The sequence below is a fragment of the Manihot esculenta genome, chromosome 12 (genome assembly GCF_001659605.2).
Source record: "Manihot esculenta cultivar AM560-2 chromosome 12, M.esculenta_v8, whole genome shotgun sequence".
Classification (NCBI taxonomy): domain Eukaryota; kingdom Viridiplantae; phylum Streptophyta; class Magnoliopsida; order Malpighiales; family Euphorbiaceae; genus Manihot; species Manihot esculenta.
Window position 1 is genome coordinate 19,015,681 of NC_035172.2, and position 72,089 is coordinate 19,087,769.

Genomic DNA, 72,089 nt, shown 5'->3' on the forward strand with positions numbered 1-72,089 from the left:
GCCGCCAAACATGGGATAGTTTAGGGGGGCAAGTTAGGCTTCCGACAGTGGCTCAAGTTCGGCCGCCGAACCCCATGTTCGGTCGCCGAACTTGCATGAGTTTTGGAGGCACTTTAGGCTTCCGAAGGTGGTCTGGCCAACCCCTATAAAAGGGCTCCATGGCCGAAACGGGTGAGCTTTCTCCCCTATTTTTGGCCAACGGTGAGTCCATGCTCTCCCATGGTTGGTTTTGTTGATTTTCCTCAAATCTTTCAAGTTTTAACGAGTTCTAATTTGGTTTTGAAGAGTTTTGGAGCTAAGATCAAGTTTTGGAGCTTGGAGACCCAAGGAGCTAGATTTCTCCCATCTCCAAGTTTAGATCGCCTTCCCTCTCGATCTTCAAGAGGTAAGAGTAGATCCTTAGTTCATTTCATATTTTAAACAAGTTTTATGAAAGTTTATGGGGTAGAAATGCATGTTTAGGTTAGTTGATTGTTGTTAGGGTTAATGTTGAGTATATGGACAATGTGTGTTGTATATGTATGTTTGATGTGTTTTAGTTGGGGTTTAGGATAGTTTGAAGCCCCTATGAGCTTATGTATGTGTGTATGCATATTATGGAAGTATTGGTTTTTGAGTTGGAAGGTGTAGGGAGGTAAATGTGCATTGTGGAGGCTGAGTTCTGCCCTTTGGAAGAACTCAGATTCGGCAGCCGAAGGGACTTTCGGCCGCCGAACCTGCCTGTGGAGGCAAGCCTTTGGCTGCCGAACCCTGCCCCTGAAAGTGGACTTTCGGCTCTGGAAGGGAGTTTTGACTGCCGAAGGTGCCGCCGAACATGCATGAGTTTCGTCTCTGGAAGGAACCTTCGGCCGCCGAAAGTGCCGCCGAAGGTGCATGACTTTCGACTCTGGAGGGACTTTCGGCCGCCGAACCTGCCGCCGAAAGTGCCCTATTCAGCCTTCCTTTGCATGATTTCTATGATTATTTTAAGGTGTTTTAGGGGGTTTTTGGGGAGTATTTTAGAGTCATAAGTCCCTCATTTGAGTCCACCTGTGTAGGTTCGGACCCAAGGAATCGAGGACCCTAGCAGTTAGACAGCTGCTTCAGTGTCTTGTCAAAGCTAGCCTGAGGTGAGTAGAATGACTCTTTACGTTTCAAAGCAAATAATGAAAGTTTTAGCATGATTCACGCATCATGAATGCCATGAGATATATTAGATTGTTTGCATTAGAATTCATGAATATGTTACATTGCATATTATGTTGTTGTTATGGATGAAGATTGAATGATCCATTAGCCCTCGTATGAAAGGATATGGTATGATATGATGATGAAATGGTACGGAAGTCCAGGAAGACCCATTCTACGTCCCTGGCATTATGTAAGAGAAAGTCGAGGAAGACCCATTCTACGTCCCTAGCATATTGGAATGTTATGATATGTTATGTAAGAGAAAGTCTAGGAAGACCCATTCTACGTCCCTGGCACTACTGGATATGTTGAGGGCTATTGGTGACAAGTTCATCCTTAATGTGATTTGTTTGTGATGTGATGCATTCCATGAAAGCATGAATTTTAATGTAATGTTTTATTATTCTGCTCACTGGGCTCTAGTAGCTCACCCCCTTTCCCTTAATCCCCCAGGTTTGCAGGTACGGTATAGATCAGGAAGTCAAGAGTAAAGATATGTTTTATGTAATAGTTAGCTGTAGACATGAGAAAGACATTGTAATGTAAAGTACAGTAACGTAATGTAATGATGAGTATTGAGATTTAGAGTTGTGCTTGACCCTAGTATGTTGGTTAATCCCTTTGTACATGGTCTATAAAATGTTTTATCACTGTTTATGTAAACCAAACTTATTATATGTTATGTTACCCTGTTGGAGCATTAATGAGGACTCCAGTGTGGGGTAGTTGTGCATGCACAGGTTTAGTTTGGTAAATGAATGAGAAAGTTCAAAATTTTTATGTATATGTTTGATCATGTATGGGATTTAACAGGTATACAGGATGTATGTTAGGCTTGCTACGGGTCCCGGCGGCCTTAAGCTGATCTGGATCCTGGCGCCGGTAGCAGTCCGATTTTCGAGTCATTACAGATTGGTATCAGAGCCCTAGGTTCATATGGTCGGACCTAGAGTGTCGGGCTCATAGATGTTCTAGAAGGTCAAGCACAATAGGAAAATCATGTCCACTAGGATAGGATGAAGAGTCCTATCTTGAATGATGATGTGATATGCCATGATTTTATGCATGTGCATTGATGATATGCTATGTATGTGATGTATGTGATGCGGGTTCATGTGTTTGCACATGAACCATTTGATGCTAATGTTTTATGTGATGTGTGTTGTTTTTCAGTAAGCAAGATGAGAGGAACTCGTCGATCTGCACGATTGGCTGGAGTACCACCTCAGGACGAGAGCACGGATGCTCGTCCTCCTGCATTGCCTAGAGCAATGTCCTGCAGGTCTAGCAGGGAGAGAACATCAAGGGACCCTAGAAGGTCTTTTGATGTGAGCAGAAGGGGAACAGTGCAATTTGGAATGTCGGAAGATGTGGGGAATGATATGGATGTGGATCAGAGGAGGGATGGCAGTCTTGGAGTGAGTATGTCGGAAGAGGGCATGGGAGAATCTTAAGGAGGCACTCAGGCCTCGAAATTTGTTCAGCCACCCCAATACCCACCCTTTTCACAGAATCCCGGGTATTTGATGGGAGGTACATCGGATTACCCCAGCTTTAACCCTTACCCTTCTCACATGCCATACCCACCTTTCTACCCACCATACCCACAGTACCCTATGTACCCACCCCCATCTTTCTACCCAGGTACATCAAACCCTAACCCAGGGGATGCTGCACCTCCTCCAGCACCAGCAAAACCAGAAACCCAAGTACCTAAACCTAGCTCATTTGGAGGGAGCAAGGTCAAGATGACTGATTACATGAAACTGGGTGCTCCCCAGTATGAAACAGGTGATGACCTGTTTGAGTACCTTGGGAGGGTCAAGATGATTACAGATGAGATAGGAGCTGATGATAGTAGGGCCATTCAGATGGCTGGGTTCACACTGAAGTGCAAGAAGGCCCGAGAGTGGTTTAAAAACTATGTGAACCCGAGGGTGGATAGTCTTTCATGGGAGGAGTTTGCTAATGAGTTTACTGGATGGGCTTTCCCTGACAGTTCAAGGGAGTTGAAGATGATTGAATTTGAGCAGTTGAGGCAGACAGAGGAGATGAGTGTGGATAAGCACATAGATAGGTTTTTGGAGCTATTGCCGTTTGCCGGGCAAAATCTGGACACAGATAAGAAGAAGGCTAGGAGGTATATCATGAGGCTTCATTCCAGGTATTCCTCCTTGATCCAGTCAGCAGAGAGGGAGAGTTTCCATGCCATAGTGGATATGGCCCGGAGAATGGAGGCTAGTGCAATAATCGAAGGAAAAGTTAAGCAGTCAGTGGCACAGCCTTCTGGTTCCAAGACCCCAGGTGGGGGAAGGTTAGACCCTTCTTCTTTGGGTTCAGGCAGTAAGAGGTGGAGCAATACCACCAAAAAGTCAAAGAAGAACAAGTTTTGGAACAAGATAAAGTCAGGTTTGGGATTAGGAAGTGGCTCGAGCTCAGGTGCAGATAATGCAGTATGTATGAAGTGTGGGAAGCCGCACAAGGGAGTATGTCGGTTTGGGACGACAGCCTGCTTCAGATGTGGACAGGAGGGACACATGGCACGGGAGTGTCCTAGGGCAGCTTTTGTGGCACAGTCCCAGCAGACAGCTTCGAGTAGTGTGGCTCAGCCAGCAGCTCCAGCCGCGACTCAGGCCAGTGGCAGAGGCAGAGGGAGAGGGGCAGCCTCTTCTTCAGCGGGTTTCAGGGGTGAAGGTCCATCAGCTCCAGCACGGATCTTCACGATGACTCAGCAAGAGGCAAATGCATCAAACACCGTGGTGTTAGGTAATGTCATCATTGATTGTTCAGATGTTTATGCCTTAATGGACCTGGTGCATCTCATTCTTTCATTGCTCCGAGGGCCGTCGAGAGGTTGGGTTTCATGGTCTCTGGGTTAGAGTGTCCGCTATGGGTCAGTGGACCCAAGTGTGACCCGTCAGTGGCAGAGTCAGTCTGCCGGTGTAGTCCAGTTTTTGTTGAGGGGAGATGCCTTTCAGCCGACCTTGTGGTTCTAGATTTGACAGATTTTGACGTCATTCTAGGGATGGATTGGCTATCTACCCATGGTGCTACCTTGGACTGCAGAGACAAGGTAGTCAGGTTTAGAGGTCAGGATGGGTCAGAGGTTGTCTTCAGAGGAGACAGGAGGGGTACACCTAGAGGTTTGATATCAGCCCTACAGGCCCGTAGGTTACTCAGGAGGGTTGTCAGGGTTTTCTAGCTCATGTGAGAGAGCTGAATAGTCATGTCAGAGAGCCCGCCTCAGTGCCCGTGGTCAGAGAGTTTTTAGATGTCTTCCCAGACGAGCTGCCAGGTTTACCACCTGCTAGGGAGATAGAGTTTGAAATTGAATTAATGCCTGGAACCAGACCGATCTCTATCCCTCCCTACAGGATGGCACCAGCAGAATTGAAGGAGCTTAAGGAGCAGTTGCAAGAGCTGGTAGATAAGGGCTTCATCCGACCGAGTACCTCACCTTGGGGTGCTCCAGTGCTGTTTGTGAAAACGAAAGATGGATCCCTCAGACTTTGTATCGACTACAGGCAGTTGAACAAGGTCACTACCAAGAATAAGTACCCGTTGCCAAGGATCGACGATCTATTCGACCAGCTGGCAGGAGCAGGTTGTTTCTCCAAGATAGATCTGAGATCCGGGCACCATCAGCTGAGGATAAGAGAAGAGGATGTGCCGAAGACAGCATTCAGGACCAGATATGGGCACTATGAGTTCCTTGTGATGCCGTTCGGGTTAACCAATGCCCCTGCAGCTTTCATGGATCTCATGAACAGAGTGTTTAGCCAGTACCTGGATCACTTTGTTATTGTCTTCATAGATGATATCTTAGTGTATTCCAGGAATGTAGAGGAGCATGCCCATCATCTGAGGATAATTCTGCAGACCTTGAGAGAGCATGGCTTGTATGCCAAGTTCTCCAAGTGTGAGTTCTGGTTGAGGAGCATTTCATTCTTGGGGCATGTGGTATCAGAAAATGGAATAGAGGTGGACCCCAAGAAGGTGGAAGTTGTAGCTAACTGGCCTAGACCCACTACAGTGACAGAGATCAAGAGCTTCTTGGGTTTGGCAGGTTACTACAGGAGATTTGTTCAGGACTTCTCTAAGATTGCAGCTCCTATGACCAGACTGACTAAGAAGAACCAGAGGTTTGTGTGGACTGACCAGTGTGAAGAGAGCTTTGAAGAGCTGAAGAAGAGGTTGACGTCGGCACCGGTGTTAGCTCTGCCAACTAGTAATGAAGACTTCACAGTGTATTGTGATGCGTCCCGTGTGGGACTGGGCTGTGTGCTGATACAGAATGAAAGGGTGATTGCTTATGCTTCTAGGCAGCTGAAGAAGCACGAGTTGAATTACCCTACACATGACCTAGAAATGGCAGCGGTGATCTTTGCACTCAAGATGTGGAGGCATTACCTTTATGGGGTAAAATATGAGATCTTCACAGATCATAAAAGCTTGCAGTACATCTTGAGTCAGAGAGAGTTGAATCTGAGGCAAAAAAGATGGGTAGAACTGCTTAGTGACTATGATTGCAAGATTCAGTACCATCCGGGTAAGGCGAATGTTGTGGCAGATGCCTTAAGCCGGAAATCACTTGGCAGTTTGTCCCATATTTCAGCAGACATGAGACCAATGGTGAGGTTGTTCTTCGAGCTCATTAATGAAGGTTTGCAGTTGGAGTTGTCTGGTACAGGTGCTTTGATAGCCCAGATGAGAGTGACACCCGTGTTCCTGGAGCAGGTGGTTCAGAAACAGCACGAGGACCCAGAGTTAGTGAAGATTGCTAGGACTGTTCAGTCAGGTAATGTAACGACCCCAAAATGGACCATCACCGGCGCTAGGATTCAGGTCGGCTTAAGGCCGCCAAAACCCGTAGCAAGCCTGCTATACTCTCTGTGTACCTGTAAAACTCATACATGATCATACATTTCCTGTGAAAATAAAAACTCTTTTCTGAACCAAGGCTTAACCTGTGCATGCATCATCCCTGTACTCTGTACCCCTGACTAGAGCTTGCTCTAGATGGGTTAATTCATACCTGTTAAGCCTAGTTTTTCACATACTCTGTAACCCAGTTACATATCTAGATCATGTATATAAACAAAAGATTTACAACACAAAACAACTAAGTCAAGCACAATTCTAACTTTATACACAACTATTACATCTCTTTAACATTACATGTCCACTTATTCTATTATAAACCTCTTCTCTCTTTCTGTACTCTGCTGGACTTCCCTTGTACACTGTACACTGAACCTGCAAAACTGGGGTTAAGGGAGTGGGATGAGCTCTATAGCCCAGTGAGTAGAACAGTAAAACAAGTCATTAAAACATGATCTTATGGAATGCACCATATCACAGACAAATCACATCAAGGGTAAACCTGTCACCAAATAGCCTCAGTATCTCTGCCGTGCCAGGGCGTAGAATCGAGCACCTGGTCTTCCTGTCTCATATATGTATATGTGTATATAACACCTGTACTTACCATTTGCCAGGGCGTAGTCAAAGGCTCCTGGACTTTACTATACCTGCCAGGGCGTAGTCAAAGGCTCCTGGTCTTTCTATGCCAGGGCGTAGTCAAAGGCTCCTGGTCTTACTCAGAAACTCATTTGGATCATTCAGCATTTACCCACACCAACAGATAATTATGCAATACAACATATTCGTGGGTTCTAATGCAAGCAACCTAGTGCATAACCATGATGCATGTAATATGCTAAAAGCATTCAATTTCTCAATTAAAAGTATTAAGTTTAGTTCCACTCACCTCTGGCTATCTCTGGACTGACTCTGCAGGCTCTGTAACCTCTGGAGCAGTACTCACTGCTGCTTTCTCTGGTTCCTCTGGTCTGTGCCTACACAGATGGACTCAAATGAGGGACCAAACTAACTTATGAATAACTCTATTAAACTCCCCAAGAATCCCCTTAAACTCACTTAACCATCCATGCAAAGCATGCAAAGGAAAGCTGGACAGAACACTTTCGGCGGCAGGTTCGGCGGCCGAAAGTCCTCTCCAGAGACGAAACTCATGCACCTTCGGCGGCTGAATCTCAACTTTCGGCAGCCGAACCCTTTCGGGGGCAAGTTTCGGGGGCTGAAAGGCATTCCAGAGACGAAAGTCTCTAACCTTCGACGGCACCTTCGGTGGCCGAAACTGCCCTCCAGAGCCGAAAGTCCAAAGGCTCGGGGGCAAGCTTGGGCAGCCGAAGCCACCTCCTCATGGGTTCGGCGGCCGAATGTACCTTCGGCGGTCGAACCTGAGTTATTGTGATGTTTTGGTGATTTTGTGAGAAAAGCTCTGCCTCTCGCCAAAAGCTCCAAATCTTCCCAAACTCAATCCTCTCCATTCCTCAACTTGCATATACCCAGGTATATGCTCAAAGGGGTCAAAAACTACCTAAAAACCCCAACCACACAAAACATATAACACATATACAAGCTTTTCTCACAAAATCACCAAAACCTCACAATAACTCTATTCATGCTACTCTCCCCTAAAACCTCATAAAACCTTCAGAAAACATGAAAACAAGCTCAAGATCTTCACTTACCTCTTGAAACCAAGAAGATGAACGATCCTAACGTGGAGTTTTGAAGCAACTCTCCTTCAAACTCTCCAAACTTCAAAATCTCAAGTTTTAGCTCAAAAACCTTCAAAATAACATAAAATCAATCACACCTTTGCATGATTTAATGAAAACATGAAGAAAAGCTTCAGAAGGACAGGGTCTCACCTTAGAAAGTGAAAGAAAATGGCAAGAGTTATCCTTTCAACCGACTGAGAGCCTTTTATAGGTGGCTGGCCAGACCACCTTCAGTGGCCACACGTGAAACCGAAAGCCATGCATGTTCGGCGGCCGAATGTCACCTTCGGCGGCCGAACCTGGCTTTTCTGCCTTGGTTCTTTTCTTTCAAAAACTTAGTTCCATTTAACTTTAAAACATTAAAACATACTATACTACTTTAGAAAAACATAAATCCTACCCTTCTAGAGGATTCCGACACCTTGGGTTCCACCGGACGACAGGAATTCCGATGCCGGACTCTAGCCGGGTATTACATTCTCCCCCTTTTAAGAACATTCGTCCTCGAGTGTTCTTAAAACAAACAAACAAACACATAAAAAGGAGGAAACTAACCTCAAAACAGATATGGATACTGCTGGAGCATAGACTCTCGCGTCTCCCAAGTACACTCTTCTAGATTATGGTGGTTCCACAAAACTTTCACCATCGGAATCTCCTTGTTCCTTAGCTATCTGATCTGCGTGTCCAGAATCCGTACCGGCTGCTCTATATAGGTGAGATCCCCAAGAATCTCCACATCAGACTCACTAACAACCTGACCTGGATCTGACATAAATTTTCGTAGCATAGAAACATGAAATACCGGGTGAATTCTCTCCATAGAAGTAGGTAAATCCAGCTTATACGACACATTTCCGATTCTCTGTAAAATCTCAAAGGGTCCAATGTACCGTGGAGCTAATTTACCCTTCTTCCCAAAACGAACCACTCCTTTCATTGGAGACACCTTCAGCAGTACCCAATCTCCCTCCTGAAACTCTAACTGTTTCCTGCGAATGTCTGCATAACTTTTCTATCTACTTTGAGCTGTTCTAATCCTCTCTCTAATCACAGGCACGGTTCTACTGGTAATCTCTACTAACTCTGGCCCTGCAAGAGCCTTCTCTCCTACCTCTTCCCAACAAACAGGTGATCTGCACTTCCTCCCATACAACGCTTCATAAGGAGCCATCCCAATGCTAGCATGATGACTGTTATTGTAGGCAAACTCCACCAAAGGTAGATGCTGCCTCCAAGAACTGCCAAAGTCTAACACACACATTCTGAGCATATCCTCTATGGTCTGGATGGTCCTCTCTGATTGTCCATCAGTCTGTGGGTGGAAAGCAGTACTAAAATCTAATCTCGTGCCCATTGCACTCTACAGACTTCGCCAAAATCTAGAGGTGAACTGAGGTCCTCTGTCTGACACTATAGACACTGGAACTCCATGTAGTCTCACTACCTCATCCAGATATACCTGTGCCAACTTATCCACAGAATAGTTACTCCTAACTGGAATGAAATGAGAAGATTTCGTGAGTCTGTCCACAAGCACCCATATAGAGTCTATTCTGTTGGACGCTACCGGTAAGCCCACTACAAAATCCATAGCTATGTTTTCCCATTTCCATTCTGGAATCGGCAGTGGGTTAAGCATTCCAGCCGGCTTCTGATGTTCTAGTTTCACCCTCTGACAAACCTCACAGGCTATCACAAACTGCGCCACTTCTTTCTTCATGGCTGGCCACCAATACACCCTTTTTAGATCCCGATACATCTTGGTAGCTCTCGGGTGAATACTATACCTCGCATTATGAGCTTCCCTCATAATGTCTTCCTTCAGACTGCTACTATCTGGTACACAAAGTCGACTCCCATAGCGAAGGATCCCTTTGCTATCAAATCTAAACTCTGCACCATTGCCTGACTGAACAGTCCTGGCAATTTTCATCAACTCTGGATCCTCATGCTGTTTCTGAGCTATCTGCTCCTGAAACACAGGTGTCACTCTCATCTGTGCTATCAATGCACCCGTACCTGACAACTCTAACTGTAACCCCTCCTCGATGAGCTTGTAAAGGTCCATCACTACTGGTCTCCGCTCTGCTGCTATATGGGATAAATAGTGACTTCCGGCTTAGGGCGTCTGCCATAACATTCGCCTTACCCGGATGATACTGGATCTTACAATCATAATCACTGAGCAATTCTACCCATCTTCTCTGCCTTAAATTCAGCTCTCTCTGGCTCAAGATGTACTGTAAACTCTTATGATCAGTGAAGATTTCGCATTTAACCCCATAGAGGTAATGCCTCCACATCTTGAGTGCAAAGATAACTGCTGCCATCTCTAGGTCATGGGTGGGGTAATTCAACTCGTGCTTCTTCAACTGTCTAGAAGCATAAGCAATTACCCTATCATTCTGCATCAAAACACAACCCAATCCCACTCGAGATGCGTCACAGAACACTGTGAAATCCTCCTCACTAACAGGCAGAGCTAACACTGGTGCTGTTGTCAATCTCCTCTTGAGCTCCTCAAAGCTAGCTTCACACTGGTCTGACCAGATAAACTTCTGGTTCTTCTGAGTCAGTTTGGTCATAGGAGCAGCTATCTTTGAGAAGTCCTATACGAACCTCCTGTAGTAACCTGCCAGTCCTAGAAAGCTTTTAATCTTAGTCACTGTAGTGGGTCTAGGCCAGTTAGCTACAGCCTCTATCTTCTTGGGGTCTACCTCAATCCCTTCTGCTGATACTACATGTCCCAAGAAGGAAATGCTCCTCAACCAAAACTCACACTTAGAGAACTTGGCATATAAACCATGCTCTCTCAGTGTCTGCAGAACTATCCTCAGATGCTGGGCATGCTCCTCCGCATCTCTGGAATACACCAAAATATCATCAATGAAAACAATGACAAAGTGATCCAGATACTCGCTGAAAACTCTATTCATGAGATCCATGAATGCTGCAGGGGCGTTAGTCAACCCGAACGGCATCACTAAGAACTCATAATGCCCATATCTGGTCCTGAAGGCTGTCTTTGGCACATCTGCCTCTCTGACTCTCAACTGATGATACCCGAATCTCAGATCTATTTTAGAGAAACAACCTGCTCCAGCTAGCTGGTCAAATAGATCATCAATCCTAGGTAGAGGATATCTATTCTTGGTAGTGACCTTGTTCAACTGTCTGTAGTCGATACAAAGTCTGAGGGATCCATCCTTCTTTCTGACAAAGAGCACTGGAGCACCCCAAGGTGAGGTACTAGGGCGGATGAAACCCTTATCTACAAAATCTTGCAACTGTTCCTTCAACTCTTTTAATTCTGCTGGCGCCATCCTGTAGGGAGGAATAGAGATAGGTCTGGTATCAGGCAGCAATTCAATTTCAAACTCTATCTCCCTACCAGGCGGTAGTCCTGGAAGTTCGTCTGGGAAAACATCTGGAAACTCTCGGACTACTGGTATCGAGACTGGTTCCCTAACCTGACTGTCTAGCTCTCTCACATGAGCTAGAAACCCCTGACAACCCCTCCTAAGCAAACGACGAGCCTGAAGGGCTGAAATCAAACCTCTGGGTGTACCTCTCCTGTCTCCCCTGAAGACACACTCTGACCCATCCTGGTCTCTGAGACTAACTATCTTGTCTCTACAGTCCAAGGTAGCACTATATGCAGATAGCCAATCCATCCCTAGAATGACATCAAAATCTGTCAAATCTAGAACCACAAGGTCAGCTGGAAGGCATCTACCCTCTATGAATACTGGACTGAAACGACAGACTGACACTGCCACTAATGGGTCGCATTTGGGTCCACTGACCCAGAGAGGATACTCTAACTCAGAAATGATCAAACCCAATCTCTCTATGGCTCTCGAAGCAATAAAGGAATGAGAAGCACCGGGGTCCATCAAAGCATACATATCTGAACACCCAATGATGAGATTACCTGACACCACTGTGTTCGACGTGTTAGCCTCCTCCTGAGTCACAGTGAAAATCCGTGTTGGGGCTACCGGATTTCCACCTCGGGAACCTACTGCTGAAGTAGAGGCTGCCCCTCTCCCTCTACCTCTGCCACTACTCTGAGGCATGATCGAAGCTGCTGGCTGTACTACTGGCTGTACTACTGGCTGTACCACACTGCCTGAACTCATCTGCTGGGATGGTGCCACAAAAGTCACCTGAGGACAATCCCGAGCAAAGTGCCCTTCCTGTCCACATCTAAAACAAGCTGAAGATCCCAACTGACAAGCTCCTCTATGTGGTCTCCCTCATCTCCTACACACTGGAATAGCTGTGCCAGAGCTTGAACCACTACCCATTCCCAGACTAGACTTGGCTTTACTCCAGAACTTGTTCTTTAGTCCTTTTGCTCTATCCCATCTCTTGTTGCCTGAAGTGCCTGAACTGGGGGCCTTCGAACCCGAAGCCTGTGCCTTTGACTGTTTCTGAATATTGGCACTTGCCTCCATTTTCCTGGCTGCATCCACTATAGAGTGGAAACTCTCCTTTTCAGCTGGAAGAATCAAGGAAGAATACCTGGGATGCAATCTCATAGTATATCTCCTTGCCTTCTTTTGATCAGTATCATAGGCTTGACCCACATACTGAAGCAAATCCAGGAACTTGTCTGTAAATTCATCAACACTCATTTCATCTGTCTGTCTCAACTGTTCAAACTCTATTACCTTCATCTCCCTCGAACTATCAGGAAAAGCCCACCCTGCAAACTCATTGGCGAACTCTCCCCATGACATACTGTCCATCCTAGGTTCCACATAATTCTTGAACCATTCCCGAGCTTTCTTACATTTAAGTGTAAACCCTGCCATCTCAATGGCTCTACTATCATCAGCTCCCAATTCACTGGTTATCATCCTAACTGATCTGAGGTATTCAAATGGATCATCTCCTGTGTTATATTTAGGAGCATCCAATTTCAAGTACTCTGTCATTTTCACCTTACTTCCCCCAGATGAGCTAGGTTGCTGTGCTTCAACAACAGGAAATGGTGGTGGTGGTGGAGGTACTGGTTCATTTGGTTATGGGTGTGCTGTACTTGGATGAATAGGGGAGGGTGGATACATAGGATATGGTGGGTAATAATGAGGATAAGGCATATATGGCATGTAAGTAGGATATGGAACAAAACTAGAGTACTCCGACGTACCTCCCATCGGATACCCTGGGTCCTGAGAAAAAACTGGATAGCCAAAATCTGAGGCCTGTGCACCTCCCTGAGACTCTCCCATGCCTTCTTCAGACCTACCCATACCCATGCTTTCATCCATAGACTGATCAATTTCCATAGCCTCCCTCACTTCCTCTGATCTTCCTCCTCTAACTGTACCTCTTCTGCTCTCGTCCACAGACCTTCTAGGGTCTATTGACGTACCTTCCCTGCTAGATCTTTGAGACCTTGCCCTCGACAATGCAGGAGGACGAGCAGCTAATCTCTCACTATCTGGTGGGACTCCAGTCAATCGAGCTGATCGACGAGTTTCTCGCATTTTAACTCTGAAAAACAACACATATTATAGCATATCAGCATATAATTAACTCATATATCTCTTTAATGCACATGCATATCATGGCATTTCATAGCATCAAATAGACAGGACTCAACATCCTATCCTAGTGGACATGATTCCCTATTGTGCTTGACCAACTGTACCCTCTATAAGCCCAACACTCTCTCTATAGGTCCGATCATATGAACCTAGGGCTCTGATACCAATCTATAACGACCCCAAAATGGACCGTCACCGGCGCTAGGATTCAGGTCGGCTTAAGGCCACCAAAACCCGTAGCAAGCCTGCTATACTCTCTGTGTACCTGTAAAACTCATACATGATCATACATTTCCTGTGAAAATAAAAACTCTTTTCTGAACCAAGGCTTAACCTGTGCATGCATCATCCCTGTACTCTATACCCCTGACTAGAGCTTGCTCTAGATGGGTTAATTCATACCTGTTAAGCCTGGCTTTTCACATACTCTGTAACCCAGTTACATATCTAGATCATGTATATAAACAAAAGATTTACAACACAAAACAACTAAGTCAAGCACAATTCTAACTTTATACACAACTATTACATCTCTTTAACATTACATGTCCACTTATTCTATTATAAAGCTCTTCTCTCTTTCTGTACTTTGCTGGACTTTCCCTGTACACTGTACACTGAACCAGCAAAACTAGGGTTAAGGGAGTGGGATGAGCTCTATAGCCCAGTGAGTAGAACAGTAAAACAAGTCATTAAAACATGATCTTATGGAATGCACCATATCACAGACAAATCACATCAAGGGTAAACCTGTCACCAAATAGCCTCAGTATCTCTGCCATGCCAGGGCGTAGAATCGAGCACCTGGTCTTCCTGTCTCATATATGTATATGTGTATATAACACCTGTACTTACCGTTTGCCAGGGCGTAGTCAAAGGCTCCTGGACTTTACTATACCTGCCAGGGCGTAGTCAAAGGCTCCTGGTCTTACTCAGAAACTCATTTGGATCATTCAGCATTTACCCACACCAACAGACAATTATGCAATGCAACATATTTGTGGGTTCTAATGCAAGCAACCTAGTGCATAACCATGATGCATGTAATATGCTAAAAACATTCAATTTCTCAATTAAAAGTATTAAGTTTAGTTCCACTCACCTCTGGCTATCTCTGGACTGACTCTGCAGGCTATGTAACCTCTGGAGCAGTACTCACTGCTGCTTTCTCTGGTTCCTCTGGTCTGTGCCTACACAGATGGACTCAAATGAGGGACCAAACTAACTTATGAATAACTCTATTAAACTCCCCAAGAATCCCCTTAAACTCACTCAAACATCCATGCAAAGCATGCAAAGGAAAGCTAGACAGAACACTTTCGGCGGCAGGTTCGGCGGCCGAAAGTCCTCTCCAGAGACGAAACTCATGCACCTTCGGCGGCCGAATCTCAACTTTTGGTAGCCGAACCCTTTCGGGGGCAAGTTTCGGGGGCTGAAAGGCACTCCGGAGACGAAAGTCTCTAACCTTCGGCGGCACCTTCGGCGGCCGAAACTCCCCTCCAGAGCCGAAAGTCCAAAGGCTCAAGGGCAAGCTTGGGCAGCCGAAGCCACCTCCTCATGGGTTCGGCGGCCGAATGTACCTAGGGCGGTCGAACCTGAGTTCATCAGCAAGGCAGAAACTTGCTCTGCCTCTCGCCAAAAGCTCCAAATCTTCCCAAACTCAATCCTCTCCATTCCTCAACTTGCATATACCCAGGTATATGCTCAAAGGGGTCAAAAACTACCTAAAAACCCCAGCCACACAAAACATATAACACATATACAAGCTTTTCTCACAAAATCACCAAAACGTCACAATAACCCTATTCATGCAACTCTCCCCTAAAACCTCATAAAACCTTCAGAAAACATGAAAACAAGCTCAAGATCTTTACTTACCTCTTGAAACCAAGAAGATGAACGATCCTAACGTGGAGTTTTGAAGCAACTCTCCTTCAAACTCTCCAAACTTCAAAATCTCAAGTTTTAGCTCAAAAACCTTCAAAATAACATAAAATCAATCACACCTTTGCATGATTTAATGAAAACATGAAGAAAAGCTTCAGAAGGACAGGGTCTCACCTCAGAAAGTGAAAGAAAACGGCAAGAGTTATCCTTTCAACCGACTGAGAGCCTTTTATAGGTGGCTGGCCAGACGACCTTCGGCGGCCACACGTGAAACCGAAAGCCATGTATGTTCGGCGGCCGAATGTCACCTTCGGCGGCCGAACCTGGCTTTTCTGCCTTGGTTCTTTTCTTTCAAAAACTTAGTTCCATTTAACTTTAAAACATTAAAACATACTATACTACTTTAGAAAAACATAAATCCTACCCTTCTTGAGGATTCCAACACCCTGGATTCCACCGGACGACAGGAATTTCGATGCCGGACTCTAGCCGGGTATTACAGGTAAGAACGAAGAGTTCAGATTTGACAGCAAAGGGATCCTCCGCTATGGGAATAGATTGTGTGTACCAAATGACGTGGGTCTAAAGGGATACATTATGAGAGAGGCTCATAATGCCAGATACAGTGTTTACCCTGGAGCCACCAAGATGTATCAAGATCTGAAGAGAGTTTATTGCTGGCCAGCTATGAAAAGTGAAGTGGCACAGTTCGTGTCAGCCTGCGAAGTATGTCAGAGGGTGAAGCTGAAACATCAGAAGCCGGTTGTAATGCTTAACCCACTACCTATTCTAGAGTGGAAATGGGAGAATATAGCTATGGACTTCTTAGTGGGGTTACCGGCAACGTCCAACAGATTGGACTCCATATGGGTGATTGTGGACAGACTGACCAAATCTGCTCACTTCATCCCTGTCAGGAGTGGCTATTCTGTAGACAAGTTGGCGTAAGTGTATGTTGATGAGGTTGTCAGGTTGCATGGGGTTCCTGTTTCAATAGTGTCTGATAGAGGACCCCAATTCACCTCCAAGTTTTGGTGGAGTCTACAAAATGCTATGGGTACCAGGTTGGATTTTTGCACTGCTTTCCATCCACAGACGGACGGACAATCAGAGAGGACCATCCAGACAATAGAGGATATGCTCAGAATGTGTGTGCTAGATTTTGGCGGTTCTTGGAGGCAGCATCTACCTTTGGTGGAGTTTGCCTACAATAACAGCCATCATGCTAGCATGGGGATGGCTCCATATGAAGCTTTGTATGGAAGGAAGTGCAGGTCGCCTGTCTGTTGGGAAGAAGTTGGAGAAAGGGCCTTGGCAGGGCCAGAGCTAGTAGAGATCACCAGCAGAGTGGTGCCCATAATCAGAGAAAGGATCAAGACTGCTGTGAGCAGGCAAAAGAGTTATGTAGATATCCGCAAAAGGCAAGTAGAATTTCAGGAGGGGGATTTGGTATTGCTCAAAGTGTCTCCAATGAAAGGGGTGATTCGGTTCGGGAAGAAAGGTAAGCTAGCTCCACGGTACATCGGACCCTTTGAAATCTTGCAAAAGATCGGAAATGTATCGTATAAGCTGGATTTACCTACTTCAATGGAGAGAGTCCATACGATTTTCCATGTTTCCATGTTACGAAAGTTCGTGTCAGATCCGGGCAAGGTTCTTAGCGAACCTGATGTGGAGATCCAAGAAGATCTCACCTATGTTGAACAACCAGTACGGATCCTAGACACCCAAATCAAAAAGTTGAGAAACAAGGAGATCCCAATGGTGAAAGTCCTTTGGAATCACCACAACGTCGAGGAGTGTACCTGGGAGACACGGGAGTCCATGCTCCAGCAATATCCTCATCTCTTCTAAGGTTAGTATTATGTGTTTTCATGAGTATGTTTATGTTTATGCTATGCATGTGTTGTTTGGTGAACATTCGGGGACGAATGTTCTTAAGGGAGGGAGAATGTAATACCCGGCTAGACTCCTGTATCGAAATTCCTACCGTCCGGTAGAATCTCGGATGTCGGAAACCTCTAGAAGGGTAAAATCATGTTTTTATAAAATGTTTTAATGTATTTTATGATTTTAAGTAAGAAGGAAGTTGAGTTTTGAATGAAAAAAACCATGGAGGCATTCCCAGGTTCGGCCGCCAAATTTCAATTTTGGCCGCCGAACATGGGATAGTTTAGGGGTGCAAGTTAGGCTTCCGAAAGTGGCTCAGGTTCGGCCGCCGAACTTGCATGAGTTTTGGAGGCACTTTAGGCTTCCGAAGGTGGTCTGGCCAACCCCTATAAAAGGGCTCCATGGCCGAAACAAGCGAGCTTTCTCCCCTATTTTCGGCCAACGGTGAGTCCATGCTCTCCTATGGTTGGTTTTGTTGATTTTTCTCAAATCTTTCAAGTTTTAACGAGTTCTAATTTGGTTTTGAAGAGTTTTGGAGCTAAGATCAAGTTTTGGAGCTTGGAGACCCAAGGAGCTAGATTTCTCCCATCACCAAGTTTAGATCGCCTCCCCTCTCGATCTTCAAGAGCTAAGAGTAGATCCTTAGTTCATTTCATGTTTTAAACAAGTTTTATGAAAGTTTATGGGGTAGAAATGCATGTTTAGGTTAGTTGATTGTTGTTAGGGTTAATATTGAGTATATGGACAATGTGTGTTGTATATGTATGTTTGATGTGATTTAGTTGGGGTTTAGGATAGTTTGAAGCCCCTATGAGCTTATGTATGTGTGTATGCATATTGTGGAAGTGTTGGTTTTGAGTTGGAAGGTGTAGGGAGGCAAATGTGCATTGTGGAGGCTGAGTTCTGCCCTTTGGAAGAACTCAGTTTCGGCAGCCGAAGGGACTTTCGGCCGCCGAACCTGCCTGTGGAGGCAAGCCTTTGGCTGCAGAACCCTGCCTCCGAAAGTGGACTTTCGGCTCTGGAAGGGAGTTTCGACTGCCGAATATGCCGCCGAACATGCATGAGTTTCGTCTCTGGAAGGAACCTTCGGCCGCTAAAAGTGCCGCCGAAGGTGCATGACTTTCGGCTTTGGAGGGACTTTCGGCCGCCGAACCTGCCGCCGAAAGTGCCTTGTTCAGCCTTCCTTTGCATGATTTCTATGATTGTTTTAAGGTGTTTTAGGGGATTTTTGGGGAGCATTTTGGAGTCATGTTCATGTATGTTTGGTCCCTCATTTGAGTCCACCTGTGTAGGTTCGGACCCGAGGAACCGAGGACCCCAGCAGTGAGACAGCTGCTTCAGTGTCTTGTCAGAGCTAGCCTGAGGTGAGTAGAATGACTCTTTACGTTTCAAAGCAAATAATGAAAGTTTTAGCATGATTCACGCATCATGAATGCCATGAGATATATTAGGTTGTTTGCATTAGAATTCACGAATATGTTGTATTGCATATTATGTTGTTGTTGTGGATGAAGATTGAATGATCCATTAGCCCTCGTATGAAAGGATATGGTATGATATGATGATGATATGGTACGAAAGTCCAGGAAGACCCATTCTATGTCCCTGGCATTATGTAAGAGAAAGTCCAGGAAGACCCATTCTACGTCCCTGGCATATTGGAATGTTATGATATGTTATGTAAGAGAAAGTCTAGGAAGACCCATTCTACATCCTTGGCACTACTGGATATGTTGAGGGCTATTGGTGACAAGTTCATCCTTAATGTGATTTGTTTGTGATGTGATGCATTCCATGAAAGCATGAATTTTAATGTAATGTTTTATTATTCTGCTCACTGGGCTCTAGTAGCTCACCCCCTTTCCCTTAATCCCCAGGTTTGCACGTACGGGATAGATCAGGAAGTCAAGAGTAAAGATATGTTTTATGTAATAGTTAGCTGTGGACATGAGAAAGACATTGTAATGTAAAATACAGTAATATAATGTATTGATGAGTATTGAGGTTTAGAGTTGTGCTTGACCCTAGTATGTTGGTTAATCCCTTTGTACATGGTCTATAAAATGTTTTTATCACTGTTTATGTAAACCAAACTTATTATATGTTATGTTACCCCATTGGAGCATTGATGAGGACTCCAGTATGGGGTTGATGGTTATGCTTATGAGTTGTGCATGCACAGGTTAAGTTTGGTAAATGAATGAGAAAGTTCAAAATTTTTATGTATATGTTTGATCATGTATGGAATTTAACAGGTATACAGGATGTATGTTAGGCTTGCTATGGGTCCCGGCGGCCTTAAGCCGATCTGGATCCTAGCGCCGGTAGCGGTCCGATTTTCGGGTCGTTACAATTGAAGCACCAAAACTCTTCGTTTTTACGAGTACCTAGCTGCTACAACTGGGAGAAAAGTGCTACACTCAGTTTGATGTGATTATTAAGGCAGACGAACCGAAAAGCCACGAGGATTCTCTAGCTATTAGGATTAAACTAGGCAATCGTAAGCTTGTGAAATTGAAGGACCTCCATAAAAAATGGGTCCAGGGGGAACTGGAGACCCGCCTTCATCTACTCCTCAAAAACAATGATAGTGTCCTAAGCAAGGATCAAGTCGTTAACACTAACATGGGGAGGAGGAGCCAAGAGCCAGAAAGTCTCTCGAGGAATATGGTAAGTGTCATATAAACGATCTACATCGCACTGCGAGATGACAGGCAAGGTCTCACTAATTAAGCCTCCTTCATTTTTTGGAGCCTCCCTTAAAGGAACGATGGGGTCGGTGCTCGGATATGGCCATCAGAGGAGGAGCTGGAAGAAGAACCCTCACTAAGGGAAGAAGAAGTATTTCTATTCATATTGAAGAAAAGGAAAACAAAATTACTGTAAGGAGTACAAATTCGTAAGGAGTAAAAAGGAAGAAGAAGTTGCAAACAGTTTTCTCTGAAAGCAAAGAATCACCAAGAGGTAGCAAAAAAAGAACTGGGGAAAATGAAGGGGCTTTTATAAGACAGTTTTGACGGCTGGCTTTAAATGCAGCACAATAAGCAGTGCAATCATCATGGAAAGGCTAGATAGGCGAAATGGCATGAGGAGCATAAAATAAATCTCGGGAGGCCACATGTCCCAGACCTAGAGATCAACTATCCCCTTCGAATATGAAGAATTGAAGACCAGTAGGGGGACCTCTGATGCTACATAGCAATCATCCAAGGTAAGCCATGATCTGTCACCACAAAACAGGCCACGTGGTAAGGATCTGATGAGTAGAAAATGTGTTCCAGTCCGAAGAAAGGAATATCCAGACACCGTAACACCTGGTTCATCGTCTCTCCCTTCCCACGATAGGGCGAGTCTCGGCATGAAATTACCATTATTAAGCATGACCTAACGTATCCCCATTGTGCATGTAATCGCGGGATTATTAACTTATTAGTTGGCGATATCCCATATCAAGCAGTCGGCCACATCACCGTTAGATTATAAAAAAATGTCATATTTATCTCCACCTTCTTATAGTATAAAAGGAGAAGGATCACAGAGGCAAACGTGTGTTATTCTCAAACATTAAATCTCTAAACAATTCATTGGATTCTATTTACTTCTTAATAGACTGACTTGAGTTTCAGAGTGGCTGGCGTGGACACTCACCACCACCTCACATTCTCTTCCTTACAGGTTCTAGACAATCACAACACAATTTCATTCTGGTCATATCATCAATCTAATCTTAGCAACATCACCGATATCATTTGTATTTTTGTATTTATATTATTTAATAATTATTATTAGGCAAAAACCATACTTGAAATAAGTCAATTGAATCATAGAACACTAAAAATAAAATTAAAGAAAACCATTGAAAAGTCCAAACCGATCTAATCTAATTGATTCAAATCAAATTAGAGATTTAGATTATTTTCTTTAAATCAATTTGATTCAATTTGATTTCTAAAATTATGTATTTTAATTATTTAAATTTATTAATTTGATTCAATTTTAAATTGAACCGATTGAATAATCACTTTTCAAAATACTCACAATAGGAATTTTGCAATTACACCCTTTACAAAAATCGCAACATTAATTCATTTCAAAATTACGGCAACATGAGGTACAAAATATGTTAGAAAAAAAAAAACCCAATATCTTAAAATACATACATCCATATTATGAATGCAGAAATAGAATTCCATACAACCCATGAGAAAAATGTCTAAATTACATTACAAATAGCATTATAGTTTAAGTTACCTAAATTAACAAATATAACATTTATGCAATCCATGACAACAATGAAAAATCTAGATGACATAAATTCTCAAATAGAATTACACTCATAGTACAAAAATGAGAACTTGCTCTATAATTTCAGTGGTAACTAAAAATGATTCCATACAACGGTTATATATAAAAAATTATGTATTAATCATTGATTATAATAAGATTGATATGAAATCTATTATGATTATAATTATAATACAACAGATGCATTATCAAATTTCTCCATCAGAATGCCTCTCTGGATTAGCATCATGCCACTCCAGGGTGTGTGCCACGCTGCCTGCATATTGCATGTGCAGCTTGGTAGGATGGACAAATTTTATATTCTGTTTTAATGATTCTGAAGGATTAAAATACATTTTTAAAGTTTGTTTTTAAATTTCCAAATTTTTTGAAATAATAGAAGTATTTAGTTAATTCATAAAACTAGCCAACTATTAGGGTTTGACTCTCATTTTTTCTTTGTTTATTTTTGGAAAAATGAAAATTTAGATAATTGGTAATTGATTATGAAATTAGCTCACTAATTTTAATTTTTACCCTCAATAAATTTCTAGTATTGTAGAATTAATTACAGCAATAAATTTAGATTTTAATATATGAAAAATTTTTAAATGGATCTAGTTCATTATAAACCCAAAATATATAAATATGAGTGTCATGTGATTTTTTCATAAAATAATCTATAGTTATATGTTTTGAAACTATATGAACCGAAGTCAAATAATTCTTTTCATATATTTCTATATTGTTATAAACACGTTGTTAATATAAAAATTATAAACAATCAAGTGGAGATGTTCATAAGATTTTATCTAGCAACAAATTTCAGAATATTAATATTTAGATATTAAAAAAATAGATTATGAAAATGATTTTTTTTTTATTTTTAATTAATCATCGTTCATTTATTAACTACATGAAAATCCGAGTTCATATCCTTGTGTAATGTCCCATTATTAGACTTTATGTACGTGCAACTGAAAAATATCAGATGCGTCTGGTATGATTGATGGAAGCAATGTTTCCAAACCTGGCTCAATTACTGAAGAAGAGTTCAAATGTTCAACTGGATTTTAAATATTATAAAATGAATAATAATAATTCTATAATTAATACTTATGTATTTTTTTATAAACATTTATTAAATAAATTAATTTTAATTTTAATTTGTAAATTCCTTCTAAAAATCATTTATGTTTTAATTAAACTTTCAATAACATTTTTAATTATATATAATAATATTTATTAGAATAAATCTCATTTTTACCTCTAAACTATGGAGAAATATTCAATTTTGTTTAAAGTTAAGTTTTTGACACAATTTGCTCGAACTTTTTTAATTATAATAAATTTACCTTTTTTTTACTAAAACATAATAAAATAATAGTCTTTTAATTTTTAATAATAAAATTTTAATTTAATATTTTTATTGAATCAAGTCAATTATGTGACATCATGAATCAAATCAAAATTAAATAAACTAAATTGAACCGATTTAATCTTTCATACCTAAATTTAATCACTTTTATTTGTATATGAATAAAGAATCCTAATTTCATTCCATATTTTCAGTTCATGCAACCTTTTCTCCTTTTCTCTTCTTTGTTCTTCTTCAATTCTTCTGGGTCCTTTTTCTTGGCCGATTTGCCATTCCCTTTCTTGTCTCCTTTGCTCCTTTTTCTTCTCCTTCGATCACAATATAATCAATATGTTGGTTTTTCCTTTTGCTGAGATTTTTAAGCATATTACACCTTATAATCATTCTATTTCTTTTCCGACTGAAACATCAATTAAGCACCATTGAGAAGCATGTGCTTCTATAAAGATTCGAGTTCTTTATACCCTTACTGCTGTGAGTCTGTGGATTGCTCTTTATCCTATTGTGTTTGTACTTCTACCGTTGTTGTATTCCCTTTTCTTGTTGTTGTGTGTTCGCTCTTATTATGTGTTCATCTATTCTTGTATTTTAATTTTCAATTGTTAATCGTTTTCTTTCATTTTTATTTTGTAATTGCATGTTGAAATATGAGTTACATTGTTGGATTTCTGATGAGATTTGTTTTGAGATTTAAACTTTTGATTTGAAATTTTATTAATTATAGAACTGATAATATGATATTTGTTAATAATGGTGAAATTTAGGTTTTATGGTTGGATTTGTTATGAGATTCATCATGAAATTTTAACATTTGATCTTAAAAGTGTGTTAATAGCAGAACTGACAAATTGATTTTTGTTCGGTTCACTTTATTTTTAAGTTCAATTCTGTTTGATTATAAACCAAGTACACCATTAGATTATTAGTTATTATTTTTAATTATAATAATAAATATAAAATTAATATTTTATTATTAAAAATTAAAAAACTATTATTTTATTATATTTTGATAAAGAAAATGGACAAATTTGATCCCAAGTTAAAAGGTTCGGACAAATTGAGTCCAAAACTTAATTTTGGACAAAATTTGGGGCAGGCATAAGGATAACAATGCCAGTATCAGATGGAAGAATCCTAGTAAGGAAAGATGTTCTCATGAAAGACAACATCTCTACTTACAAGGATATGATCAATGTTTAAGTTATATAGTTTGTAGGCCTTATGGATTTCAACATATCTAATGAATATAACTTTAATAGATCTAGAGGTCAAATTTATCTCCATAGGGACATATAGTAGTGGCAAAGCAAAAACAACCAAATTTTCTTAAATGGTTATAGGTAGGAGGTTTACCAAAAAGTCTTTCATAAGGACTAGCCTAATTGAATTGAGCAATTGGTATTCTATTGATGAGATAGATAGTTGTTAAGATATATTTTGACCAAAATTTATTTGGCAAGCTAGCTTAAAGCCTTAAGGCCTTAGTAGTATCAAGGAGGTATCTGTGTTTCCGCTCAACCACCACATTTTGTTGGGGAATATAGAGACAAAACCTTTTGTGAATGATGCCTTTGTTGTTAAGTAAGGCCAGACATTTAATACTAAGGAATTCACAACTATTATATGTTCTAATGGTTTTGATAGCTGTACCAAACTGGGTAGTAACCATCTTTAAAAAGGCATATAGATTAGTTACAGTTTGATCCTTAAATTGCATCATAAAAGTGTAAGTGACTCTAGTATGGTCATCAACAATGGTAAGAAAGTATTTAGCTCTAGTCAAGGAGGCCTGCCTATAGGGTAGCCATGTGTCAATATGAATTAAATCAAAAGGTTTCTGGGTAGTGTTGTCATTGATGGAGAAGGGTAATCTAGCCTCTTTAGCTAAGGGACAGGTTTGACATTTGAAGTCTTATCATCAGTGTATGCGATCCCAAGTATATGCTTCAATTCCCCAAAATAGACATATCCTAATCTATCTTGCATATTCCTAACGTTTATAGCATACTAAAGTTGACTTGCGAGACAGCTTTCTTTATTAATATGAGATTTAGAAAGCATGGTATTTAAACATGATCTCAATGAAAGAAATATGTATCATTTCAAACTAAGTTTTTTCAATCTCAATTTCAGAAAAACTCATCTGGTTCAGTTTATATAGGCCAGAAAAATGTTAATTCATTTTATAAGGGTTTATATAAATGTTGAGTTTGAAGAGTGTCCAGCATACTAAATGTTAATTAATTTTATAGGGATTTATATAAATGATTGAGTTGCTTTGTATATCAAAATGACTAGCCATATTGATATTACAACCCAATCACTTATATTTACCTTTATATTTTTTTAATTTTTATGATATGAGATTTTCATCAATAAATATTCTTATCTCAAGAAAAATATATAAAAGATCTACTCAAAAAGCTTAAGATGACACATTGCAAACTATTAGCAATACTTATGGCGCAAAATGAAAAGCTGATAAAAGATGATAATGAAGAAAGTGCAAACAAGACAACCCTTTTAAGTTTGATTGGATCACTCATCTATCTCACAAATAGAAGGCCTGACATAGTTCATGTCGTAAGCATTGTTTCAAGGTATATGAGCCTACTAAGCAAAGGGCACTCCACTGCTGCCAAAAGGATACTCTGGTATATCAAAGGAACTAAGAGTTTCAATATTCTCTACAAGTCTGAGGAAGAACCAAATCTCATTGGCTACACAGACAGTCACTGTGCAGGAAATGTTGATGGTAAGAAGAGCACAAGTGGATATGCATTCTTCCTTGGAATAAAGATAATCTTGTAGTCATCAAGAAAGCAAAAGACAATAGCATTATTATCAATTGAAGCCGAATATATAGCAGTTGCAAGCGTCACATGTGAAGCAGTCTGACCAAGAAGAATTACGCAGGATTTGCAATAAAAAATTAAACCATTAACTATAACTATTGCAATAATGAAGAATTCAGTCTTCCACAAGAGAACAAAGCACATTGAGTTACAATATTACTTCATTCGATAGTTCATTGATAAAGGAGAAATATCCATGCAATTTTACAAGGCTGGTGAACAAATTGCAGATATCTTCACCAAGCGATTCCAATAGAGAAATTCATCTACTTTTGAGAATTACTTGGAATAAAAAAATTTTCTAATTTGAAAAGGAATGTTAAATATCAATCTAGAAAATCTAGATAAATGAATATATGATTAATTAAGATTAAGTAATATTCTTGTGAAGTAGAAATGGTGGAATTGATGTACTAGGGTCTAGAAAAAATCATATGTATAGAAAATTCTGAAAAAAAATTAAAAAATAATTAATGTGAACCAACTTTTACAGTCGGTAATGCAGACTATAAATTGGGTTTAGGCCTGCTGTTAATGTGTGAAACACACAAATCCCATTAGCCATATTACCTTGTAATCCTCCTCAACTAATAAAAGTTTCACTTAATCCATAATCTATTCCTTATTTTACTATCACTCAAATTTCTCCACCAATTATTTATTTTTTTATAATTTTTTAAAATTTAATACTCCAATCTCTAACTATTAAAATTAACAAAAAATTTAATTAGTAGATTTTTTAAAATTTTTAAAATATTTTAATATATATCTCCAAACTTAAAAATTAATTAATAAATTTTATTATATCATAAAAATTAAATAATAATTTTCTTATTTTTGAGAGTTCAAAAGATTTAATTAATCATTTGAATGGTTCTATAAAACATTAGGACTCCACTGGAATTTTCCACGCGTTGTATATGAGAATGACTCGTATGGTAGCAACGACTTGCTGCATTATTGGGGTTATTAAATGGAGCCACTTGAGTCTTTGCCTCCTACAACACACAAAGACCAAGAAGATTTCTACTAAGCAATCTTTTTGCTAAATAATCTGATAAATACATATTTACAATTGGTATTATTGAAATTAATTCATTACATATTTTAAATAAAATTAAAATTTATTAAATATGTTAAACTAATAAAATCATAATAATTAAATATTTCATTGGTCTTATAAAGATATATTTATTTTTCTTTTCCATTTGTTTCAAATTATAGATTATTTTGTTTAAAACGATAATTTATTTATCAAATTTTTAATATATTTATACTTAATATGCATTTTAAAAGTAAGATTTATTAATTAAAAAAAAAATTAGTAATAGAGTAATATAAATGAAGACTTTGTTTTAAATTTCCAAAAATAATAGTCACCCTATTTTATTAAGCCTAACTTTATCATTTTATAAAAATTTAAAGCATAATTAAAAAAATTTAAAATACAGTTACCAGTAAATAAGTAATTTTTAACTTTTGATGAGTTATTAGTAATATAGCTAAACACGTTTAATAATTTTTTTTTTTAAATTCAAATATTCAATATGTCATGATTTTAGTTATGTGTGCAGTGAATTAATCTTGATTAATACACGAGTATAACCATATATTTGGCTAAATAATTTGTTATAATTTTTTTTTTAAAAAAGAAACTTATTGTTACATGTTAGATCTTTGGAGAATGCATGGTGTCAGGATAACTACAAATCTCCAAAAATTAATCTTCTTTAGACCATAAAACAGATATAAAGGAATATTTTAAGGAATATCTTAGTAAATAAAAAGAATGACCAAATTGATACGTAAAATAATACTATCTCTACATAATAACTATCATTTTAGAGAATTTTTTTTTAATTTCAAATTATTAGTTATTTTGAAATTTATAAAATATAAAGCATTAATTGTTATTTTTTATATATTTCCTTATTAATTGTTAAATTATTTAATACTAATGTGTTAAAGTAATTAACATCAACCTTATATAATTTAGGTTGCTAAAGTGGTCATGTTAGCATGAACATAAATATATTTTGTTCAAACTAAAATAATCGATCAAATCGATTTAATTTGAATATTTGAGTTAATTTCATTTTTTGATCTGTTTGATTCAATTTACATTTTTAAAAATTTCAATTTGATCAATTCACTTGGGTTCTAATAAGAAAATTTTGGTCAAAATTGAAACGATGGAATAGTAATAACCGATTGATACTACATAACAATCGCCCAAGGTAAGTCATGATCTGTCACCACAAGATAGAGCCACATGGCAAAAATCTGATGAGTAGAAAATGTTGTCTAATCCGAGAAAAAGAAGATTTGGACACCTTAACACTCAGTTCATCCTCCGAGACCCGCCCTTCCTACGACAGGATAATCCTCGGCATGAAGTTATCATTATCAAGCACGATCCGGTGTACCATTAAGCTTGTAATCACGGGATTACCAACACTAAAACTCTAAATAAGTCATTGCATTCTCTTTACTCGTCGATAGATTGACTTGAGCGTCAAAATGACTGCTGTGGGCACTCACTTGCAGGTTCTAGCCAATCACAGCGCAGTTCTATTCCTGCCACATTATCAATCTAATCTCAATAACATCATTTCATTCTGCTGCCAAGAGTCCTTTGAATCCTCACTATTCATTTGGATTACAACCGGTCTCTTGCTCTTTTTCTCGAAAAGAAACCTCACTCTTCTTTCCCTTCCAGGATAGCTGGTAGTTCGCAAGCTACTGTTAATATTTGCTACTAACGAGAGAGTCATTATTTCTTCTATTCCTGATGACAGAGAAAATACGCCTCCAGTGGTTAATGCAATAGACCTCAATAATTTAAACAATGAACAGATACTCTAGTGCATCCAAAGGCTACAGGCTACCCTCAGGCAGTATAAGGCTCGAGAAGAGGCATCAAAAATGGATTTCGGAAGAAGGGAGGAAGCCTCTGTGGATACATCAAGGGCTCAAACAGAAGCGGTTAGAATACGGCCTAAGAGAAGAGCCGAGTCCGAAGATGAATTAGACGAGGCTCCAAAAGGCGTTGATTGGAAGGTAGTACGAGATGTGCAAAGGTACCAAAAGGAAAAAGAAGAGGATTTTAGCCTAGATGGTGTTTCGCCTCTTTCGGAAGAGATCTTAACAAAAACCTTTCCCACCAAGTTCAAGTTGCCTAGCTTGGACAAGTATGACGGAGCAACAGATCTTAGGAGCAACCTGTCAATCTTCAAGACGACTATGCAACTTCAGGATGTCAACGACTTTATATTGTGCTGAGTGTTTCCCTCAACACTCACAGGTTTGGCTCAGAAATGGTACCAAAATCTGAGCCCATATTTAATTCAAAATTTTAGACAGTTTGCTATGTTATTTAAATCCACGTTTATTACTTGCATACCTCTTAAAAAACTTTTCTCTAACTTGCAGAAGATCCGAAAAGAAGAGGTTGAGTCTTTAAGGAGCTTTATCTTATGGTTCAATGCTGACTGTGCGGTTGTCGAAGCCAGTCAAAAATAACCTTTTCAGTTATTATCAACATTACTACTGCAGATAGTGGTGAAAGGATTGAATCCATAGGGAATTGAAAACTTACCTATCTTCCTTATCAAGACCAAGAAAATAAACTGAAAGTGAATAAATTGAAAGCAAAATGAACTGACAATAAAAATAAATGGGGAGGGGGGGTTTAGAGATTGATTCAGTTAATCTAATAAAGAAGGCAATAAAGTAAGCGAATAATAAAAGTAAAGAGAAATTAATAATAAGAAAGGTCTAGTTGAAGAATTGGATCCACTTCAGTTGTTGGGATTAATCATTTATACTTAGGTTCTTTTGTTTGATTTAATAAATTAGTTATGGAGATGGAAAACACTTCTCACCACCATGTCTCTCCTTAAGCATAAATTAATTAGGGAACGTCCTCTAACCAATCACTAATCAACAAGTTGCCAAGGAACGTCCTTGGGCCTTAGGCATCAAAACAACTGTCAATTGCATTAAAAAATAAAGAGATCTAATTCTAGCTACCCAAACGCATGGAGATATCGCTAGATCATGCAATTTCCTTAGTTTTTACACCAAGTATTCTTATGTTTGAATAATCCAAGCAATTACGGACTTAAAACTATTTAAACTAACAATATATCACCTTGCAATCAAGAATCAACTGGCCACATTGATCAAAATAACAAAGCAATAATGGAGTCAAGCATGAAATTGCATAAATATTGAATAACAAAAGATAAACAACTTATGTTCAGATCTCCCAATCCATAAAACAAATAAAGTATCACCTAATCTTCAACTAGAATAAAAGGTTTCAGCCACTCATATTAGGTAAAAAAATGTAAATTAACATCAATAACATCATGATAAAATGGTCTAAATTTGGACTGATCAAATACCCCCACACCTAGCCTTTTGCTTATCCTCAAGCAAATAAACTTAGTCAAACAAGCTCTCTTTGCTACTTGATCCTTTATTTCCACTTAAGCTCTTACTCTAGACCCCTACTTTGAAGCATTGCAGTGAAGGATGTATACACCAAGGTTACTCACCTTCTTTCCTTGTCTCCCTTTACCTACCATGGCTAGTATTTATTTTACTTAAGAGAGAGATTACACATGCATATGTTCTTATTCAATTAAGACTTTTTCTAGCTTTCAGAGTGATTTTCCCTTACCTTGAAGTACTTTATTCAGCCTTTTGCACTTTAATCTTGCTTGAAAAAGTCACCAACCTTTTGACGTAAAGGTACATATTTGTGATACTCACCCCCAGTTACTCAGTTGGTCACCTGTTCAAGTGGCTACTAGCTCTGTTCATAGTCTTTCAACCATTGGAACAGTTTTCAATTTGTGCTCATGAAGTCTTTGCCTCTGTCGAATTTCTTATCTCAATGAATTGGGCAAATCAACACCAATTGCTAAAACAAGTCATATTAAGTTCATTCACACATCTTTCAATTCATTCTCTCTAATGAGCAATATATATTTTTCACCATGGTAAGCTCAAAGATTCATTTCAAAAGGAAATTTCCAAACATGAATACAACACACTGCAATTGATTCAACTTAGGTTTAAAGAGTTATCACATCAATGGGGTCATGGAAAGAAAACTCATCCAACATAGCCTATGAGTTTGAGTAAAGCAAACCAAAACAAAAATAAAAGAAAAAAAATTGTGGCTATATGTGTGTGCAATGACAGCAAAAATAACAAAAATGAAAAAAAATTCAAACTGTGGCTATTCAAACTAAAAATTAAAGCAAAAATAGACTAAAAATAAAAGTTCAGAGATATATGCACCCCCACACCTAATTCATGCATTGTCCTCAATGTATTGGAAGAATTAAAGTTCAAAGGAAACTGAGTACTCCCCTGGTGTGGTTGTGAGGTGCGATCCACTTAAGCAGACTGAGAGACAAACAGATGTTCGTCTGGGAAGTCTTCTTTGACTGGACATGGCGCAGAACTGGTGGGAAGCCGACTCAGGTGGTCAGCCACTAGATTCTCTTTCCCTTTCTTGTCCTTTATCTCCAGATCGAACTCTTGTAACAGCAGAATCCACCGAATGAATCTCAGTTTTGCCTCCTTTTTCTTGATCATATATCGCTAGGCTGCATGGTCAGAATAGATGATGACTTTAGTCCCAGGAGGTATGGTCTGAATTTCTCTAAGGCAAACACAACAACCAAGAGCTCCTTTTCTGTTGTTTAGTAGTTGCTTTGGGCGGCATCCAATGTGCGAGATGCATAGTGAATCACGTGAGGTGAGTTCCCTACACGTTGCCCCAAGACTGCCCCCACAGCATAGTTGCTTGCATCACACATGATTTCAAAGGGAAAGTTCCAGTCAGGAGCCTGAATGATTGGGGCAGTCACAAGTAATTCCTTTATCAGATCAAATGTTGTCTTGCAATCTGCATCAAAATCAAATGTTATATCTTGCTGGAGTAATCTGCATAATGGCTGTGTGATTTTGGAGAAATCTTTTATGAATCTTCTATAGAATCCTACATGGCCAGGGAAAGAGCGGATCTCTCTAACATTCGTGGGATAAGGCATATTTTTTATGGTGTCTACCTTGGCTTTGTCCACTTCAATTCCTTTAGCTGAAACAACATGTTCTAAGACCATACCTTGGTTAACCATGAAGTGGCATTTCTCATAATTGAGTACAAGATTTGATTCAAGGCATCTTTGTAGGATCTTTTCTAGATTGGCAAGGCATTTTTCAAAAGAGTTACCGTACACTGTGAAATCATCCATGAAGACTTCAATGATGTTCTCCATATAATTTGAAAATATGCTCATCATACAGCATTGGAAAGTGGCAGGAGCATTGCATAGTCCAAATGGCATTCTTCTAAATGCAAAAGTGCCAAAAGGACAAGTGAAGGTGGTATTCTCTTGGTCTTCTGTAGCTACTAGAATTTGATAAAAACCTGAAAAACCATCAAGAAAACAATAGTGGGACTTACCTGCAAGCCTCTCTAGCATCTGATCAATGAAAGGTAACTGGAAGTGATCTTTCCTAGTTGCTGCATTTAGCTTCCTATAGTCCATGCATACTCTCCACCCATTCTGGACTCTAGTCAGAACAAGTTCTCCTTCAGTATTTGGTACAATAGTGATTCCAGTTTTCTTTGGAACTACATGCACAAGACTTACCCATTTGCTATTAGAGATTGGGTAGATGATTCCGGCGTCTAAAAGCTTGACTATCTCTTGTTTCACTACTTCCATCATAGGTGGATTCAGTCTTCTTTGAGCATCTCAGACTGGCTTGCATTCCTCTTCTATGTGTATTCTATGCATGCATGTGATGGGAGAGATGCCTTTTATGTCATCTATAGTCCATCCTATGGCTCCCTTGTGTTTCCTCAGTACTTCCAGGAGACTTTCTTTTTCATGTTGGCTTAATTGATTTGACACTATCACTGGAAGTGTCTTTTTCAGCTCTCAAGTACACATATTTCAAGTGGTCTGAAAGAGGCTTCAGATCTGATTCTAAAGTTTTCTGGCCTGTATTCTGCCGCTTGAGGGGACAAGTGTCTGTCTGAACTGGTTTCAGCTTTCTTCTTTTGCGCAAGGCCTGTCTACATTGGAAGGCTGGAGGGAGTGACCTGCGATCCAAGCTGAAGATGTAAGACTGGACTTCCCTCTTTATGCACAAGATTGCAGTCCATCTGTTGGATGCAACAAACAGTTTCTTTTAGCTCTGGTTTCTTTTTGCTCTCTTCATCTTTCCGATTAGTCTCCCTACAAAGATCATTGTTCAGTATTTCATCTTGATCCATATCAAAAACTTCATGGCTCAAGCAATCAATGATATCAAGACTATAAACAGGGGACATGTCATGGGAATATTTCATAGAATCATAAACATTAAACTTTATAACTTTCCCTTCAAATTCCATGGTGAGAGTGCCATGATGTACATCTATCTTGGTTTTGGCTGTGCTCAAGAAAGGTCGTCCAAGTAAGATGTCTAAAGTAGTATTGTTGTTGTCTTCCTTCATGTCAATCACATAGAAATCTGCTGGAAAGACAAGTTGATCTACTTGTACCAGAACATCTTCTAGAACTCCTCTTGGGTGTACCACAAATCTGTCAGCCAATTGGATCATTACTCTAGTGTCTTTCAGTGCACCTGTATTCAGAAAATTATAAATAGAGAGTGGCATAACATTAATTGATGCACCTAAATCACACATAGCTTTCTTTATGTCAACATTGCCAATATTACAAGAAATAGCAAACATCCCTCTATCTTTGCATTTTGTTGGGAGTTCTCTCTTTATGACAGCTGTCACAACTTCTCCCACACTTACCTTTTCTCTTTCAACAAGCTTGCTCCTATTAGTACACAATTCTTTCAGAAATTTTGCGTACCTGGAAATCTGTTCTACAACATCTAGCAGAGGTATGTTGATTTCCAATTTCCTGAATGTCTCAAGGATCTCCTTTTCTTCTTTTTCTTTTTGCGACTTCTCAAATCTTTTTGGAAAAGGAGGTTGAATTTTGAAACTTACCTGCTGATCAGCCTTCTGTGGGTACGCAGGTTCTTCAGTTCGCCCCATCGGATTGGACATGCAGTGTTCTGGCTGCTTCTCTGTAGCAGCTTGTCTTTGCTCTTGTGAACTTCTTTCATCAGTCTTGGCCTCTTGGAGCTCTTTCCCATTCCTTAACATGATAGCATTAACATTCTGTCTATGATTAGTTTCAGTTTGGGAAGTTAACTTACCTTGAGATTCAAGCTTGCTTACTGAGGTCACAACTTGTCCCATCTGCTGTTGGAGAGTTTGCACGAAACTTGCCAGAGTCTCAATCATCTTCTCAAGGTGCTGGTTGGAACTTGGAGGTGCTGGTTGGGCTTGATTTCTTTGGTAATTTTGGTGGTTGTTAGCCTTTGCATAGCTGAAGTTCGGATGGTCTCTCCAGTCTGGATTGTAGGTGTTAGAGTAGGGATCATGTCTAGGCTGGCTATTGAATCCTCTAATTGCGTTCACTTGTTGGTCTTCCTCTTGAAGTGTTGGACATCAGTCAGTTGAGTGTCCAACATATGAGCAGATCCCACATGGCCGAGACTGCTGGAGTGGCTGAGCTTATTGAGCTTGACCTATGACAAAATTTTTCATAACAGAGGTTAGTTCAGAAATCTAAGCAGTGAGAGCAGATGTACTTACCTCATTGGCTCCTCTTCACAATTGCTTTTCATCTCCATATTATCTTGAGGCTGCTGCAATTGTTGAGATCAAGTCTCTAATTGCTTGAGGTGTGCTATCCTGGATGGAACCTCCACATGCTACATCAATGAACTTCCTTTCGGAAGGTAGCAAGCCTCCATAGAAAAACTCTATGAGTGATTTATCTGAAATGTCATGTTCAGGGCAACCTGTACACAATCTTTTAAACCTTTCCCAATAGTCATACAAATCCTCAGTTGGTTTCTATTTAATGCTATTGATCTCTCTTCTTATGTCTATAGCTTTAGAAACTGGGAAATATTTATTCAAGAAGGCACTAACCATACCATCCCAAGAAGTTATGGAACCGGGTGGTAAGTAAAACAACCAATCCTTAGCATAATCATCAAGTGAAAAAGGAAAAGCTCTTAATTTAACATGCTCTTCAGATATGCCTTGCGGCCTCACGGATGAACATACAATTTGGAATTTCTTTAAGTGCTTGTATGGATTTTCATTCTCTAAACCTCTAAACTTGGGTAGTAGATGAATCAAACCTGTTTTGAGCTCAAATGGAACTGTCAGAGCGGATAGGTGATGCAGAGAGGTGCTTGGTCACCTATAGGGACTGCCAACTCCCTCAGTGTTCTTTCTCTTGGCACTGGTGGCCTCATTGCTGGATTTTCTTGTATTAATTCATCATGGACAGCAGGTTCAGCAGGGGCAGCAGGTTGTGCAATGTGTTCAGCCATCTCTGCGACTGGTTGGTGCGATTCAGAGGCTTCAGAAGCTTGATCTGTGATGGGTTGCTCCTTGGGTGCGGGCTCGGCCTCACTTGTCTCCTAGAGTGTGGCGGCTTGCTTCCCAAGTCCCCTGATGGTGCGCTCAATTTTTGGATCGTAAGGCAGAGTTTTTTTAAGTCCAGATCTAGTCATGAAAGAAAAACAAATAAGTTAAATCAAATTAAAATTAAAAAATCAAACTAAATTAAAAAGTTGATTTGGGCATATTTATTAAAAAAAATTTAGGATATAATTGTTGAAATTCATAAAATTTAAAATTTTTTTAACAATGATTAGTTATATTAAAATATTAATTTTTGGTGCTGATTAAAATAATTACGTGATATTTTTATTAAATTTAACAGTTGAAATTAATGATAAATATAAATAAATAAATTTAAATGGTTAATTTAAAGTATATTATTTAACTTTTTATATTTTAGGTATATCCTATAATAAATTATTGGTAGTAATTCTAATGTCAAGTAGATAAAGTAAAGAAATTCCTAATTTTTCTTTGCAATAATTTTAGGGTTATTGTTACTCATTAATTTAAACTAATATAATATTAATATAAATAATAAATTAATAAAAAAATAAGCTTATGTATAAACTAATTAATTAAGTTGTTTGACTATTGAATATATAGAGTAAGAGAACTGCACTATATGGTGTACCTCAAATAGTTTGTTGATGTACTAAATAGACTCCTTACTCGCATCTGAATTTGTATGTTTAATTAATTAAAAAATGAAATAGATAGAATATTTTATTCTCACTATTTTTTTTTTGTCTTTTAAAATTTCTACATACAAATTTAGAAGATTAATAAATATACTAAATTCTAATAAAAAAAATAAAAAATACTATATTTTAATTAAAATGTCTATATAAATATAAAAGAGATTTACAATTAAATTTTTTTAATATTATCATTATTTATAAGTTAGTCAATTTATTTTTAAAATTTATTAAATATTTCTTTTTTTTTGTTTTTATTAATAAAATAATTTTTTTATTTATTTTTTTTATTTTTTCTTCCATTAAAATCTAAATAAAAAGAGAGATAAAAATTATAAAATCTTAAATTATCCTTTTAGCCAAAAGAGAATCTTCTAAAACTCACGTTTCTCAAATCATTTGATGCCACTATTGCTCCGACGGTATATTTGCGTTGCCATCATAGCCAACATATCCCTTGGCAGCATCACCACAATCATCATCCCTTGTCACGCCCATCGCCTATGGCCATCGCCACCATCCCTCTGCCCCTTCCTCAGTTGCATGTCCTCTCCTTATTATTTCATTTTGTTCTTTTTCCCAAAGCCTTAAGCAGATCTTCATACTTTCTCTAAATCCTTAAATTCCTAAATCTCCTCTCCAAGGCTCCAGTAGAAAGCTTGCATGTGCACTCTACAGATTTGCGGTTGATGAGGTTGATAAACTCATGAGGGATGCAAGAGCTCTAAGCAAAGTATGTGAAAGGGAACAAAAGTGGGGCTTGAAAATGTATGACTCAAAGTCAAAGATTGGGGTGAAAAGAGGTTTGCAGCAAACCTGGAAGTTGAAGGTTGAAACAATAAACCTTATGAGATTAATGCAAAAAAAAAAAAAAAAAAAAAGGATTTTCTTATTCTGATTTTTGGGGTTTTGGCGAATTTTAATTTTTTTAAAATTAATAGCAACAGGATCAAATCTTTTTGGTGCAGATTGTAATTTAAATATAGGATTAAAGAAAAATTAGATTTTCATATGTATGATTATGGGTTAGTACTACACAATCCATCTTAAGATCTTTAATCTGCTCTGAATTCATCCAAAAGGGGAGACGTCATTGAAAAGTTTGCTTTGATTTATTGCTTAAATTCGGATATTATTTTTCATTTTTTATTTTAGTTGATGATATTACCGATTTAGTTTGGGATTTGTTAATGGTTTGATTTGCTATTACTTCAAAAACAGTTTAAGAGTATTATTGTTGAAATGTATTTTGAGTTCCGTAAATTATTTAGCTTAGTGTATTGACAGTTTGAGAAATATCAAGTTATTATTGTAATTTATTTTTTAAAAATTATAAGAGACAAAAACAGATTTTATTGTAGAAAATTATATAAAAGGTAATTCAATCTTTTTTATGATCAATTTAATAGTAGAAATAAATAAAATTAAATAGAATGATTATTTTATTGATGGAAATAGAAGAGAAAGACATTTTAATGAATTTTTTATTTTAAAAATATTTCACTTATTAAAAAATAAATAAAAAATAATGAAATATTTAAATTATAGAATGTTATGTATTTAAAAATAAAAAACTCCAAATTATAGATTAAAAAAACAACAAAGCAATGCTAAATTTGAGGCATTCTGTTTTGAGATATTAAAAAAGGAGTGAGGAGTAGGGGTGAGCATTCGGTCGGTTCGGTTCAAAATCGAACCGAACCGAATAAACCGAAAATCGAAATTTTAGTTTTTATGAAAATCGAACCGAACCGATTTTGGTCAAAAATCGAACCGAACCGGTCTGATTCGGTTCGATTCGATTCGGTTTGATCGGTTTCGATTTTTAATATTTTTTTAATTTTTTACACTTTATTTTCAGTATTTTAAAATTTAATTAAAATATTTTAATTTTAATATAATTTAATTTCTCTATATTATTAAAAAAACATATTATTATCCATAATCGGTTCGGTTTTTTCGGTTTTTTCGGTTTTTTTCTGATCAAAACCTAACCGAACCGAAATAATCAAAATTTCTGAAATTTAAAACCGAACCGAACCGAAATGTATAAAAAACCGAACCAAATTTTCAAATCAGTTCGGTTCGGTCGATTTTTTCGGTTTGAACCGGATTCTGCTCACTCCTAGTGAGGAGGGTGATGTATGGGCAGCCTTAAGAGTCATGATGATGTATCATAATTAAGTAGAGCTGTTGAGGTTGTCTTTATTGCACCTCAGCCTCATTAATTCTAATAAAAAATCACAAACCAACATCATAATTCCTTGTTTTTTTTTTTTTGAAATAGGGGTTGAGGGAGTCGAACCTTAGACCTTTCAAGGCTACAGGATGTACTTTCCACCAGGCTAAGCTTTGGAGTGCATCATAATTCCTTGTTTGTCTTTTGAAAATAAATTGATTATATTTTGTCAATCTTTTAAAGAAAAAAGACAACTCAGCACAAAGATTCATATACATGTGTATCTTAATATATGTTCATGCATAATGCTCTAAACTATCAATTGTATGGTAAATATATACATGTGTATCTTTTATTACAGTTCTTCATAAGTTTCAAAGTTATTCAATGTTTCACCTTTCGATCCACTTTCTTAATTTTGCATCGCTACTCCATAGCTCCTTCCCTTTTTTTTTTTTCACATACCATGTTGCAATTTTTTTTTTCACATACCATGTTGCAATTCACAAGATTCTAAGGTAAATTACAAGTTGTGGCTTAAAGGAGACCAATTATATACAAATCAGTCGATACAAAGTTTAAAAAAAAAAAATCAAAGTAAATCAAACTAACTAAACCAATTCAAGCATAAGAAAAACTAAATTAACCCTAATCCAAAAGATGCTTCAAAATCTTCCCCAACTTTTCAATCCAACAGACTACATATGGCACAACACATTCATCCACCAAAAATACAGCTCCGGATTGAAATTGCAGACTGAAATTACTAGCATCAATCTTTTAGAAACCTTCAAAGAAGAAAAATATGCTAAAAAATCTGAGGAGGATCTAATTTGGGTCATATGCACTCAGAAAACTAACACAAGCATACACTCAGGAGATGAGATAATAGAGGTCATGGCGACTGCACCTTGAGGTGTGTGGATAGAAGAGTTAGAATATTGCAAGGCATAAAGTCTAAGTTAGAATCTTGCATAAAGAAGATAGAAGATTCAAGCCAGATACCATATCCGGTAAATGAGGAAATATATAATTCCTAGAAACAAATAATTGATGGGAAACAGCTTGTTCAGATGCCTAAATACATGAATGAACTCCAGTACTTGGATAATGCTCTGGAAAGGTTCTGTCAGCAAGTTGTTAGACCTTAGGAACAATAATCAAGAAAACAGTGATACACAAGCGGAGGCAGGACAAACTGAGAACCCGGCAAGATTCGTTTATGGCGGGGAGGAGGCACGGATATTTATGGATTGGTTTAATTTGTAAAATTCAATCAATTTAATTCAATCCAAACCAACAAATTTGTTTAAATGATTATATTAGATTAATTTAGATAATTCATCTAATTAATATATTTTTTTAGTTAGTTTTTAGTGGTTAATCAATAAATAACTATTTTATATTCAATTGCACATTCTAAATTCTAACTTTATCTTCACTTATTTTTGTATTTAGTTTGAGTATAATACTAATTAAATTTATTTATATCTCTATTATTATTAAAAATATAATATCTCAATTCAATTATTTGGCTTTTAGTTAGGAAACTTGGGCTGCAGCCCCAATGCCAGCTTGTATATATATTTTTTTCAAAATACATGTTCACTTCATCCATTATTAACTTAAGCATTAGAAGAATAACTTATTATTCCACATGATGTGAGGGTAGAAAGTGAGGGACTCTAGGTGCTAATGGAAGGGGAAATTAAGGAAAATGGAAATGATCAATGGGCAAGTGTTATTTGTCATATCCAGTACTAGAATAGCTTTGTTAATCAGAAAGAAATCTTTAGGCAGCATGATTAATCTAATATTGATTTTAGATTGTTAAATGAATGCAAATATGAAAAAGATGAGGAGAAATATTCCTCTACATCTGTTCAAATGTTCAGAAAATTGCAGGTTTTTTAATTTATCTCGTGGTTCGTTATGTATTTTTTTTTTCAAATCATCAAAATAATTGAAAAATTAAAAGAAAAAAAAAACTAACAAATAAAACACAACCCTCCCTATCATCTTCTTTTGCCTCTCCGTTCTCCCTTGCACCATGTTTGGATGGGAAGAAATAGTAATTAATATAAGAGTAAGAAAGGATAAGGGGAATTATAATTTAAAAAAATCATATAAAGAGAGATAATACATACAGATATTATTTATGTTTAGAAAGAGATTAAAAATTCATGAAAAATAAGAAAATAATTTATGGTTCTCGCTTCTTCTCCATTACACTCGTAAGAAAATGAGACTCGGAGTAAAAATGGTATCACTTAGCCCATGTTCCATAATACTAGTTATCTTAATACTTATTTGTTGTTTAAATAATCGGTAGGTGTCAGGCAGTGGTTATCCAAATGATATAAAAAGTAATTTACTCGACCTCATTTTATTGAAGTAAAAAATACTAAACACAAACTTTAAGATTTATGTATATAACCCTATAGGCTCAACTATACTAGCAATATGAATCAGAAAAGTTAAATAGGTCCGATCCAAGTAAGCTGAGTCCAAATATCATATAAGCAGGCATGCGAACCATACAAGCCTGATAGAGCACAACAAGGCAACTCACCTGTAAATCCTGGGCTAAGGAAAGGAGGGTCCACTCTAAATTCACCTAGTACACATGTTGGACTAGCTGGCTGCACACAATTAATGCTAGATATATAAGGGTACACCATCTGTCATACGGATATCCTTATTGGGAAAGTAGACGAAGTCCTAAAAATGGATACTAGCTAACAAGGAATCTTCAATATAAAGGACTATCATAAGAGCGAAGATTGATTCATTATTCCTTAAAAAAAAATATCACAATCGGAGACACTCAAAAAACAAAAACCTTCTTAATTATTGATTCCTTAGGGTATCAATATCGAACAAAGTCTTACTCTTACTTAAACTTATCATCTATTGAACGTATTTGCTTTTTCCAGATAAGGTAAATAAGTTGCTTACTCCTCCTACCTTCATTTATGCCTCTCATTTAATTCAATTCAAACATAGTGTTATATGGGTCAAAAATATTTTAGAACTCTCAATCAGATCCAAACTGATAAATGTATTATCTTTAAAAAATAGCCAATTCTGATCAAAAAGTAGCCAAGACTAATGAAATTCAAAAAATCTTAAATGCCCAGAAACTAAAATGCATTGAGAAATCAAATGTAATAGCAAAAGATGTACAAGAAACAAGGAAAACTCAAAAACACAACACTTAATTGAAAAAAAATATTCAAGAACTCAATATGAAAAGAGAGAGAATGAACTAGATGCTGACCTATAACCATTGACGCACATGTTCTTCTTCTATGCATTCGAAAGCATTTTCTTTTTAGATTAAATCCCTTCTTTTTTCTACTTTATCCACTCTGTCTATGATATAAAATTTCATTTCTTCCTTAGAGTTAGAATTAAAACTTGATCTAGAATCCATCAAATAATCCAACAAAATAAGGGAAGAATTAACCTCTCGAATCAAGTACGATGAGTTCTTCCACTGCAAGTGAAGCTATTTGATCACGAAATACAAAGATAGTTATGTTGACATAAATGAAAAGAAGGTAAAAGAGAGAGCAAATAAATGGCTCTCTTTTGTTTATTGTGTACTTTCTTGAGAAATACAATGTTGGCACTCTTGACATAGATAAAAAGAGGGGGGAAAAAGAGAGAAAAAAAAAATGTCTTACTCTTCTTTATTGGGGTTGAATCTTTATGGTCTAAGTAAGAAAAAAGATGGGATTTTAAAGAGAAAAAAGATGGAATTTTAAAGAGAAAAAAAGCTAAGAGAGAGGAGAGGGAAACAGAGTGAGAGGACAGTTGGCTTTAGAAAAAAAAAAAATTATTTAGTTCCTATAATATAGAGAAACTTATTAATTTATCCATCGGTTTTGCAAAATACATTGAAATATTCCTAACATTTTAAAAAGTCTACTAGTTAGTCCCTCCATTAAATTTAGCAGTTAAGTATTTTATTATTTAGTCCCCGTGGTTTGAAAAAATTTATTAGTTGATTTCTCAAATTTCTAAAAAGCCTATAAATTAGTCCATCCATACCGAGAACGTTTTAAACTTTTTTACAATATTTAATGGTTAAAATTAATAAAATCAGAGATGTTTTAATGTATTTTCAAACTGGAGTGATCAACTAATAAGTTTCTATATAATATAGGAACTAAATAATAAATTTTTCTTAGAATATACTCATACTATATTTTTTAGACCGAAGAATAATAAAGAAAAAGCCCATTACTCGAGACCTAAAAATAATAGTACAAACTAGAGCCTCATGTCAAGTCTCTAAAGATAAAGCACATAGCTCAAAATAAGAAAAATTCTAAAATCTAAGGCATTAGGATAGTGAATGAAGGATTAGGTATTGCCTCCAGGAGAACCCTTAAGCTTAGAAGTGGAGCATCTAAAATCGATCTACATTATATTGAAGCACAACTATCTTTGGATTAGAGCTCTTTGGCTCATAAGAACTATCTCGATTTGTAGAGATTGTCACATTCAAAAGAAAACAACGAGAAAAGGATATTGACTTCTCTACTGCACAAAGAAAAAGACCAAATGCAAGATCTAAGCTAATAACATAGAACCATAGTCATCATCCAAACATCACTGTGGATCCAACAACCTCTAGGATGCAAGAGAGTTAAAAGGAGGAGGTACAAAAGAGGAGAAAGGTTAAGAGCATATTCTTCAGGTTAACAAACAGTAAAAGCTACTGCTTACAAATCCTAAAACATCTTTCTCTATTAAAAAAACTGATGCTTTCATCTCCTTTAACCTGCATGCAACACGTCTAAGAAAAGAACAAAAAAAAAAAAAAAAAAACAAACAAAAGAAACATACTACCCAAAGCAAATATATCTCATAAACGCACACTTGATTTTAGTAAAGCAAACATAGAGGAGCAAACATATCCCATAGGATATCTTCATGTGTATGAGCTCATATCTGTAGTCTCTAAAACACAAAGAATAAAAAGCTCCATACAATTCTCACTTAATAGAGAAGAGGCTCTCACCAGTGAAATTAGGAATTTTATTGAAGGTGAGAAAAAATAAAAAATACATTCTATTAAAATTATTTGTTATTTCATAATCTTTTATACCTAATTTCTATTTTTAGAAAGAGTGTTATTATTATTTTTAGAGACTAATGTAAAACTTTTTTATTTTTTTTAATTTCTTTATTGGATTACGCCACTTATTTTCTATACTTATATTGGAAAAAAAATCCACTTATCAAGGGTTAGTTTTTAAGTTATGATATATTTGTAAAATTTCAATTTAAGGTGGGCACGTTATTTATTAATGGGGCAAAACTGTAATTATATAAGTGGATCTTTATATTAATTTTAAAATATAAGGTGGTCAATTGCTTAATATATATTTTTCATAACTTTGCTATTACTTATTCTTGCATTGTAGGGACAAAGAGAAGCCACACCTCAATGATAGAAAAGAAAAAAAGTAGACTCGCTCCTAAAAAGGGAAAAGAAAGAAAAGTGTTTTCTCTCTCTTAAAAACTAAATAGAGGTTATCCTTTTACATACTCATGCTATGTTTGTAAGATGGTTTTAGAGGTACGGTATATATATATACTCATACTAAATAAGCTAAAAATTTTGGCCAAAGAGAAATCTAAGTAATTTTTTAATCACGTGAAAGCTGTTTGCAAAAGAGAGATTGATATAATAGTGAAGAAAATTCTCTTTGGGTACGCTTTCGAAAATTTTCACATAAAATTTTTATTAGTTTGGTGGTCTAATTTGTGAAGTGTTGATAAAGTGATGCTCATGTGTGTAGGGTCAATAGCCACTCGACTTGGGTTAGCCTAAGTGTAACGATCTGAAAACTAGACCATTACCGATGCTAGGGTTCAGGTCGACTTAAGGTCACCAGAGCCCGTAATAAGCTTATTATACATCTTGTTACATCTGATGTAATTCCAAATATTATCTTAAAAAAATGTACGTAAACATCTTCATCTCATGAACTAAAACTTGGTATGTGCATACATACATAACTAAAAATATAATTTCATACTATAGTTCTCAACAAATACTCCAGTATGGTCATCAACACACCACATTTTAGTTTAAACATAGCTTAAACTTTAAACTTTACATAATAAGATCATTAATAAGGGGATCATAAAAGAAAATTCGGGCAAAGTATAATTCTAAACCACAATATATTATATGTCTACTATTAAACTATTACATAAAAGCTATACCATAGAATATTATTGATCTCTTGAGCTAACTCTGGTCTTGCAAACCTAGAGTTAGGGGGAAAAGATAAGCTACTAGAGCCTAGTGAGCAAAAACATAACATAAAACAGTTTTATAAAACATATGATCATATGAATTGCGTCATAATATAAACAATTCACATCAAGATGGTCTTTTCACTAGTAACCCTCTATAATTTTAATAGTGTCTGACCTACCATGGGTGCTCCTCAGGACTTTCACTAAAACATAACATAATATATCCATAGTGTTAGGGGCATAGAATGGGTATCGACCTGGACTTCCATATTCGTCATACATATCATAACATGCTCAAGGGCTAGTGGATCATCCAACATCCATCCACAACAACAAAGAATTATGCAATGCATTATATTCAGGAATTCCAATGTAAAACAACCTATTCATATACATATGGAATTTGTAATGCATGAGCATGCTTAAAATGTTTAATTTCTTTTAAAATAATAGTTTAGTTTAGTTCTAATCACCTCTGCCTGATGCAAGCCTAGTTCTAAAGTAGTTATCTCACTATCGACCTCTACAGTCTCCCAAGTCTGATCCTATCACAGGTGGACTTAAATGAAGGATCAAATATAACTTTTACAACTCTTAAAATTACCCTAAGAAATTTCTAAAAGCATATAAGAAAGCATGTAGAAAACATGCTAAAAACTGTTAGATAATGGACTTTTGGCGGTAGGTTCAATAGCCTAAAATTCCTTTTCAGATCCGAAAGTCAAACTTTCGAAGGCAGGTAGGTAGCCTTCACAGGCAGGTTCGGTGATTGAACTTGGTTTCGGCTCTTGAACCTGGGTTTTTTTGCAATATAGAACCTGATTTTGCCTTCTGTCAATAGCCCTCAAAACAACATTAAAGTCACATACAATGGCTAAAAAACATTCCATAATAATTCAGGACAAGTAAAACTACTCTAATCTAGTTTAAACTTCCACATGCAACATAAATTAAGGATTCAAATCATACATTCTTTTTTATCATGCATTAATCTTTATTTCCTCACTTAAACCATATGATTTGCATGCAATTAGAATGACTCGCGGTTGTCGAATCCGGTCAAAAATAACCTCTACGGTTATCAACAATTTTACAACTGCAGATAGTGGTAAAGGATCGAATCCACAGAGAATTGAATACTTATCTATTTTCCCAAACAAGATCAAGAGAATCAATTGAAAGCACAATGGAAAGCAAGTAAATCAAGAGTAAAGTGCAATAAAGTAAAAAGGGGGGTTTTGAGTTTGATTTGACTAACAACTATTGAAGGCAATTAAAACAGGAAGTAATTAAAATAAAAGAAGAAATCAATATGAGAAAGATCTAGTTGGAGATATGGATCCACTTTGGTTGTTTGGGTTGATCATTGAAACTTAGGTTTTCTTGATTGGTTCAATAGATTAGTTATGGGGGTGGAAGGCGCTTCTCACCACCATGTCTCTCCTTATGATTAAATCAATTAGGGAACGTCCTCTAATCAATTACTAATTAACAAATTGCCAAGGAACGTCCTTGGGCCTTAGACATCAAAACAATTGTCAATTGCATAAAGAATGAGAGAGATCCAATCCTAGCTACTTAAACGTATGAGATGTTGGTAGATCATGCAATTCCTTAGTTTTTACACCAAGTGTTCTTAGGTCAGAATATTTTCAGCAATTACGGACTAACAAATATCCCAACTAACAATCAATTAACTTTGCAATCAAGAATCAAGTGGTCAATTTGATCAAAACAACAAAGTAATCTTAGAACTAAGCACACAATTGCATGAATATTGAACAAATCAAAAGCAAACACTTTATGTTCAGATCTCACAACCCTTTAAACAACCTTAGTTTCAACCAAACTTCAACTAGAATTAAGGTTTCAGCCACTCATGGCTGAACCAAAACAAAAAATAAAAGAGAAGAAAGCAAGAAGATGAAGAACCAAGGGGGAGAAGCCTTGGAGAGCCTTGGCCGAATCTTGGAGGAGTTGTGTGGATGAAAATCTGACTCTTCTTGCCTTCATAAGGACTTTAAATAGGTCTTGGGAGGCTGCCTAGAGTTTCTTGGATGTCCATGCATCTTTTGGAGATTGCCCAAAGTGCCCTTGGTCCATTATGTGCATGTGTGGAGTTGCAAGGACTTTTTGGTCTTTTAATTGTTGCCCAAGTGTGTCCAAGAAGTCTTCTTCATGCACTAAAGAGGAAGGTGGAGCCTTGTTTTGAATTTTGAATGGGCATGGCATGAAGTAGGAAACATGTGATCTCCAAGATTTGGCTTCTTGAATAAGGAAGAGGCTGTTCGAGGGGACTTCGGCTTTCGGCCGCCTAAACTTATTTTCGGAGGCTGGACTTTCGGCTTCCGAAAGTGCTTCCGAAGGTGGCTTTTCCAGATTTGGCACTTTTTGGTAGTTTTAAGAGCATTTTCTCTAGAATGTCTCTTTACACCTAATATCTGCAAAACATGATTAAAACCACAAAATTAGGTAGGAAAGGTGTAAATAAACATCAATAAGATCATGATAATATGGACTAAAATATGCTCTATCAAATACCCCCACACTTAGCCTTTTGCTTTTCCTCAAGCAAACAAACATAGTTAAACAAGTCTTCTTTGCTCTAGATCCTTATTTCCACTTAAGCTCTTACTCAAGACGCCTATTTTGAATCATTGCAGTGAAGAATATATGCATGAAGATTACTTACCTTCTTTCCTTGTTTCCCTTTGCTTACCATGGCTAGGATTTGTTTTCCTCAAGAGAGACCATACATGCACATTGATTTGTTTAGATAAGACTTTTTCTAGCTTTTGGATTGACTTGCCCTTACCTTGAAGTACTTTATTCAGGCTTTTGCACTTAGATTTTTCTTGAAAGGGTCACCAACCTTTTGACGTGAAGGTACATATTTGTGATACCCACCCTCAGTTACTCAGTTGGTCACCTTTCCAAGTGGCTACTAGCTTTGTTCTTAGTCTTTTGACCATTGGAATAGTTTTTGATTTGTGCTTTTGAGGTCTTTGCCTTTGCTGAATTTTCTTTATCTCAATGATTTGGGCAAATCAACACCAATTGCTAAATCAAGTCATGTTAAGTTCATTCACACAACTTTCAATTCATTCTCTCAATTGAGGGTCATCAATATATTTTTCACCATGGCAAACTCAAAGATTCAATTCAAAAGGCAATTCTCAAGCATGAATACAACTCACTGCAATTGATTCAACATAAGTTTAAAGAGTCATCACATCAATGGGGTCATGGAAAGAAAAACTCATCCAATATAGTTCATCAGTTTGAGTAGAGCAAAACAAAAAGAAGAAGAAGGTTGTGGTTGTGTGTATTTTATTGAAAGCAAAAACAAACTAAAAATGAAAAAATTTCAACTAATGCAAGCAAACTAAAGATTAAAGCAAAAATAAACTTAAAAGTAAAAATTCAGAGATATGCACCCCCACACCTAAATCATGCATTGTCCTCAATGTATTGGAAAAATTAAATGCAAAAGAAACTGAGTACTCCCCTGGGTGTGGTGCATGGTGCGATCCTCTTGATCAAGGCTCAAGTAATTGGGGAAGGGAAAAGCGCACCAACTGCATTGAGCAAAAAGTGTAGCACTCCTTTTGATTTGGTCATAGCCCATCCTATTTTTTTCATGTACTCATGAAGCAACATGATTAGCTTCTCTTCTTTCAGATGAGGTGTGCCTCTAGCCCTTATGTTTGTATTTTTTAGCACTTCCAACTTCAATTCATATCTCTTCATAGCTAGCTACAATTTAGTACTTAATTAGGGCAAAACAAACTCTACTTTATCCGGAGGTTTGGGGAGGCATTGATCTGCATGGTCCTTTGGTTTAGGTGCTTGGAGTACCATTTGTTCCTTGTGAGCATGGGTTGTTTTCATTGGATGAATGGTAGAATTGGATTCAGTTTCCTCCTTCTGAGTAGGAACTACCTGAGGTGGAAGACTGGAAGGGGTTTCATGTGATGGAAGCTGAAGAGGTGCGACTAGAAGAGTTTCAGGACTGTCATGCGATCCAAGCTGAGGTGGTTCGGTTGGAGTTCCTTCTGACTGCACAAGATTCATCTAAAGAGGTGCAATTGGCTCTCCTTTGTTCTGCGCATGTGTGCAGTCAACCTGTTGGATGCAATAGTTAGTTTCTTTCAATTCTGGCTCTTTCTGGCTCTCTTCCCTGCAAGGATCATTGTTTAGTATATCATCTTGATTTACATAAAAAACATCTTCACTCAAACAATCAATGATATCTAAACTATCAACAGGCTCTGTTTGACCAGTTTGTTTGGACAAACAGTTTTCTGATTGTTTCCCTTCAGCAGCTTGTTCTTGAACTTGTGAACCTTCATCATCTTCCTCCTCATCTTGAAGCTCTTTTCCACTTCTCAAAGTAATAGCACTAACATTCTGTCTGGGATTAGTTTCAGTTTGAGAAAGGAGCTTACCTTGGGTTTCGAGTCTGTTTATGGAGGTGGCCATTTGTCCTAGGTCTTGTCGCACGCCTTGCACGGTGTTTATCAGTGTTTCCATTATCTTTTCAAGGCTCTGGTTGGAGTTTTGAGGTGCTGGTTGGGCTTGATATCCTTGATAGTCCTGGTAGTCGTTAGCCCTTCCATAGCTGAAATTGGAGTGGTCTCTCCAACCTGGATTATAAGTGTTTGAGTATAGATCGTGTCTAGGCTGGTTGTTATATCCTCCAATGGCGTTAACTTGCTGGTTGTCTTCTTGCAGAGTAGGACATTAATCAGTTGGATGTCCTACATATGAACAGATCCCACATGGCCTAGGTGGCTGGGCTGCTTGAATCTGTTGAACCAGTCCTATGGCAAAATCTTTCATAACAGAGGTCAGTTCAGAAATAGTAGGAGAGCTTACCTCATGGACTCCTCTTTGCAATTGCTTTTCTTCTCCATATTGCCTAGATGAGGCTGCAAGGGTAGATATCAACTCTCTCATCTCCCTTGGTGTCTTTTCTGCAATGGATCCTCCACAAGCTACATTTATGAATTTTCTTTCTGATGGGAGCAGTCCTCCATAGAAGAACTGTATGAGAGACCTGTTTGACATATCATGTTGTGGACAACCTGTACATAGTCTTTCAAACCTTTCCCAATAATCATATAAGTCCTTAGTTTGTTTCTGTCTTATGCTAGTAATTTCTCTTATTATGCCAATTGATTTAGATGGTGGGAAGTATTTGTCTAGAAACGTTTGGACCATATCATCCCAAGAAGTTATAGATCCAGGTGGCAAATAAAATAACCAATCTTTAGCAAAGTCATCTAATGAAAAGGGAAAAGCTCTTAATTTAACATGATCTTCAGATATACCTTGAGGTATCATAGATGAGCAGTCAATGTTGAATTCTTTCAAGTGTTTGTGTGGATTTTCATTCTCTCTACCTCTAAATTTAAGAAGAAGATGAATCAAACCTGTTTTCAGTTCAAAGGGAACTGTCAGAGGTGGGTAGGTGATGCAAAGTGGTGCTTGATCACCTACAGGTGTTGCCAATTCTCTCATGGTTCTTTCTCTTTGCACTTGGGGTCTAATGGCTGGATTTTCTTGAACTATTTGGTCCTGGACAGCATGTCCATTATGTGCAGCAGCTTGTACATTAGGTTCTGCCATTGGTGCAAAGTTTGGTTGCTGGAGCAAGGAAGGTTCGGCGGTCGAATGTTGATGGGGTTCGGCGGCCGAAGGTTGGGCAGAATGCTCGGCAGCTTGCTTTCCTAATCTTCTGAGGGTGCGTTCAATTTCTGGATCGAAGGGCAGAGTGTCCCTGTGTTCAGATCTAGTCATGAAAGAAAAATAAACAAGTTAAATCAATTCCCCGGCAACGGCGTCAATTTTTGACTCGCAGTTGTCGAAGCCGGTCAAAAATAACCTCTATGGTTATCAACAATTTTACAACTGCAGATAGTGGTAAAGGATCGAATCCACAGAGAATTGAATACTTATCTATTTTCCCAAACAAGATCAAGAGAATCAATTGAAAGCACAATGGAAAGCAAGTAAATCAAGAGTAAAGTGCAATAAAGTAAAAAGGGGGGTTTTGAGTTTGATTTGACTAACAACTATTGAAGGCAATTAAAACAGCAAGTAATTAAAATAAAAGAAGAAATCAATATGAGAAAGATCTAGTTGAAGATATGGATCCAATTTGGTTGTTTGGGTTGATCATTGAAACTTAGGTTTTCTTGATTGGTTCAATAGATTAGTTATGGGGGTGGAAGACGCTTCTTACCACCATGTCTCTCCTTATAATTAAATCAATTAGGGAACGTCCTCTAATCAATTACTAATTAACAAATTGCCAAGGAACGTTCTTGGGTCTTAGGCATCAAAACAATTGTCAATTGCATAAAGAATGAGAGAGATCCAATCCTAGCTACTTAAACGCATGAGATGTTGGTAGATCATGCAATTCCTTAGTTTTTATACCAAGTGTTCTTAGGTCAGAATATTTCCAGCAATTACAGACTAACAAATATCCCAACTAACAATCAATTAACTTTGCAATCAAAAATCAAGTGGCCAATTTGATCAAAACAACAAAGTAATAAATAAACATCAATAAGATCATGATAATATGGACTAAAATATGCTCTATCACAGAAGTAAAGCATTTGGAAACAGAGATAAAACCAAAAAATGAGTTTCTTTTGAGAAATGCAAGTCCTATCTCTGGAAGGATTGATCCAGTGCGCGAGAATGGAGGAGATTGTTTGAGGAAAAATTCTAAAAGCTTGTCCATTTAGATTCAAAGTTTGAAAAACTTTAATCTATATCAAAACCTTTGAAATCAGTTGCCTTTTTACTTAGAATGGCCAGAAAAAATGAAGAAAAAAGCCAACCTTACTTCTGCCGGAAAATAAAAATAATCTCCTTCCATTTTCAAGTTGAGTTCTATTTATAGGTAGGCTAGAAAAGCCACTTTCGACACCTGAACTTGAAATTTCTGAAATTTTTTTTTATAAATTTTAAAATATTTAAAAATTTATTTTATAAAATATCCATTTTACACTTCTAAGGTTTTTGGTTTCAAGACTCCGGATTCTAACGGAGATTCCGTTAAAAAGATGGAATTCTGACACGGAAGTTTAGTCGGGTATTATACTAAGCACATTGTATATTTTGTACATACGAATCCTTTTTTCCTAAGATAAAAGGGAATTCATTTAGAGAATTAAAACCCAAATAAACATCCAAGGCTCTGAGATATAAGAAAAATCGAAACAGAAAAAAGTCCAAGCCAATAAACTAATAACAAGAGAAATCAAGCAGAGGACAAGGACTATAACGACTCGGAAACTGGACCGCTACCGGTGCTAGGATTAAGATCGACTTAAAGTCGCTGGAACCCGTAGCAAGCCTACTAAGCATCCTGTGTACCTGATAAAATCCCATACATGATCATACATTTTCATAAAAAAATTTAAACTTTTCATATACCAAGCTCAACCTGTGCATGCACCATAAACTGTATACGTAAAACCCACACTAGAGCCCTCATCAAATGCTCTAGTATAGTAAACATCACATGCCTCAAGCTTGGTCCAACATAACTTATCATTAAAACTCTTATATAAAGATCATGATAAACAGGGATATATAAAACATAAACTAGGGCAAAGCACAAATCTAATCCATTTTATAGTACATGTCCACTACTAATCTATTACATGAGCTTATACCAACCTCTAGCCGACTTCCCGAGCTATTCTTGACCCTACAAACCTGGATTTAGGGGAAAGGGATAAGCTACAAGAGCCTAGTGAGAAGAACCATAAAAAACAGTTTAATAAACATATGCTCATATGAAATGCGTCACATCACAAACAATACACATCAAGGATGGACTTGTCACCAGTAACCCTCTACATATTCCAAATAATGCCCGACCCTCGACGGAGCTCCTCAAGACTTCCTCTTAAACATAACATATCATATCCAACTGTGCCAGGGGATAGAATGGGCAAGCCCTGGTCTTTCCCTTACATCGTGCCAGGGGCGTAGAATGGGCAAGCCCTGGTCTTTCCGTATCATATCATATCATAACATCTCAAGGGCTAGTGGGTCATCCAACATCCATCCTGTAATAACCCGGAAACCGGACCGCTACCGGCACTAGGATTCAGATCGACTTAAGGTCGCCGGAACCCGTAGCAAGTCTAACATACATCCTGTATACCTGCTAAAATCCCATACATGATCATACATTTTCATAAAAATTTTAAACTTTTCATATACCAAGCTTGACCTGTGCATGCACTAAAACTGTAAACATAAAAACCCCATACTAGAGCCCTCATCAAATGCTCTAGTGGGTCAACATAACATACATCAAGCTTGGTTCAACATTTCTCATCTTTAAAACATTTCATTAAGATCATGTACCAAAAGGGATTAACCATACATTAGGGCCAAGCACAATACTAATCCATGAAACACATCTCTACATAACATTACATTATACCATTTTACATATCATGTCCACTACTAGACTATTACACTTAACATAGCCTTTAACCTTGACGACTTTCCGGTCTGTCCTGAACCTGCAAACCTGGGGGTTAGGGGAGATGGGTGAGCTACAAAAGCCTAGTGAGCAGAACAATAAAACAGTTATTTAAACATATGCTTTCATGAAATGCATCACATCACAATCAAATCACATCAAGGATGGACTGACCCAAAAATCCCTCTACTCTGTGCCCAGCCCTTGGTGGAGCTCCTCAGGACTTCTATTACATACATAAGCTCTGTGCTCGGTCCTCGGTGGGGCTCCTCAGGACTTCTATTACATAACATAATATCTAGAGGGCTAATGGGTCGTCCTGTTGTCCATCCACACCCACAATGAATAATGCAATGCGTCATATTCGTGAATTCTAATGCAAACAACCTGTTATATATCACGATGCATGAACATGCTTAAAACATTTGATTTCTCGAAATAAAAGATTAGTTTAGTTCCACTCACCTCTGGCTGACTCTGAACTAACTCTGAAGCAGCTATCTCACTACTGATCACCTCGGTTCCTCAGGTCCGATCCTATACAGGTGGACTCAAATGAGGGACCAAACATACTCTATCATGACACTAAACATCTCCCCAAAAATCCCCTAAAACATCATAAAACATGCATAGAAAACATGCAAAGGAAGGCTGGGCAGGGGACTTTCGGTGGCAGGTTCGGCGGCCGAAGGTCCCTCCAGAGCCGAAAGTCAATCACTTTCAGGGGCAGGGTTCGGCGGCCGAAAGTCCTTCCAGAGCCGAAAGTTACCATCCTTCGGGGGTAGGTTCGGCGGCCGAAACTCCCCTCCAGAGCCGAAAGTGCAACTTTTGGGGGCAAGTTTAGGCAGCCTAAAGCTGCCTCCACAGGCAGGTTCGGCGGCCGAAACTGGCTTCGGTGGCCGAACCTGGGCTCTCCCAAAGGGCAGAACACGATTCTGCCTCTCACATCCAGCCACTCAAAACCTCACAACATGCATTCAACTATTCTAAAACATGCATAAACACTCAATCAAGCATATAGGGGCATAAAACTAGCCTAAACCCCAACAAACATCAACATATCATCTCATAAACATACATTCATCATTAAACTAACATAAACCCTAACATTTTACCTCTACTCTAAACATGCATCAAAACCCTTAACCCCTTCTTAAAACTTGCTTAAAACATAAAAGAAGACGAGGATCTACACTTACCTCTTGAAGATCGAGAGGAGATGTGATCCAAACTTGGAGATTGGGAGAAATCAAGCTCTGTGGGTCTCCAAGCTTCAAAACGTTGATCTTAGCTTAAAATCTTCAAAACAAAGGTGAAAACTCATAAAAATCATGAGAGACTTGAAGGAAAAGCACAAGATCAACAAGGGGTGGCGGAGACTCACCTTGCTCGAAAATGGAGAGAGAAAACTCGCCCATTTTCGGACATGGGGCCCTTTATAGGTGTCTGGCCAAATCACTTTCGGGGGCTAAAAGTGCCTCCGCATCCGCCCATGTTCGGCGGCCGAACATGAGGTTTGGCGGCCGAACATGAGGTTTGGCGGCCGAACCTGGGTTTGCCTCCAAGCTCTTTTTTTTTTCAAAACTCAATTTCTTTCTTTAATAAAACCATAAAAACATGAAAAAACATTTTAGAAAACCTTTATTTTACCCTTCTAGAAGGCTCCGACATCCGAGAAATTTCGGATTCCAACGGAGATTCCGCCGGAAGGTAGGAATTCCGGTGTCGGGGTCTAGCTGGGTACTACATTCTTCCCCCCTTAAGAACATTCGTCCCCGAATGTTCAACAAACAAGCATAGCATAAACATAAACACATAAAAACACCAACCTTAAAAGAGATAAGGGTATTGCTGGAGCATGGACTCCCGTGTCTCCCAGGTACATTCTTCTATATTGTGGTGATTCCAAAGGACTTTCACCATTGGGATTTCTTTGTTCCTCAGCTTTCTGATCTGCGTGTCTAGGATCCGCACTGGCTGCTCAACATAGGTTAGATCTCCTAGGATCTCTACATCAGGCTCATTAAGAACCTTGCCCGGATCTGACACGAACTTTCGTCACTTGGAAACATGGAAAACCGGATGGATTCTCTCCATTGAAGCAGGTAGGTATAACTTGTACGATACATTCCCAATCTTCTGCAAGATTTCAAAGGGTCCGATGTACCGTGGAGCTAGCTTACCTTTCTTCCCAAAACGAATCACCCCTTTCATAGGAGACACCTTAAGCAACACCATATCTCCCTCCTGAAACTCCACATGCTTTCTGCGGACATCTGCATAGCTTTTCTGCCGACTCACAGCAGTCTTGATCCTTTCTCTAATAACGAGCACTACCCTGCTGGTGATTTGTACTAGCTCTGGCCCTGCCAAGGCCCTTTCTCCCACTTCTTCTCAGCAGACAGGTGACTTGCACTTCCTTCCATACAAAGCTTCATATGGAGCCATCCCTATGCTAGCATGATAGTTGTTATTGCAGGCAAACTCCACCAAAGGCAGATGTTGCCTCCAAGAACCGCCAAAATCTAGCACACACATTCTAAGCATATCTTCAATAGTCTGGATGGTCCTCTCTAACTGTCCGTCCGTCTGTGGATGGAAAGCAGTGCTGAAATCTAGCCTGGTACCCCTAGCATTCTGCAGACTTCGCCAAAACCTGGAGGTGAACTGGGTCCCCTATCTGACACTATTGAAACGAGAGCCCTATGCAACCTGACAACTTCATCAACAAATACCTGTGCCAATTTGTCCACAGAATAGCCACTTCTGACAGGGATGAAGTGAGCAGATTTGGTCAGTCTGTCCATAATCACCCATATGGAGTCTAGCCTGTTGGACATTGCCAGTAATCCCACCACGAAATCCATAGCTATATTCTCCCATTTCCACTCTGGAATCGGCAGTGGGTTAAGCATTCCAGCCGGCTTCTGATGTTTCAGCTTCACCCTCTAACATACTTCGCAGGCGGACACGAACTGTGCCACTTCTCTCTTCATAGTTGGCCACCAATAAACTCTCTTCAGATCTTGATACATCTTGGTGGCTCCAGGGTGAACGCTGTATCTGGCATTATGAGATTCCCTCATAATGTCTCCCTTCAGACTCACGTCGTTTGGAACACATAACCTGTTCCCGTAATGGAGGATTCCCTTATCATCGAATCTGAACTCATCATTCTTGCCTGACTGAACAGTTCTGGCAATTTTCACTAACTCTGGGTCCTCATGTTGTTTCTGAGCCACCTGCTCTAGAAACACGGGTGTCACTCTTATATGAGCTATCAAAGCACCTGTACCAGACAACTCAAACTGCAGCCCTTCATCAATGAGCTTATAGAATTCCCTCACCACCGGTCTTCTCTCTGCTGTAATATGGGATAGACTGCCAAGTGATTTCCGGCTTAGGGCATCTGCCACAACATTTTCCTTACCCGGGTGGTACTGAATTTTGCAATCATAGTCACTAAGCAGTTCCACCCATGTCCTCTGCCTCAGGTTCAACTCTCTTTGACTCAAGATGTACTACAAACTCTTATGATCTGCAAAGATCTCACATTTAACCCCATAAAGGTAATGCCTCCACATCTTGAGCGCAAATATCACAGCTGCCATCTCTAGGTCATGTGTAGGATAATTCAACTCATGCTTCTTCAGCTGCCTAGAAGCATAAGCAATTACCCTCTCATTTTGTATCAACATACAACCTAGTCCCACACGGGACGCATCACAAAACACTGTGAAGTCTTCATTACTGGTAGGCAGAGCTAACACCGGTGCTGACGTTAACCTTTTCTTCAGATCTTCAAAGCTTTCCTCGCACTGATCAGACCACACAAACCTCTGATTCTTCTTTGTCAATCTGGTCATAGGAGCGGCAATTCTAGAGAAGTCCTGCACGAACCTTCTGTAGTAACCTGCCAAACCCAAAAACCTTTTAATCTCTGTAATTGTAGTGGGTCTGGGCCAGTTAGCTACAGCTTCTACCTTCTTGGGATCCACTTCAATTCCTTTTTTTGACACAACATGCCCTAAGAATGAGATGCTCCTCAACCAGAATTCACATTTGGAGAACTTGGCATACAAGCCGTGCTCCTTCAGGGTCTGCAAAACTATCCTCAGATGATGAGCATGCTCCTCTATGTTTCTGGAATACACCAAGATATCATCAATGAAGACAATAAGAAAGTGATCCAGATACTGACTGAAAACTTTGTTCATGAGATCATGAATGCTGCGGGAGCATTGGTTAGCCTGAATGGCATCACAAGGAACTCATAATGCCCATATCTGGTCCTGAACGCCGTCTTCGGCACATCCTCCTCTCTGATTCTCAACTGATGATACCCGGATCTCAGATCTATTTTAGAGAAACAACCTGCTCCTACTAGCTGGTCAAATAGATCGTCGATCCTAGGTAAGGGAACTTTTTCTTGGTAGTGACTTTGTTCAACTGCCTGTAGTCGATACAAAGTCTCAAGGATCTATCCTTCTTTTTTACAAACAGCACTGGAGCACCCCAAGGTGAGGTACTCGGTCGGATGAAACCCTTGTCTACCAACTTTTGCAACTGCTCCTTTAGCTCCTTCAACTCTACTGGTGCCATCCTGTAGGGAGGGATAGAGATTGGTCTGGTTCTAGGCATCACTTCTATTTCGAACTCTATCTCCCTAGCAGGTGGTAGTCCTGGAAGCTCGTCTGGGAAGACATCTGGAAACTCTCTGACTATGGGCACTGAGGCGGGCTCCCTGACCTGACTATCAAGCTCTCTCACATGAGCTAGAAACCCCTGACAACCTCTCCAGAGCAACCTACAAGCCTGTAGGGCTGATATCAAACCTCTATGTAACGACCCAAAAACCGGACCGCTACCGGCGCTAGGATCCAGATCGACTTAAGGTCGCCGGGACCCATAGCAAGCCAACTATACATCCTGTACACCTGATAAAATCCCATACATGATCAACATTTCAAAAAAACTTTAAACTTTTTATACACCAAGCTTGACCTGTGCATGCACCATAACTGTAAACATAAAACCCACACTAGAGCCCTCATCAAATGCTCTAGCGGGGTAACATATCATATGTCAAGCCTGGTTCAACATAACTCATCATTAAAACATTTCATAAGATCATGTACAAAAAGGGATTTACCATACAATAGGGTCAAGCACAATACTAATCCTCATTACATCACTGGACAATACCTTACATTACATTACATCATTTTACATATCATGTCCACTACTAATCTATTACATAAACAAGCCTTTACCCTTGACGACTTCCCGGTCTATCCTGAACCTGCAAACCTGGGGGTTAGGGAAAATGGGTGAGCTACTAAAGCCCAGTGAGCAGAAAAATAAAACAATTTAAATAACATATGCTTCTATGAAATGCATCACATCACAAATAAATCACATCAAGGATGGACTTGTCACCAATGGCCCTCTACATAATCCAATGTGCCCGGCCCACAATGGGAGCTCCTCAGGACTTTCGCTGAACATATCATAACATAACATATCCAATGTGCCAGGGGCGTAGAATGTGCCTCAACCTGGACTTCCATACCGTATCATATCATATCATATCAAGGGCCAATGGGTCATCCAACATCCATCCACATCAACATCATAATATGCAATGCGTCATATTCGTGAATTCTAATGCAATACAACCTATTACATACATGGCATTCATGATGCATGAACATGCTTAAAAGTTTAATTGCTTTTAATAAAAAGAGTTGTGTTCTACTCACCTCAGGTTGACTCTGAACTAACTCTGAAGCAGCTAACACTGCTGGCCTCCTTAGTTCCTCGGGTCTGATCCTACACAGGTGGACTCAAATGAGGGACCAAACAAACTCTAACATGACTCTAAACAACTCCCCAAAAACCCCCTAAAACACCATAAAACATTCATAGAAAACATGCAAAGGAAGGCTGAACAGAGCACTTTCGGCGGCAGGTTCGGCGGCTGAAAGTCCCTCCAGAGCCGAAGGTCACCCACTTTCGGGGGCAGGTTCGGCGGCCGAAACTTCCCTCTAGAGCTAAAAGTCCAAAATTTCGGAGGCGAGTTTAGGTGGCCTAAACTGCCTTCCCTGGCATGTTCGGCGGCTGAACCTTGCTTCGGCGGCCGAACCTGGATCCTTCTGAGTAGCAGAACCCGATTCTGCCATCCCACATTCAGCCATCCCAACTTCCCAACATACATTCAACTATTCTAAAACATGCATAAACACTTAATCAAGCATATAGGGGCATAAAACTAGACTATACCCTAACAAACATCACAATAAGCATAGATTTATCATTTAACTAACATAAACCCTAACATTTTACCCCCAGCCTAAACATGCGTCAAAACCCTTAACCATTCTTAAAACTTACTTAAAACATGAAAGAAGAGAAGGATCTACACTTACCTCTTGAAGATCGAGAGGAGGGTGATCCAAACTTGGAGATTGGGAGAAATCGAGCTCCGGGGGTCTCCAAGCTTCAAAAACTTGATCTTAGCTTAAAAATCTTCAAAACAAAGTAAAACTCATCAAAACTTGAAAGGATTTGAAGGAAAACATAAAATCAACTAAAGGAGGGCGAAATCTCACCTATGCCCGAAAATAAAGAGAGAAAACTCGCCCATTTTCGAACAAGGGGCCTTTTATAGGTGGCTGGCCAGACCACCTTCGGGGGCCAAAGGTGCCTCCGCAAGAGGCCAATGTTCGGTGGCCAAACCTGGCTTTTTCCTTCCTTGGTCTTTTCTTTCAAAACTCAATTTTTTCCTTTATTAAAACTATAAAAACACATGAAAACACTTTATAAAAACATATTTTACCCTTCTAGAGGGTTTCGACATCCGAGATTCCGCCGGAAAGTGGGAATCTCGATGCTGGAGTCTAGCTGGGTATTACATTCTTCCCCTCTTAAGAACATTCATCCCCGAATGTTCAACACATAAGCATAGCAACAAGGAAGCACACATAAAACATAAAACACTAACCTTAGAAGAGATAAGGATATTGCTGGAGTATGGACTCCCGTGTCTCCCAGGTACATTCTTCTATGTTGTGGTGATTCCAAAGGACTTTCACCATTGGGATTTCCTTGTTCCTCAGCTTTCTGATCTGCGTGTCTATGATCCGCATTGGCTGCTCAATATAGGTGAGATCTCCTAAGATCTCCACATCGGGCTCATTAAGAACCTTGTCCAGATCTGACACGAACTTCCGTAATATGGAAACATGGAAAACCGGATGGATTCTCTCCATTGAAGCAGGCAAATCCAGCTTGTACGATACATTCCCAATCTTCTGCAAGATTTCAAAGGGTCCGATGTACCGTGGAGCTAGCTTACCTTTCTTCCCAAAACGAATCACCCCTTTCATAGGAGACACCTTGAGCAACACCATATCTCCCTCCTGAAACTCCACATGCTTCCTGCGGACATCTGCATAGCTTTTCTGCCGACTCACAGCAGTCTTGATCCTTTCTCTAATAACGAGCACTACCCTGCTGGTGATTTGTACTAGCTCTGGCCCTGCCAAGGCCCTTTCTCCCACTTCTTCTCAGCAGACAGGTGACTTGCACTTCCTTCCATACAAAGCTTCATATGGAGCCATCCCTATGCTAGCATGATAGCTGTTATTGTAGGCAAACTCCACCAAAGGTAGATGCTGCCTCCAAGAACTGCCAAAATCTAGCACACACATTCTGAGCATATCTTCTATGGTCTGGATGGTCCTCTCTGACTGTCCATCAGTCTGTGGATGGAAAGCAGTGCTAAAATCTAGTCTGGTACCCATAGCGTTTTGCAGACTCCGCTAAAACCTGGAGGTGAACTGGGGTCCCCTATCTGACACTATTGAAACGGGAGCCCCATGCAGCCTGACAACCTCTTCCACAAACACCTGTGCCAGTTTGTCCACAGAATAGCCACTCCTGACAGGAATGAAGTGACCAGATTTGGTCAGTCTGTCCATAATCACCCATATGAAGTCCAACCTGTTGGACGTTGCCGGTAACCCCACCACAAAATCCATAGCTATATTCTCCCATTTCCACTCTGGAATTGGCAGTGGGTTAAGTATTCCAGCCGGCTTCTGATGTTCCAGCTTCACCCTCTGACATACCTCGCAGGTGGACACAAACTATGCCACTTCTCTTTTCATAGTTGGCCACCAATAGACTCTTTTCAGATCTTGATACATTTTGGTGGTTCCAGGGTGAACGCTGTATATGGGATTATGAGATTCTCTCATAATGTCTCCCTTCAGACTCTCGTCATCTGGTACACATAACCTGTTCCCATAGCGGAGGATCCCTTTACTGTCAAATCTGAACTCTTCATTCTTGCCTGACTAAACAGTCCTGGCAATTTTCACTAACTCTAGGTCCTCATGCTGTTTCTGAGCCACCTGCTCCAAAAATACGGGTGTCACTCTCATCTGGGCTATCAAAGCACCTGTACCAGACAACTCCAACTGCAGCCCTTCATCAACGAGCTTATAGAATTCCCTCACCACCGGTCTTCTCTCTGCTGTAATATGGGATAGATTGCCAAGTGATTTCCGGCTTAGGGCATCTGCCACAACATTTGCCTTACCCGGATGGTACTGAATTTTGTAATCATAGTCACTAAGCAGTTCTACCCATCTCCTCTACCTCAGATTGAACTCCCTTTGACTCAAGATGTACTGCAAGCTCTTATGATCTGTGAAGATCTCACATTTAACCCCATAAAGGTAATGCCTCTGTAACGACTCGAAAATTGGTCCGCTACCGACGCTAGGATCCAGATCGGCTTAAGACCGCCGGGACCCGTAGCAAGCCAAACATTCATCTTGTGAACCTGTTTAATCCCATACATGATCAACAACATACATAAAAATTTTGAACTTTGCTTTCCATTCAATCACCAAACTCAGCCTGTGCATGCACTAATCATAAACGTAATCATAAACATTAACCCCTCCTTGGAGTCTCATCAATGCTCCAATGGGGTGACATAACATGTATTGAGTATGGCTTACATAAGCATCATAAAAATCATGTACTCAAAGGGATTAACAACATACTAGGGTCAAGCACAATTCTATCCTCAATAACACCATTACATTACTGTACTAAGCATTACATATCAACATTTTTCATGTCCACACTAGCTATTACATGACCATAACGTCATTACTCTTGCTGACCTCCTGGTCTACCCTGTACCTGCAAACCTGGGGGTTAAGGGAGAGGGGTGAGCTACTAGAGCCCAGTGAGCAGAATAACAAAACATAGTATTTAAAACATGTGATATCATGGAATGCATCACAGCTCAAACATTTCAAATCAAGGATGAACTTGTCACCACTAAGCCCTCTATACAGTCCAATTATGCCAGGGGCGTAGTGCAGGCTCGCCTGGACTTCCATAGCATACCATACATATCCAATCATGCCGGGGGCGTAGTACAGGCTCACCCGGACTTCCATAGTCTGTCATGTCATACTATATAAGGGCTAATGGATCATTCAACATTCATCCACATCAACAACATAATATGCAATGCAACATATTCGTGAACTCTAATGCAAGCACCCTAATATATCTCATGGCATTCATGATGCGTGAATCATGCTAAAACGTTCATTATTTACTTTGAAAGCATAGAGAGTTATTCCATTCACCTCTGGCTAGCTCTGACAAGACTCGAAAGCAGCTATCTCACTGCTGGGGTCCTCGGTTCCTCGGGTCTGAACCTACACAGGTGGACTCAAATGAGGGACCTAACATACATGAATATGACTCTAAAATACTCCCCAAAAACCCCTTAAAACACCTCAAAACATCCATAGAAAACATGCAAAGGAAGGCTGAACAAGGCACTTTCGGCGGCAGGTTCAGCGGCCGAATGTCCCTCCAGAGCCGAAAGTCATGCAGGTTCGGCGGCACCTTCGGCGGCCGAAAGTGCCGTCTAGAGATGAAAGTCCATTTTCGGGGGCAGGCTTCGGCAGCCGAAAGGCTTGCCTCACAGACAGGTTCGGCGGCCGAAAATCCTTTCGGCTGCCGAACTTGGTTTCTCCCAAAGGGCAGAAACTCAGCTCTTCAATGCACACTTTCCTCCCAAACCTTCCAAACAATCATCCAACTCTCTCAAAGCATGAATACACATATACATCAACACCTAGGGGTCTTAGACTATCCTAAACCCCAACTATAACACATAAAACATACACAAATATCATACATTGTCCACAAGTTCTCATAAAACCTAACCAAGCTCAACTACCCTAAACATGCATTTCTACCCCATGAATCAACTTAAAACATAAAATGAGTTCAAGATCGGCTCTTACCTCTTGAAGATTGAGAGAGAGACGACCTAAACTTGGAGAACCAAGGAAAAGAGCTCCTGAGTCTTCCAAGCCTCAAAACTTGCTTAAATGCTCAAAAATCTTCAAAACAAAGTAAAATCTCATGAAAATCATAAAAGATTTGTAGGAAAAGACTCAAAATCGATGGGGAACGGCGGAGAGCTCACCTTGGCCGAAAATGGGGAGAAAAGCTCGCCCATTTCGGACAAGGGACCCCTTTATATGTGGCTGGCCAGGCCACTTTCGGGGGCCTAACGTGCCTCCGCATGCATGCCATGTTCGGCGGCCGAACTTAAGGTTCGACGGCCGAACCCGGACTTCCCTCACTTATGCCTTCGGGGGCCTAAAGTACTCCCGAAGCGCATGCATGTTCGGCGGCCGAACCTGAGTCTTCCTCCAAGGTCTATTTCATTCAAAACTCATTTTCCTTATTACTTAAAATCATCAAATACATTAAAACATTTTATAAAAACATGATTTTACCCTTCTAGAGGTCTCCGACATTCGAGATTCCTCCGGTCAGTAGGAATTCCGATACCGGAGTCTAGCCGGGTATTACATTCTTCCCCCCTTAAGAACATTCGTCCCCGAATGTTCACCAAACAAACATAGCATGGCATCAAACATGATCATACAAAGTATAAAACATCAACATATATATATAACACATAACACTCACCTTAAAAGAGATGAGGATATTGCTGGAGCATGGACTCCCGTGTCTCCCAGGTACATTCTTCGATGTTGTGGTGATTCCAAAGGACTTTCACCATCGGGATTTCCTTGTTCCTTAGCTTTCTAATCTGGGTGTCTAAGATCCGTACCGGTTGCTCAACATAGGTGAGATCCTCTTGGATCTCCATATCAGGCTCATTAAGAACCTTGCCCGGATCTGACACGAACTTTCTTAACATGGAAACATGGAGAACCAGATGGATTCTCTCCATTGAAGCAGGTAAATCCAGCTTATACGATACATTCCCAATCTTTTGTAAGACTTCAAAGGGTCCGATGTACCGCGGAGCTAGCTTACCCTTTTTCCCAAACCGAATCACCCCTTTCATTGGAGACACCTTGAGCAATACCAAATCCCCCTCCTGAAACTCTACTTGCCTTCTGCGGATATCTGCATAACTTTTCTGTCTGCTTGCAGCAGTCTTGATCCTCTCTCTGATTATGGGCACCACTCTGCTGGTGATCTCTACTAGTTCAGGCCCTGCCAAGGCCTTTTCTCCTACTTCTTCCCAACAAACAGGCGATCTGCACTTCCTTCCATACAAAGCTTCATATGGGGCCATCCCTATGCTGGCATGATGGCTGTTATTGTAGGCAAACTCCACTAAAGGTAAATGCTGCCTCCAAGAACCGCCAAAATCCAGCACACACATTCTGAGCATATCCTCTATTGTCTGGATGGTCCTCTCTGATTGTCCGTTCGTCTGTGGATGGAAAGCAGTGCTAAAATCTAACCTGGTACCCATAGCGTTCTGCAGACTCCGCCAAAACCTGAAGGTGAACTGGGGCCCTCTATCAGACACTATTGAAATAGGAACCCCATGCAGCCTGACAACCTCATCAACATACACCTGTGCCAACTTATCCACATAATAGCCACTCATGACAGGGATGAAGTGAGCAGATTTGGTCAGTCTGTCCACAATCACCCATATGGAGTCTAATCTGTTGGATGCTGCCGGTAACCCCACCACAAAGTCCATAGCTATATTCTCCCATTTCCACTCTGGAATAGGTAGTGGGTTAAGCATTCCAGCCGGCTTCTGATGTTCCAGCTTCACCCTCTAACATACTTCACAAGCTGACACGAACTGTGCCACTTCTCTCTTCATAGCTGGCCACCAATAAACTCTCTTCAGATCTTGATACATCTTGGTGGCTCCAGGGTGAACACTGTATCTGGCATTATGAGCCTCCCTCATAATGTCTCCCTTCAGCCCTACGTCATCTGGTACACACAATCTGCTCTCATAGCGGAGGATCCCCTTATTGTCAAATCTGAACTCTTCGTTCTTGCCTGACTGGACAGTCTTGGCAATCTTCACTAACTCTGGGTCCTCATGCTGTTTCTGAGCCACCTGCTCTAGAAACACGGGTGCCACTCTCATCTGGGCTACCAAAGCACCTGTACCAGACAACTCCAACTGTAGACCTTCATTCATGAGCTCGAAGAACTGCCTCACCACTTGTCTTCTCTCTGCTGCAATATGGGACAAACTGCTAAGTGATTTCTGGCTTAAGGCATCTGCCACAACATTCGCCTTACCCGGGTGGTACTGGATCTTGCAATCATAGTCACTGAGCAGTTCTACCCATCTTCTCTACCTCATATTCAGCTCTCTCTGACTCAGGATGTACTGCAGGCTCTTATGATCTGTGAAGATCTCACATTTTACCCCATAAAGGTAATGCCTCCACATCTTGAGTGCAAAGATCACCGCTGCCATCTCTAGGTCATGTGTAGGGTAATTCAACTCGTGCTTCTTTAGCTGTCTAGAAGCATAAGCAATCACCCTTTCATTCTGCATTAGCACGCAACCTAGTCCCACACGGGACGCATCACAATAGACTGAGAAGTCTTCATTACTAGATGGCAGAGCTAACACTGGTGCTGAAGTCAACCTCTTCTTTAGCTCCTCAAAGCTCTCTTCACACTGGTCGGTCCACACAAACCTCTGGTTCTTCTTAGTCAGTCTGGTCATGGGAGCTGCAATCTTAGAGAAGTCCTGGACGAACCTCCTGTAGTAACCTGCCAAACCCAAGAAGTTCTTGATCTCTATCACTGTAGTGGGTCTAGGCTAGTTAGCTACAGCTTCCACTTTCTTGGGGTCCACTTCGATTCCATTTTCTGACACCACATGCCCCAAGAAGGAGATGCTCCTCACCCAGAACTCACACTTGGAGAACTTGGCATACAAGCCATGTTCCCTCAAGGTCTGCAAAACCAACCTCAGATGATGGGCATGCTCCTCTGCATTCCTGGAATACACTAAGATATCATCTATGAAGACAATAACAAAGTGATCCAGGTACTGGCTAAATACTCTGTTCATGAGATCCATGAATGCTGCAGGGGCATTGGTCAACACGAACGGCATCACAAGGAACTCATAATGCCCATATCTGGTCCTGAATGCTGTCTTCGGTACATCCTCTTCCCTTATCCTCAGCTGGTGATACCCCGATCTCAGATCTATTTTGGAGAAACAACCTGCTCCTGCTAGCTGGTCGAATAGATCGTCGATCCTTGGCAACGGGTACTTATTCTTGGTAGTGACCTTGTTCAACTGCATGTAGTCGATAGAAAGTCTGAGAGATCTATCCTTCTTTTTCACAAATAGCACTGGAGCACCCCAGGGTGAGGTACTCGGTCGGATGAATCCTCTATCTACCAATTCTTGCAACTGCTCCTTAAGCTCCTTCAATTCTGCTGGTGCCATCTTGTAGGGAGGAATAGAGATCGGTCTAGTTCCAGGCATCATTTCAATTTCAAGCTCTATCTCCCTAGCAGGTGGTAAACCTGGTAGCTCGTTTGGAAAAACATCTAAGAACTCTCTGACCACTGGCACTGAGGCGGGCTCTCTGACATGACTATCCAGCTCTCTCACATAAGCTAGAAAACCCTGACAACCCCTCCTGAGCAACCTTCGAGCCTGAAGGGCTGATATCAAACCTCTAGGTGTACTCCCCCTGTCTCCTCTGAAGACAACCTCTGACCCATCCTGACATCTGAACCTGACTACCTTGTCTCTGCAATCCAAGGTAGCACTATGGGTAGATAGCCAATCCATCCCTAGAATGATGTCAAAATCTGTCAAATCTAGAACCACAAGGTCGGCGGACAGGCATCTTCCCTCCACAAAAACTGGACTACACTGGCAGACTGACTCTGCCACTGATGGGTCACACTTGGGTCCACTGACCCATAGGGGACACTCTAACCCAGAGACCATCAATCCCAACCTCTCGACGGCCCTCGGAGCAATGAAAGAATGAGATGCACCAGGGTCCATTAATACATACACATCAGAACAACCGATGATGAGATTACCTGATACCACGGTGTTGGATGTGTTTGCCTCCTGCTGAGTCATGGTGAAGATCCGTGCTGGAGCTGACGGGCCCTCACCCCTGAAACCTGCTGAAGAAGAGGTTGCCCCTCTTCCTCTGCCTCTGCCACTAGCCTGAGTCGCGGCTGGAGCCACTAGCTGAGCCACACTACCAGAAGCTGTCTGCTGAGACTGTGCCACAGAAGCTACTCTAGGACACTCCCGTGCCATGTGTCCCTCCTGCCCACATCTGAAGTAGGCTGTCATCCTAACCAGACATACTCCCTTGTGCAGCTTCCCACACTTCATACATGCTGTAATTCCTGCACCCGAGCTCGAGCCACTTCCTAATACCAGACCTGACTTGATCTTGCTCCAGAACTTGTTCTTCTTGGACTTTCGGGAGCCTCTGTCCCACTTCTTACTGCCTGAACTCAGAGAAGAAGGGTCTAATCTTCCCCCACCTGGGGTCTTGGAACCAGAAGGTTGTGTCACTGACTGCTTAACTTTCCCCTTGATGATTGCACTAGCCTCCATTCTCCGAGCCATATCCACAATGGCATGGAAACTCTCCCTCTCTGCTAACTGAATCAAGGAGGAATACCTGAAATGGAGCTTCATGATATACCTCCTTGACTTCTTCTGATCTGTGTCCAGATTCTGCCCAGCAAACGGCAACAGCTCCAAGAATCTGTCTGTATACTCATCCACACTCATCTCATCCCTCTACCTCAGCTGCTCGAACTCAATCATCTTCAATTCTCTTGAACTGTCAGGGAAAGCCCATCCTGCAAACTCATTTGCAAACTCCTCCCATGATAGGCTGTCCAACCTCGGGTTCACATAGTTCTTAAACCACTCACGGGCCTTCTTGCATTTTAGTGTGAACCCAGCCATCTGAATGGCTCTACTGTCATCAGCTCCTATCTCATCTGTAATTGTCTTGACCCTCTCAAGGTACACAAACGGGTCATCACCGGTTTCAAACTGGGGAGCACCCAGCTTTATGTAATCGGTCATCTTGACCTTGCTCCTCCCAGATGAGCTAGGTTTAGGCATTTGGGTTTCTGGGACAGTAGGTGCTGGTGGTGGTGGAGGAGGTGCAGCATCCCCTGGGGTAGGGTTTGCTGTACCTGGATGGTAGGGTGGGGGTGGATACATAGGGTACTGTGAGTACGGTGGGTAGAAAGGTGGGTATGGCATCTGAGAGTGATAAGGGTTAAAACTGGGGTAATCCGATGTACCTCCCATCGAATACTCGGGATTATGTGAAAAGGGTGGGTAGTAAGGTGGCTGAACATATCCCGAGGCCTGAGTGCCTCCTTGGGACTCTCCCATTCCCTCTTCCGACATACTCACTCCTAGACTGCCATCCCTCCTCTGATCCACATCCATCTCGTCTCCGACATTTTCTGACATTCCATCTTCCACTGTTCCCCTCACTGACCTGCTTCTACCCAGGTCCAAAGACCTTCTAGGGTCTCTTACTGCTCTTTCCCTGCTAGACCTACTTGACATTGCCCTAGGCAACGTAGGAGGACGGGCATCAGTGCCCTCGTCTTGGGGTGGTACTCCAGTCAATCGTGCCGATCGATGAGTTCCTCTCATCCTATTTTCTGAAAAACAACACACATCACATAGAACATTAGCATCAAATGGTTCATGCGCAAACACATGAACCCGCATTACATACATCACATACATAACATATCATTAATGCACATGCATAAAATCATGGCATTTCACATCATCAATCAAGACAGGACTCTACATCCTATCCTAGTGGACATGATTTTCCTATTGTGCTTGACCTTCTAGAACATCTATGAGCCTGACACTCTAGGTCCAACCATATGAACCTAGGGCTCTGATACCAATCTGTAACGAGCCGAAAATCGGTCCGCTACCGGCGCTAGGATCCAGATCGGCTTAAGGCCGCCAGGACCCGTAGCAAGCCATACATTCATCCTGTGAACCTGTTTAATCCCATACATGATCATCAACATACATAAAAATTTTGAACTTTGCTTTCCATTCAATCACCAAACTCAGCCTGTGCATGCACTAATCATAAATGTAGTCATAAACATTAACCCCTCCTTGGAGTCTCATCAATGCTCCAATGGGGTGACATAACATGTATTGAGTATGGCTTACATAAGCATCATAAAAATCATGTACTCAAAGGGATTAACAACATACTAGGGTCAAGCACAATTCTATCCTCAATAACACCATTACATTACTGTACTAAGCATTACATATCAACATTTTTCATGTCCACACTAGCTATTACATGACCATAACTTCATTACTCTTGCTGACCTCCTAGTCTACCCTGTACCTGCAAACCTGGGGGTTAAGGGAGAGGGGTGAGCTACTAGAGCCCAGTGAGCAGAATAATAAAACATAGTATTTAAAACATGTGATATCATGGAATGCATCACAGCACAAATATTTCACATCAAGGATGAACTTGTCACCACTGAGCCCTCTATACAGTCTAATTATGCCAGGGGCGTAGTGCAGGCTCGCCTGGACTTCCATAGCATACCTGTAATACCCGGCTAGAGTCCGGCATCGGAATTCTACTTTCCGATGGAGTTCAGGATGCCAAAAGTCTCTAGAAGGGTTACATTTATGTTGTTTTCGAAACGGTTTTGGTATGTTGCATAGTTTTAAAGTATAAGGAAATGAGTTTTTGAGTGAAATGAACCAAGGCAGAAAAGCCAGGTTCGGCCGCCGAACATGCATGGCTTTCGGTTTCATGTGTGGCCGCCCAAGGTGGTCTGGCCAGCCACCTATAAAAGGCCCTCAGTCGGTTGAAAAGATAACCATCACCGTTTTCTTTCACTTTCTGAGGTGAGACCCTGTCCTTTGTGAGTATTCTTTCATGTTTTCATTGAATCTTGCAAAGGTTTGATTAGTTTTTATGTTATTTTGAAGGTTTTAAGCTAAAAACTCAAAGTTGTGTATTTTGGAGAGTTTGAAGGAGAGTTGCTTCAAAACTCCACGTTAGGATTGCTCATCTTCTTGGTTTCAAGAGGTAAGTGAAGATCCTAAGCTTGTTTTCATGTTTTCTGAAGGTTTTAGGAGGTTATGGGAGAGAGTTGCATTGAATAGGGTTATTTTTGAGATTTTGGTGATTTAGTAAGAAAAGCATGTTTGTGTGTTATATGGTTTGCGTTGTTGGGGTTTATAGGTAGTTTTTGACCCCTTTGAGCATATACTTAGGTGTATGCAAGTTGAGGAAGTGAGGTGTTGAGTTTGGAAGGGTTTTGGTGCGTTTTGGCGAGAGGCTGGGCAAGTTTCTGCCCTGCTGATGAACTCAGGTTTGGCAGCCGAAGGTACATTCGGCCGCCGAACCCCTGAGGAAGTGAGAGGAGGTGACTTCGGCTGCCCAAGCTTGCCCCCGAGCTTTTGGACTTTTGGCTCTGGAGCGAAGTTCGGCCGCCGAAGGTGCCCCCGAAGGTTAGAGACTTTCGTCTCTGGAGTGCCTTTCAGCCTCTGAAACTTGCCCCCGAAAGGGTTCGGCTGCCGAAAGTAGAGATTCGGCCGCCGAAGGTGCATGAGTTTCGTCTCTGGAAAGGACTTTCGGCCGCCGAACCTGCTGCCGAAAGTGTCCTGTCCAGCCTTCTTTTGCATGCTTTGCATGGATGTTTGAGTGAGTTTAAGGGGATTCTTGGGGAGTGTAATAGAGTTGTTCATAAGCTAGTTTGGTCCCTCATTTGAGTCTATCTGTATAGGTACAGACCAGAGGAACCAGAGAGAGCAGCAGTGAGTACTGCTCCAGAGTTTTCAGAGCCTGCAGAGTCAGTCCAGTTAGCCAGAGGTGAGTGGAACTAAACTTAATGTTTTTAATGGAGAAATGAAATGCTTTTAGCATAGTTCATGCATCATGAGTATACAGTAGGTTGTTTGCATTAGACTCCACGAATATGTTGCATTGCATAGTTCTTTATTGCTATGGGTGAATGCTGAATAATCCAATAGTCTCTGAGAGAAGTCCAGGAGCCTTTGACTATGCCCTGGCATGTATAGCAAAGTCCAGGAGCCTTTGACTACGCCCTGGCAATGGTAAGTACAGAGGTGTTATATACACGTATACATATATGACAGGAAGACCAGGTGCTCGATTCTACGCCCTGGCACAGAGTTACCGGGACTATGTGGTGACAGGTTTACCCTTGATGTGGATTGTCTGTGGTTTGATGCATTCCATCAGAGCATGTGTTAATGACTTTTACTGTTCTACTCACTGGGCTATAGAGCTCATCCCACTCCCTTAACCCCAGTTTTGCAGGTTCAGTGTACAGTGTTCAGAGGAGATCCACAGAGTACAGAAAGAGTAAAGAGATTTGTAATAGCTTAGAGTGGACATGTAATATTAAAGAGATGTAATAGTTGTGTATAAAGTTAGAAATGTGCTTGACTTGGTGATGTTTGTGTTGTAAATCTTTTGTTATGTACATGATCTGTATATATATATGTTTTACAGAGTATGTGAAAAACCAGGCTTAACAGGTATGATTTAACCCATCTAGAGCAAGCTCTAGTCAGGGGTACAGAGTACAGAGTACAGAGATAGTGCATGCACAGGTTAAGCCTTGATCCAGAGAAAAGAGTTTTTATTTTCACAGAATTATTTTCACAGAATGATCATGTATGAGATTTACAGGTACACAGAGAGTATAGCAGGCTTGCTACGGATTCTGGCGGCCTTAAGCCGACCTGAATCCTAGCGCCGGTGACGGTCCATTTTGGGGTCGTTACAGATTGGTATCAGAGCCCTAGGGTCACATGATCGGACCTATAGAGAAAGTGTCGGGCTCATAGAGGTTAGAAG